At 33.1% G+C, this 55120-nt stretch overlaps 2 protein-coding genes and 2 long non-coding RNA genes across 5 annotated transcripts; 3 read left to right on the forward strand and 1 right to left on the reverse strand.

The window, feature by feature from the left end:
* Positions 1–1488: 1488 nt before the first annotated feature.
* Positions 1489–2385, forward strand: LOC120081075 (zinc finger protein 3-like). The gene has a single exon (XM_039035753.1). The coding sequence runs from the start codon at positions 1489–1491 to the stop codon at positions 2383–2385; it is 897 nt and encodes a 298-aa protein (XP_038891681.1).
* A 1265-nt stretch (positions 2386–3650) lies between these two features.
* LOC120081775 (uncharacterized) lies at positions 3651–8136 on the forward strand. 2 transcript variants are annotated; one of them, XR_016530928.1, is made up of 3 exons: positions 3651–4156; positions 4688–4857; positions 7811–8136. It is a non-coding gene; the product is annotated as an uncharacterized LOC120081775 (long non-coding RNA). The 2 variants fall into 2 exon arrangements; XR_005482949.2 differs by lacking the exon at positions 7811–8136 and having other exon boundaries at positions 4688–5209.
* Positions 8137–21568: 13432 nt separating this feature from the next.
* LOC150035196 (uncharacterized) lies at positions 21569–23453 on the reverse strand. Its single transcript, XR_016530854.1, has 3 exons — positions 23068–23453; positions 22895–22973; positions 21569–22809 (listed from the first exon to the last, which is right to left on the reverse strand). It is a non-coding gene; the product is annotated as an uncharacterized LOC150035196 (long non-coding RNA).
* Positions 23454–27894: 4441 nt separating this feature from the next.
* On the forward strand, positions 27895–32493 carry LOC120081076 (mediator of RNA polymerase II transcription subunit 15a-like). The gene is made up of 7 exons (XM_039035754.2): positions 27895–27971; positions 28112–28210; positions 28795–28982; positions 29070–29330; positions 30309–30530; positions 30998–31080; positions 31807–32493. The coding sequence occupies exons 2-7, from the start codon at positions 28162–28164 to the stop codon at positions 32021–32023; spliced, it is 1020 nt and encodes a 339-aa protein (XP_038891682.1). The 5' UTR covers positions 27895–27971; positions 28112–28161; the 3' UTR covers positions 32024–32493.
* Positions 32494–55120: the final 22627 nt, after the last annotated feature.

Raw genomic sequence — 55120 nt, forward strand, 5'->3', positions numbered from 1 at the left:
AATCTAGTCTTAGTGATCCTGAAGGGTCACCTATCAGTTATAAACGTGATCCTAAAGGAACACGCATCAATCATAATGTGTAACCCGAAGATACACAAATCAGTCGTAAACATGAATCCGAAGGAACATGCATCGGTCATAATGTGTAATCCAAAGGTACACGAATTAGTCGTAAACATAAACCCGAAGAAATATGCATTAGTCATAGTGTATAAGATGAAGGTACACAAATCAGTTATAAATGTGCACATATACAATCAGAAGTGTACACCTGTCCAAATAAAAAAATCTGGTTGTTACACGTTACTATTCTCGAGCACTTTTTTTTTTTTTTTTTTTTTTTTTGAGTGACCGGACAAATGACTAAAACAAAGGAGTACGTTTGAAAAATGGCTGGCTAAACCGATTTTTCTTTGCAAGAATGACTAATCAATATAATTTACTAATTTCTTAAATTTGATAGGGAAAAATATACCCCTACAGAAAAATTGGGATATTTAAATAGAATCTAAAGCCCAAATAAAAAACTAACAAATCTAAAATATACCAAATTAAATAATCACTAAAAATTGCATTGACGGTACCAAAATCAATTAAAGATTTTTCCCATAATTTTTGCAACATCCTATAGTACAAATTAGATTAATACCATGCAACCTAAGCCTGCATCATTTTAGATTCTAATTTCATCGTAAATATCATTTATAGTATAATCAAATTTCCAAATCATTAATCCTTATAATCAAAACTCCAAAGTAGTAACCTTCAACCATATATGTTTTATATCTAAATCAAATCGGCAATTAAAAAATACAAAAGAAAAGTAAAGAAATATCGACAAACAGATATGCATAGTTCACTAACAGTGTGTTAGCTTTGTCTACGGGACAAAAGAAGAATAACATTATTAAAGGTAATGTTTTTTAATACAAAACAGTGCCACTAAGGTTAGAAAGATCCCATACTTATATTGTTCGAAACGCCAACTAACAAATTCACGACATTCCAAACATGTCATAGGCCCATTCTAAATAAAGGTTATAGTGTGTGTATTAATTAAAATTTTAATAGAAGATTTCTCTTTTAAAAAATCATTAAGGAAGAAATTAAAATCTTATGTTTATAAGTGACTTAAAAAAAAAAAAAAAGGATTGTGCATATGTTTAAAACATAACATATATTTAAATTAAAATCTTGTTTTAGCTATATATTACAATTTCTGACCTTTTTTTTCCCTTATCCGTAATTACCTCTTATATCACCACTCCATTTTTAAATTTTATTCCCTCTATTACTCCTCATTCCCCTCCTTTTGCATCCGTTTACTGCAGTTCCCATATTCTCTCCCCCGATTAATTCCTCAACCCTCTCTCTTTCCATACTTAATTTCCATATATTTTCTTTCACAAGTTTTGAGAGAAACAAAGAAGAAGAAGACGACGAAGAAAAAATTTGTTTGAAGGTTTTTATTTCAGTTTTTGGTTGGCTATGGCTGGAACTGGAAAAGATAATCAAAAGTGCACTTCTGAAGCTTCTAGTATCTCCGCCACATCCGACAGTGGACCAGTGATGATGGAGATGGAGATGGTTGTCGCCGATGAAATCGATGGTGGTGATTGGCAGTCGCAGGAGTCGAACTCACGGCTGTTGTTGGATCTCAAGCTTTCTAACAATATTGAGAATTCTGGCAATGCCATGCCGGAGATTTTGAACTCCAAGAGGATAGAACCTGCGGCAGCGGTGGCAGTGACGGTGGATTCTTCTTCTTCTCCAGGTCATACAAATAATGACTTATCTTCAAATTCAAAATCTAGAGTTTTTTCATGCAACTTTTGTAAGAGGAAATTTTCCACCTCCCAAGCCCTAGGAGGCCACCAAAATGCACACAGACAAGAAAGAGCCATGGCCAAGCGCCGCCAAGGAATGGAACTCGGAAACGGCGCCAATGTCGTCGGGCCACCGTACTTGTCATCGTACTGTAGTCCATATTCTGCCCTCTCGCCTCATCCAATCTATGGATCGTCGCTCGGGATACGAATGGATTCAATGATTCACAAACCATCGTATCGGTGGCTCGGGTCTCCCGCGCTACAGTTTCATAGCGGAGTAGATGGTGCTTGGACTTCCCGGCCGGTGGTGGTGAATAGTAATAATAATAACAATTCAAAATTATTGGCATTTGAAAGACTAAAAATGGAGGGAATTCAAGCTCACAACGGTGGATTTCGATTGTCATCCGCAATAAATATAAATGAATCAATGAGAAGATTTGAAGAAGATGGAACGACTTCGATTCCGAGTTTGAATTGTTCCGAGCCGCCGGTGTTGAAGATGGATCACCATGTGGAAGAAAGCCATGAACTTGATTTATCACTCAAGCTTTAATTTAGGTTTTGATCTTCATCTCCTTTTTATTTAAGAAATTGACACAAAATGTTGTGTTGGTTTTTTTTTTCCTTTCCTTTGCCAAGAAAGTTTTAATGTCGTCGTGATTTCTTTTTTCACATGATTTATATAAATAAATGTTAGCAACCACTCGTTCGATTCAATAACAATAATTTTTTTTTTCTTTTTCTTGGTTTATCTTTTTTATCTATATTTTGGATAAGACATTTTGAAGTTTTTGGTTAATTTCTTGAAATTTGACTAAAATATCAAAAGGGTTTGTCATGAAAGAAATTGAAAAAAAAAAACATTTAATTGAAAAAGAGCTTGATATAAATAAATACAAATGGATAATTGAATTTGAGTTATGTGATTTTCTATATTTCTTTTTATTATTTTGTTCATATATTGTTTTATTTTGAGTTTCGATTACGTTTCTCTCTTGAATTTGTCTTAGATTATATTCTTATTTTAATAAAAAATTTAACATTTGCAAGAGGATGAACAATCATTTAATGTGAAATAGAAGAAAAAAAGGAAGAACAAAGTTGAAAGGCTGGTTTAAGAGGAAAAGGCCACAAACAATTCATACTTTGTTATTGATGGAATATTTTAATTATGAGGGCTTAAAATTTTCATAGAAAATTTTGTTCTTCTCATTGATTTTTATTCTTCATTAATAAATATAAATAAATTTTCTTTTGTGATGAAAGAAATCCTATCTTATAAATCATTAAATCGTCAAACTTGAATAACAAGAATCGTATGTTTAGTTAATTTTTACGTAGATCTTTTGCATACCAAATTTGTGTTTTTGGGAATGTTTCATATTAGAATACAATTAAAAAATACTTTGGTGTCTATACTTAGAAGTAATAATTTGGTCTCTAACCTTTAGTTTGAAACGATTTAGTCGTTATACTTTTAATTTTGTAACAATTTAGTCCATAAACTTTAGTATGTAACAATTTAGTCTTTATATTTTCAAATTTGTAGTCGTAAAAAGTAATCAAAATTAGATATCAATATTTTATTTTGTGATATAGACTATGTACTTTATAAAAATATTGAGTCACTAATTAATTTATTGGTTTATTTCACAACAATAAATATTACTTTTTATTGCATTTTACTATAGCATTTTTAAAAAGCGGCTATGAAAAAGTAAGAGAAAAAGGAGGAAGAAAAAAGCGGAAGAAAAACTTTAAATTGTACTCTCTCACGTGCTAAAATTTTAGAAATAAGGATAAGTGTAATTAGGGCTCATAAAGTGCGGCTCCTTATGCCTTCCACAACTTTCTTCTCCTTTCTCTCCATTTTGAACGCTACAGAACTCTCTGCAGCCAATCTCTCTCAAAACTTCATTCTCCCAAACAAAATCAAAATCAAAATCAAAATACGAAACGCAAGTTGACCAATCATTCTCCAAATCTTTTACCAGGTGAATCTTCTGTCAGATGCACACGACATGTCGGGAGGATTCCTGGTGACCAGTAGCAACTTGATGAACCTATGAAGACGACAAAATGTCCCAAAATCTTTAGTAGAGCAGAAGAGCATCACACACATAATAGCCTTCATTTCTTTTCTTTATTTTTTCTTTTCTGACTCTCACATGGAATCTTCATCGTCTTCTTTCTCTAGCGAGATGGTCAATACGGTGGTGATCTACACTACTTTCTCTTGCACTCGAAATTTTTCCATCTCCCTATTTGAGCTTCTCTTTTGTTCTGCCAATTTCCAATCTCTCATCTTTTTTCTTGCTTACGAGGTAATTTTCTTCAGCTTTTGTTATGGTTCCTCAAGTTTATATGTGATTTGAGCATGATTTTGAAATTGAGTTTTCTGAGTTAAACCCTTTTTGTTAGCAAGCAATGTATTGACTTCTGAGTATTTTTGTGTTTGGATAATCTTTCAGTTTCTGAGAATTATTCATTTCTGTTCTTTCTTTCTTTTTTTCTTTTGTTGTTTTACCGGTAACCAAACAGGGGTTGTTTTTATTATGCCGTTTTGCTGGTTGGGTCGTAATTTTTATTCTCTTTTCATTTCTACTTGACTTTTGTTTGCTCTTCCAGTTTGAGTATGGTTTGATGGCTAAATATTTGGATAATTTTTTCACCAATCTAAACTAACATACCTTTTTTTGGTTTTTAGATTTTTTTTTTTTTTTTTTTTTTTTTTTTTTTTTTTTTAATTTCTTTGTTGTTCTGGCTTTTCCCCTCCTGCAATCCCTTGAAATTACCTTTTATTGATTACAACTCATGATTTTGTTTCTGAATATCTTTTTGCAAATTCCCAACAGAAAGGACTCCTCTTATGGTGTTTGGAGGATACATCCAATTCGTGGTATCTATAAGAAGCCCTATTTTTTCTCTCTGACAGCAAATTGTAAAATTCAAAACAGAGCAAGTTAGTTGTTTGTGAATCGAAGTAGTTAAGAACCATTGTGGCAATTTGCAGATTCATGAACAGGTTCCTCTCCCTTCTTTGCAGAACTTTTGAAATTTTATAAGATCATTAGTTGTCAAACTAGGTTATGTTCTGAATGCTCAGTAATATTGTAGACTTTTATCTATTTGATAGGTATATCTTTAGATTTGATTCGAACATAGGTCCCTTAGAAATTTTTAAATGTCTAAGAAGGTCGTTGGATGAAAAGCTTCTTACCCCTACCTCTTGGTCGTCCTTCTTGGTTTAAGGAGACTTGATTGTGATCAATGTGCTATTTGAGTCAAATCATGCATACAGTGATGCTTTATCCTCCTTCCTTCATTGTCTTCATTATTTTATAATAAAAAGCCTTGTCTTCTTCATCTTCTTTTTTTATTATGATATTAGCTTTGGAATGCTTGTGAGAAGATTTTTTAATGTAAATTATTTTCTTACTAGAATGCGAAGATTTGATTTTCAATACCATTCTAGCAACTTTAGTCACCTCTCTTCTTTCCATGATTGCTCCTCTAGTCTTTGCAGGTGTTTATTTGTATAATATTGTTGAACTAGTCTTGGAGTTTTTGTTTTTTTATGGTATATTCTTGATGGAAAAACAACATGCACATCCGAAGCAAATGATCAAAAGAACGCTCTAATTACAATAATAAACTAGGATTAAGCATGCAAAAGGGTTGGAAATACAACATTTGTAGTTTTCACAAGAATCTTCCTCTCCGTGAGCAATCGGCACAACTAACAAAAAATTCTCGCTATTCTCTAGTTGAAGAACACGGTTGTGGGACCAAATTTTTTAATGAAAGATAGGAAATTTCACTAAATAATTTGGAGAGTAAAAGAGATTTTGTGGAAAATTATGGTTAAAAACTCAAGGAACCATCCGTCTTTTAATATTTGAAAATCAAAACTATTTATAAACCAAAACACATGCTTCTTGCATGGTCTCCACCTCAAACTCCATTAGCATGAAAAATTAGGTGTCAAGCTTAGCATGAAACACTTCATAACCCACTTAGTGGAAAAATTCAACAATTGGATTTTTCCACTAACTAATATTTTTATTAAAATAAATTATAATAAATCAATTTTTTTTGACAAAATATGAAATACATTTTTCATATTTTAGAAATTATTTAATTAAAACAATTTTAATTAAATAAAATAAATAATTTAATATCACATATTAAATTATCTTTGACACCTAATTTTGATTAATTGCATTAATCAATTTAAAACACTTCCATGCTAATATTTTATTTAATATCTTATACAATATACTCTCCAAAAAAATAATTAATTAATTATTTAATAATAAACTATATCTTATATAAAATACAGTTTTTCCTAAAGGTCGAATTTGAACATTTCAAATTCTCACTTCACCTAATTCTTCAATTTTCTCTGTTGTGAACTAGCATGGAGACTCGATAAATTTACAGATCATGAGCTTCAACGATCCGAGACTAATTGGTCAAACTCTTTAACCTAGTTAATCAATATTCGTTAATTAATAGGACTGTCTATTATAGCCTGTAGTTGCATTCCCCTCACTTTAGATATATTTTGTGTCTATTTGATATAACCATCATCAATAAGTTGATCCTTCACAGGTTGTTCGTAACATTAGTTAGGTCAATTATCATTTTACCCCTGAGTTACATCTTTTCTCCTTATGTACCACCGCCCTCTAATGAACAATTGATTTAGGATCTTAATCACTAAATCCATTCCCTCTCAGATCAGCGAAAGGATGGGGCCCTTTGTTCAAGAACCGGGATTAACTCTTAAGGGAACAATCTTTCTACTATCCCTAAAATGGGTAGGAGTAAATTCTATCTTGCAAGTTCTATGTCCCCAGCTATCTATCTGGTCTTATCCCTAAAATGGGAGGCATATTAAGCAACGCTGCAGAGCTTACCCTCACTTATGTAGATCAAGGGACAATCCCGAATAAACAGGAGTTCATAAATAGCTCAGGATTCAGATCAAGTTATCTAGGTCATCAAGAAGTGAAATTACTCAATGTTAACGGTAAACAATATTGATACATAACAATGATTATTTCGTGGTCAGTCTTACACAATCACTTCGTATAGAACATCCCTACTCACATGTCTCTACATGAACGAACTGACCACGTCGTTTTATGACACTTTACAACATTTGTAACAATCATAAAGCGGATTATATTCAATAATATCTCCAGAAACAGGTACCCAACCTAATCCAAGTACTATAGATTGTTTAGGCTATTTTACTCGAACTTGATCCAATTTATGTCTCCACATAAAATCTAAGTATTCATTCAATAGCCAAGGGTTCGTTGTTTATTGGATTTAGATTTATTAAACAATCAATTCATTTTTATTTAACAACATTTGTCTGAATAAACTTCATATATGTTTACTGTTTACAAACTATGAGTTTTAGAACATACAACCCAACAATTCTATGATTTATTGAAATGATCCGGTTATTTACGAAATAATTGGATTGAAGTTTGTTTCGAATCTTGAGTTATATATAAAAGAGAACGTTTTTTTTGTTCTTTAAAAGCATTTAATTTTTCTTAATTTGCGTAATGTTTATTATAGGGTGATTGATTACTCTATTTATGTTAATTTTATATACTTTACTTATTGAACCCATTTGTGATTATTGCCTAGAATCTGTTTGATAAAATGTCTATGTAAATTTGTTTCATGTTTGTCTATAGTGAAGTGGTTGATCTTGATATGGGGTTTTGTTATTAATGTGTGTGGTTCTATTAGTCCACTTTATGTGTTTGATGAAATGCTTGAATGAGGAATGTATTATGTGGTTTGTATGTGGTTTGAAATGTATTTATGAAATGCTTTGTATATGGTTTCAGAAACTAGTCTCCATAAATCAAAGTACAAACAGAAAAAGAAGATCTTTTGTTTCCCAATATACGTGTGCTTCTACTCATATTTGGCCTTCTTTTCTACAATAGGTGTCTTTTAGTCCAGCAAGATTTGGAAGTGTTTTGGTGGTTTCTTGCTTTTAATCTTCAAGGGAAACTCGTGGAATTGAAGTGTTGGTGGGTAGCAAGTTCCACTTGGGTCATCCAAGATAAAGATTTTGAGTTGCTCCAACAAACTGACTTTGAGGCCAGCTTTTGTCATAATTTTGTTTTTCACTTAGGTTTGCTTAGAAAATTTTAATATTAAGATTTGATTATAAAAACTTTTATCTTTCATTTTATCTTGTTGATAGTGGATATCCACAATTGAAATAGTATTTAGGTTGCTATAAAAATAAAAGATATGGTCTCCTTCATTACGTTTCATCATATCAATTTGTCTTGATTATTAGTTTCTTGCGTTAACAATGACATTTGATAAATGAGTTTGAGGTGAATTTGATGGTCATATATATATATACACACAGTAATCAATTATATGAGATTGGTTTGATAGTTAAATGTAAAGACTAGAGGATGTATTTCATGTAAAAAGTGAAGATTTGGATACGTATTATATCTTCAAGAAACTAGAAAGACTAGTTTACTTTGCCATTTGATTTCCCATGATGTAATTTGAAAACCATGAAGACCCCATAAGAAAATGTGGTTATTTATGTCTATTGCAATACTCTTGTAATTCATAAGAAATGTGGTTATTTACGTCTATTGGAATACTCTTGTAATTGAAGTAGCAAATATCCAGCAATATATATGTTTAGATTTTTGAAAATTTATTTTGATATAAATCCACTCGATTACATTAAATGTTTATATATTTGAAGTTGATTTTATAATTATATTTGTAACAATTTATTACTCATCTAAAATGTTATATAAACAATATAAAATCTTATTAAAATTCGTTATCATGACAAGGTTAAAAATGCTACATGTTTTTATAGCATTTTTTAATACAATAAAAATGTTATTAAAAGTCAATCATAATTTTTTTTCCTACTAGAAAATTCTATTAAAAGTGAATCATAACATTTTTGTAATGCTATAAAAATGTTTTCGTAACATTAAAATTATGCAATTGAAAATGAAATTTTTATAGCTTATTTTGTAGCATTGAAAATTCGGTACTTTTAGTAACATTGGCTACGACAGCATGCTTAAAATGCTATTAAAAGTCTTTCATAGGTTTTTTTACCGCTATTAAGAATGCTATTGAAAGTCTTTTACTATATTTTCTTACCATTATAAAAAAAAATGCTATATAAGACATTCTATAGAGGTTTTTACTAACACTATGAAAAGCTTCCATAACATTAAAATTACACTCTAAACAATTGAGTTTTTATAACCTTTTTTATAGCATTACAAAAATGCTATGGAAAATAAGGACTTTCAATAATATGGGCTACGGCGACATTTCGAAAATGCTATGTAAAGTCTACGATAGCATTTTTTTTTAATTTTATCGTATGTGTCATTTGTTGTAGTGTTTATGTAAGAAATATTATTAAATTTTTACTCTAATTTCTCCAAAAGGGACTAAATCGTTACAAACATTAAAGTATAAGGACTAAATTGTTACATACTAAAGTTCAGGGACCAAATTGTTACAAAATTGAAAATACGGGGACTAAATCATTACAAATCAAAGTTTAGGGATTGAATTATTACATTTGTGAAAGTTTAGGGGTTAAAAGTGATTTTTAACCAATACATATTAGACAATATATTTGATAGTTTTATATTATTTTTCTTTGTGAGAGTAATTAAAGATTTGTAATAACTAATATATTATTTATGTGCAATATCTTATAGACATTACAAGAAATTTGGCCTTTTATGTCGGTTGGAAAAACTAAAAATGGATGTATAATGTCGGTTTAAAAAAAAAGTGGATCTTTAATATCGGTTTTAAACTGGGATTAAAGATATAGTTTAATGTCGGTTTCAAACTGATATTGTAGAACCTATTTATATTTGATAGTAAAATACCCTCTCTCTTTCATAATTTTCTTTTATTTCCTTTCTCATTTCTCTCCTCCAAACCCTCTTTTTGGCATTTGACCTCACCTTCCAAACCCTTGCTATCATCTATCTCTTCTGTTCATGTGTAGGTTGATCCGGTCGCTGGTGTTACTTTCTCATTCTCATGTAGGTCGATCCGCTTGCCGGCGTTATTCTCTCATTCGCATGTAGGTCGATCCGGTCATCGGCATTATTTTCTCGTTTGTGTGTAGGTCGATCTAGCATGTAGGTTGATCCGACGTCGTTCCGCTTGTCGTGGGTTTCTCATTTGTTGTGGTTCGTCGCTCCATTTGTCATGGGTTTCTCATTCGTTGTGGTTCGTCACTCCATTCTTCGTGGATTTCTCGTTCACCGTGATTCGTCGCTCCATTCATCGTGGGTTTCTCATTCCCTGATCTCTTAATTCGACGTCGCTCCGTTCTCCTTCTCTCTCCACCATCAAACTCTTTCTAACCCACATAGCAATAGATTCGCACTGTTGATCTCCTAGCAATAGATTCGAACAGTTGATCTCCTAATCTCCTTTTTTCTCTCTCCCACTCTCACCGATCTGCAGCCCACACCCTAGATCTAGCCGCTAAAATTCATCACCTCTCTCCGGAGTTTATTGGGTAAGATTTTGGAAGTTCTTATCGTTTTTCTTGAATACCCCCTATTTGTTTCTCTCGACCACAGATATAGCGGAAGTGCAGCTCCATCTTGCCGGATCTGACTGTTGCGCAATTCGGCTCGCTCGGTCTGAACATATTCGCCAACATCTTAACAAATTTCGCCATATCTTGCTGGAATTTTGAGTGAAACCAATAAGTTTTTGAAATTTTTTTGGCTCTAAATTAGTGAATAAAATTTAGAATAGAAGATTGTTTAGTTGTAAGTTTTTGAAATTTTATTTTGCTCTAAATTAGTTAATTATTTCCTATATTATTTCTTTGTGAATTATGAATATTTTAACTTCTTTTTCTTATTATCTAGATGACATGTTGTTTATCTGATTTTTATTGCTGCAGTTTTTTAATGATAGAAAAGGTCTAGTATTGTGTGATATTTGACATTTGAAGTTCTTAATTAATATTTTGTGTGTATATATCTTTTGTTGATTCTTGCAACTTCTATTATATATATATATATTTTTTGTTGGTTCTTGCAACTTTCATCTTAATATATCAACTGTGAATCATAACTTTTATTTATTTGTGATTGTTATATGGCAATTGCTAGTGTTGTGGAAATTTGTTTATGTTATGATAGGATTGAATCAAAGTTAAGCAAGTTGGTATTCTTACAATCCCTTTGGTCTATTTTGAATTATATTTTGTCACTCATGTAGAATCAAAGTTAAACAAGTTGGTAATCTTGTGAAAATATGATTATGTATAGGATTTCAAAATGTTATGAATGTTGGATGAATTTTGGGGATTAAGGTTCTTCTCAAATATTACCCTAGACATCACAGGTTCTTTTATTCACTTCAGTTTCAAATAGGTTTTGAACTAATTTCTAACCTTGGAACTTGAATGTTATTATTTCAAGAGTCTTTTGATCATTTGAGAAGCACGTTTAAAACTCTTAGGTAAGTAGAACTCTACTTACTGAGGTATGTTTTCTTACCTGCTAGCATGATCCTTGATTTATTACTATTATGCATAATTATGAATCATGTTATTCTGAACTGATGATGTGTTCTGATATGGTTGGGTATGCTTAGATGCTCTCATTCCATTGATTTTAATTGTGTATAACATGCTGAAATGCTTTGATGTAACTCTGTTGATATAATCATGTTATATGCAGGTTTGAGTTGTGTTCTAAAAAATGTTCGAGTTGTGTTCTAAAAATTTTGACTCCTGAGTGGCATGTTGTTTGAAATTTTGGTGTAAAATATGTAGGTGTGTTGTCTAGGATATAAAACCTTCCATGGAGCTTCACGTTTCTAAAAATATATGTTTTTGACTATTGGGTGGGATATGATTGATGTAATAATGATCGAATCCTTTTAATTGGACTTATGCATAAACACTTCAATCTTTATTGTCATTGTTAGTTTATTCATTTGTTCTTTTACTTGTATATCGATATGGAATTAATTTCACAGGTTCACCCTTAAAATTTTTTAAATGGTCAACCTTCTCCAATTGATTTTCAATAACATTTTTTTCAAATAATATTTACTGCTAACCGGTGGATAATGATACTTATGGGTAAGCACAAGCATCTCACATGGATGTGTTGGAATTGATTTTTAAATTCTCTTTATTAGTTCAAACTGAGATTTTTTAAATAATTTAGTTTTTGAATGGTTATATGACTTATGTTGTATATTTTTTAGTGATGAATGAGATGATAATTTCATAATGATAGCTTCTTTGCTTCTCATTTCTTCTTTAACAAAACCACTCATTCTCTTCTCTTTTTTCCTTAGGTGTTATCATGGCTTTTGCTTCAGGTCTAGTTTATTTATCTAGTTTCTTCTTTTAATATTTTTTTACTAACTTACTAAAGAGAGCTTAGAACATGTAGATTTCGTGTTGTGTAAATAAACGTTTAGAAGAATGAAATATCCAACATGAGGACATATTAACACAATTTTCACAATACAAATTTGTAAACATAAATAAACGTTAATCTGCGGGTGAAGTGTAAACATGAAAATAAGGTTTGTCTTGTGTTGTACTATTGCATGTTAAAATTGAATACTATCTGTTGTACCTTCTAATTCTTTTCTACCAAAGGATAAAGTTTTTTTAATCAAATAAATTAATATAACATGATGTTTGAACCTCCATTGTTAATGTTCTCTTTTCTACTTAGTTTTATGCTATTTTTCTCATATATCCTTTGAGACCTAATTATCTTTTGTGACTTATTGGGGATCTGTGTGGAACCAAACAGAAATAGTATGTTAGAATGTTTGGCTTCCGAATTAGGTGTTATATATGTTGTGGCTTCTTCTTTTGCTTTGGTTTTTATTATGTTTTTGTTGGTGGTGGATTTGTTAGCTTTTGTTTCTTATGGTGTGTGTTTTCCTAATGTGTTGTAGAGACGAATAAGAAGAGTTTATTTCTTGGCAGCCTTGTTGATAGAGTACTAGTTTTCGTGATTGCTGGTCTAGTTTTGATTGGGTTTTACTTGATGAAAAGGAGGAGGAGAATCCTAGAAGGTAGCTGGCTTGTTTGGATTGCTTAGAAATACTTTTTTTTCTCCACTTAAAAGCACTTTTTCAAGCACTTAGAAAATCATTCAAACATCTATAAATTTTCGAGACCGTGATGATACCTTTCTTTTTAAGTAATTTTGGTAATTCTTGTTCCCACTTAGAACTTGATGGTAAACTTATTGACTATGTTGAAATTGCAATTAAGGTATTGGCTAAAGATGTTTTTTATATGACTGTTTTGATATGGCTAGTAGTTTTGATGTAAAAAGCATTAAGAGAGGGAGTGCTTAGTTGGTTTTCATTTGTCTTCGTTATGTGAATTTCTACTTGGTATGCCTATCTATTTTTAAAAACATTTAATAAAAATTTAAATACTACTAGTTTGAATGCAACTAACTATTTCTTTCTCACTTCCTCTCTCTCAAAGTTGCATGAAAGTGCTTGAATTGGAGTGAATTTAAACATTTAAGATAAATATTTAACCATTTAAGGTTTTCTTGAGAACCTTTTTTTACATAATTTAACAAAACAATACGTAAGTGAATTTCTATTTGGTGTGCCTATTTGTTTGTTTTCTTTTTTTACATGCCTAAATCTTATGACTCAGTTATCAAATTTTGTTATTTAGAAATGTTACCTTATTCTCGTTTTTGCTTGCAGGCATGAAGAGTCCCAACTTTTGTGGTTTGTAGCCACCTTAACTTCAAAAAAAATGCATTAATCATGTGGCATTTTTCCCTTGTCTATAATTCTCCTTATAACTTCAAAGTTACCTTGTTTTAGTTCCGGGAACTTAATACCTCTTGGTTGTCTTAATATATGATTCTAAGTCTTTCATATTCTAGTAGTTTGTGTAAATATAAGTTTTATACTTTCATGTAATTTCTTTTAATATATATTGATCGATGTAACTTGTTGATACGAAAGGATTTACTGTCGAAACCATATGGAGTTGATTTGGATAAAAATATATTTTATCTTGATTTTGGAGTTAAATTATCGTCCAATTTTTCTTTTGTAACTTATTGGGGATTTGTGAAAGCAATTAAGATTTTATTTTGTGCATGTACAAGTAAAAGAAAAATATTATTGTGCAAAGCAACAAATATATATATATATATATATATTTTAATAAAAAATGATGATAGATATTTAATATCGAACAATTACTAACAAAAAATAGGTAAAAATCCGACATTGAAGATAATGTTAAGTATCGGTTGAAAACCAACATTAAACATAGTATTCAATGTCGGTTGAAAACTAACATTGGATAATTGGCATTGAAATTTTGTTAATCTATAATGTTGATTTAAAACCGACATTAAAAACATCCGACATTAAAGATCTTTTATAACATGATCTTCAATGTCGATTTTCAATCGACGTTGTACCTCTATAATGTCAGTTTTAAACTGACATTAAAGCTCAATTTTGTAATAGTGAGAAGAAGAATGCCCCAATTTTGTAAGAGGAAAATATGCTAAAAATATGTCACATACCTATATGTAAGGGTTATATGTGCATGTATATGTATATAAAAAATTTTAAGTATACTTCCACTAGGTAGTAATAATTTACATATATTATAACGTTGAATAATGTCCAGCAAAAAAAAAAAAAAAGATACATATAAAAATTGAATTGAAAATAAAGTAAAAACTTCAATCGATATTTACATTTCTCAATATTTATCAAAAAAAATCATAAAAAATTATTTTGTAGGTTAAAAAAATTAAGAGTTCGTTTATTAACCATTTTAGTATCATTATTGGTTCTATTTTTTTAGGGCAAAATGTACCTTAAAATTTGAGATTAGTATCTATTTGGCTTAGAGATTTCAAAAAAAACATTTTAGTCTCTAAGGTTTGGAAAATGTTTTTAAATATTCCCTGAGTTTACTTTTTCGTTAGTTGACTAAAGGAAAAGTGACATGACATATCGAGTTGATATATTTTAAATGAGGTGGTAATTTTTGTATTAATTTTATATTAATTTGTTTAACTTAGGTGAATTTGAGCCTTTAAATTTTACCACATAGCTTCCTTCATCCATCATTTTGATTCCTCAAATTTTAACTCCAAAATGCTCTAGTTTTCAACCCCTTCATTCTTCTCCCTCTAATTCTCCTCCTCGATTCTATTTTGAAACTTAATTATTCACTTATGGCCTGTGCGAATTTGTGGGATGAAAGGTTACTTTTGTTAGACGTACGTATAATTAAAGTATGGATCATGTATGTGAATTAATATTTTATAATTTTATTAGCCTAGGTTCTATGATGTGATCTAATTAATTAAGAACCTAATTGAGTATAAACTTAATGGGTAGAAAACTCATTCCTAGTTAGTTATTAATGGAAATCCTAATTGAATTAGTATATGAATAGATCTAAGGGATATGGTCTCCAATATAGCAAAACAGTAAACACTCAAGTCTTTCTTGAATCTCATCTATAGAGAGATACTATTAAAGACATTTGGAGTCTTAATTGAAGAAGACCATAGTCATTTATTATCATCTTGAAACGATCATCGGTTTCTCAATGGAATCTGATATCTTATTCAGAATCTTGATTGTGTGTTTTGGGAGTTTGAGGGAAATGGGTGTTCGTTAAAGTTTTTAGACTCGAACAAAAATGAAACAAAGAGGTTCGAGAACTTGCTTAGAGACTATTAATGGCAGCAAAAAACAGAGATTAATTTGTTTTGCAGCAAAATTTCCTTAAAAAAATTGGTTTGCCACGAGATTGGCCTTCAAATGTTTAACATTTTTACAAATAAAAAGAATGGGCAAAGAGAGAAGGAAAAACAAAAAAGAAATAAGAAAATCTCAATAATCTAAAAAATAATATAAAATTAATAAAGATTTCCACTTCATTTAGAATTTATCAGCTTAATATGCCACATCATTTTTTCGTTAGTCTGTCAAAATTAACTCAGATACCATTTATAACTATTTTTCAAATTTAAAGGATTAAAAACGTCTCTTTTAAAATTTCAATGGACCAAATAGATACTACTTAATATATTTTTTCTAACTTGCTTTCAATTCTATGATTTTAAATAGGTACTCATATATATATTATGGAAATATGTTTTGTAATCTTATAATTGGGCTAATATATATTTTTTAGAATGTATGAAAACATTAAATAAGTTAAATAAATAAACACTCAATAAAGTTAACACACAATAAAAAAAATGGAACAAAACACATAATCAAAAATTAAATTCGCAACTATTTTGTCCCTATATTATCTCACATCTCACAATTTCCCATAAAAATATATATGTTAAAATGAAGATTATACCTGTAGTATATGCCTTTTGTATGATTAGGTCCCAGGTTCACGTAAATTTTAAAATGTACATTAATTTAAAAAAAAAATAGTATTTTACGTGGTAAATTCAATTCATTTTCTACTTAAGTTAAAATATGCACAATGTAATGTTTTATAAATTATATAAAAAATAATATTAGCTATATAATTTTTTTAAACATAAAACATGTTAATAATTAAACTAATTAATAATATGTTTAAAAGAATAATTAATAATAATTTATATGCAATCTAATATTTAGTGGGATAATTATAATTTTTTTTATAAATATATTATCAAATAAATTTTTGAATAACACATTTTCGAACAATCCTTTAATTAGAATATAATTTTTTAATATACTATCAAATACACATTTAAAAATATGAAATGCGACACTCTTTCATAAAATTTCGTATTTTCAAATTTATATTTTTTTAGAGGTAATTTATTTAGTATTTTTATATTAAATCAAACTTGTCCAAAAAAAACCCCAAAACTCGAGTTTGTAAACTCTTATTTTTTAGTAAATGAGTTTTTTTTTTTTCACTACAAGTGAAATATATAATATTAAACTTTCGATATTAAAAGAAAAATGTATTTGTGCATGAGCTTTCTAGTTTTGAAAAGTTACTTTAGAAAATAGAGGCACAAGTCCCACAACGTTATAATTATTCTAGGAATTTGAAACAAGAATAAAAGTAATTTTATTTTTTATGACAATTGTGGCGTTATCCTGAAAAATGTGGTTGGTGGACCGCTCGTTTGTATTGACTTAAAAAATATATATATTTTTTAAAAAAATCATTTTTATTTAAACATTTTTTATAAAAATTGATTAAAATACACTTAAATAAAGTAGGTTGAGTAGTTGCTAAACATTACAAATTTTTTAAAATAACTTATTTTTTAAATTAAATCCTTAAAAATGCATTCCAATCACACTTTTGATACATTAGTCGGATTCAGAATTAATGACTACGGCTACAATTCTTATTACCAATAAGGTTAAACCTTTATCGCCGCATATGGTTGGTTTGACTTTTCATATCCGTCCAACATATAAACAAATATGGTGACAAAATTAATTGATTAAATCCAATTTAAGGCGTCCAACATATAAACAAATATGGTGACAAAATAATTGAATAAATCCAATTTAACCAAACCACGAGAATTAATGATAACAAAAAAAGAGAGAGGAAAAAAAAATTATTTTAATGTAGTTTTGATTTATCTATCGATCAAAATGTTATATTTTTACCTTTTATTTTTTTGAAAAATTTTTATTTTGCTTTTAAGTCTCAAAATATTACATTTTTACTCTGATTTTTGTATTTGAATTTCACTTATGTTCTCTAGTTTTCATTATTTTGTACTTTTATTCTCAAGTTTTGTAAATTATCTCTTTAATATTTGACTTTAACTTTTTATTAATTAATTTATGATGGAAAATGAGTGAAAAGTAAATTAGTTTTAATTATTTTTAATTAATTAATAAACACTAATAATAAGGATTTAAAGTGAATATTTAGTGAAAGTTGAGGGTAAAAAGTGGAGATTTTGAAAAATAGGAACTAAATGAGAACTCTTGAAATAATACGTATGTGGCTCTTCTTTTAGTGTTGTATCGTGAGTTGTAATCTTTATGAATATTTTCTATTATTAACCAACTTGAATAAAATATATGACCATTCGACCACCAATTATTGTATAAATATTGCCTCTTTTACATTTATGTGATATTAATCCTATTATAATTCTCATATAACAGAAACAAAATGCATATATTACTTAATAATGTAATGTTTTGAAACCTATGTGACCGAATTGACTCAAAAGTTTGGTGAGTAAAATTTAATATTTGGAAACCTTGATCACCAAATAAAAATTAGGACCATAAAAGTATTTTTCTAAAATATTAACAAGTAAGAGATTTTATTTTTAAAAAAAATATAAGAAATACCAATTACCATGTCAATTTGTGTACATTTCAAACTCTAGAAATGCCTATCAAATTATCAATTACAAAATTTCTTATTTTCAGACCTCTATATCAAATTGTATAGGCCAAAGCAAGCTTAGTATTGGAAAACCTCCCACTTCTATCATAGGAATAAATAAAAAAATAACAGAAAAGTTAAAAAGAAATCAATAAAAAAATTTGAGAATACAAGAATTTACATGGAAAATTTCCAACTCGGAGAAAAAAACACGGTCCACCAGAAAGAAATCCACTATGTGAAAATTGTTATAATCACACAGAACAATTCTCTCTCCCGATACCAATTACAAAAGCACTTTCTCAAAGCTTTTATACTACTCACATTGTTTGGAATAAAATCGGTGTCGTTAGTTCAACTTAACCCAAAACAAAAAAAAAAAATTATAAAACTCAAACTACAACTAAAACTAATAAGTAGTTATAGCAGAGAGGTCGATCCACAAGGAACCTCTATTAATTGACAAGATTAACATTTTGAATTCTAAAATGTAACAAATGGAGGGTTTGTTTGTTTTAAAGAAACTAAGTAAAAGTAAAACAAGATTTGATAGGAAATTTTAGTAACGAGAGAAATGAGAGAGATTATGTAATAAAATTCAATAGAAAAAGAATCCTAGGGATTTTATGTAGATTAAGCTAATTCTATCATAGACTTAATAAAATTCATGCAATTAAATTGTTCCATAGTTAATTAAAGATTACCCCTAATGCCCTAATTAGTCAATTAAACAATTAGCCCTAATTTAGTTTTTAATTGCTTCCTAAAGACATTCCACAATTAATCCCTAAATTGCATTAATCTCTTGGATTTTCTTAACTATGACATTCTTGAAACTCAAAAGACTGAAAAATCAAGCATGATTATATGGATGTTCTAAATTAGTGGATTCTTTCAAGAAAATAGGAAAATAAGTCCAAACTTTCAATCAAGATCACTAATTCTTGCAACCTAATCACAATTTTGCTATAGAACCATGTAATTTGGCATACAAAATCAATTAAATTTGAGTTGCCAATTCATTTTTAACTGATTTTATTGAAATTCACAGTAAGAACATTCAAGAACAACAAATTACAAGAAAGAATTTAAAGAAAAGTTTCAAGAATTTGCTAATTTACATAATCCCAAGAAAAAGACTTACCTACGCATGGAGAAGAAAATTCTTCAAGAAATCCATTGAGCATAATTGGTATACAAAATGAACAAAATTTGACAGAATCTCCAGAAAAGCTTTCAAGTTCGTCAAAAATGGTATCTCTCCTCTAAAAAAAATCTGGAAAACTGAATTTTTATTAGTTGAGGGTCACAACATTGCGACCCTATGATTGTGCAGGTTCGATGCTTGTTTGCGTGCTGGCACACATGCGTTTTTTATTTTTCTGTCAATCTCTGGAGTGTTGCAACGCTGGCTATAGTGTTGCGACGCTGCCCTATTTTGTAGCATTTTGGTGCTTTCTGTCTTATACGTTGAGCTAGAATTGGAGTATGTTTTGGAGAGAGCGTTGCATCGCTTCGAGTGGTGTTGAAGCATGTTGAATTGGTTCGATTGAGGGGTAGAATGGTAATTTGTCAACTCCTTTTTTTCTTAGTTGATTCTTTTGCTTAGTTTGACTCCATTTAGCTCCATATTTGTAATGATGACTTCATTTGTGTCGGGATTAGATTTTACCTACAAAATGGATGTTTAAGCAAACAATTAACATAGAACGAGGAATGAACACTACAAACATAGCTCTTTTCAAGACCTATCACACACCATTTTTTCCACTCTCAAACTAGAGAATACATAAAGGGAATTTAACTAGAGCTAGCAAACTTAAGCTTAAAGTACTTCTAACTAGGACAATTTGAAACCAAGAGCACGGACTCCTTTTATAGTGCTCAAAGCCCATGACTTTCTTAAACTTTTTCAATGTAAGACAAACACATGACTTTCCTAAACATTTTCAAGGTAGGACAAGCTCATGACTTTTTAAAGCCTTTTTGATGGGGACAACTGCACTTCTAATATTTTGCCAAAAAACCCAATAAATTCCACCTTGACAAGATATTTGAAGAATCCACAATTTCTACAACATCCATTGTCTTCACCAAAAATCATAATGCTCATCTCATAGAATTATAATCTACTTCACCATAAAAAGTAGACCACTTGGAATATCACCTTCCAAAATTTTTCTTTTTCATCACATGCCGATAAACCTTGCTGATATTTATGGTGCAACTTCTACCTACTTAGTTCACTTTGAAATCCTTCAGCCATCAATATAACTTCCACCACACACTTTGTATAATCACCAAGTGAATGCCCGTGTGCAAACTTGTGGAAATGCTAACATCACATCCTCTATCATGGTAAAGTGGACATACCACGAGAATGAATATTGCCTTGCTTCAATAGAAGAGATTGTCATCTTCTGTGATAACGGAGACAACATTAGCATCCGATTTAGAGCTTTTTGAAAAATTTGCTCTGTTAGGACAATCCTTTTTCATGTGTCCAGATTGTCCACATTCTCAGCAAACCTTTTTCTGCATCAACTCTTTCTTCTTCTTCCACTTGAATCCTCTTGTGAAGTATGCACTTTACTATTCAGTCTTCTTTCTTTAGACAAAAATTTACTAGTAACCTAAGTAAAATCTAAAGTTTCCTTCCCGTACACCAAGATTGACTTCATCTGTTCATAAGAATGAGAAAGTGACTAGATGAGTTGAAGTGTCTTATCTTCATCTTCTATCTTCACTTCTATTACCTCCAGCTCAGAAATAATGTTGTTGAAAATACCCAGATGATCTGAGATTTTTGTACCTCCACCATTTGTAATGTATGCAACGACTCCTTCATAAACAACCAATTTGAGATGCTCTTTGTTTGACACATTGCTTCAAGCTTCTCCCAAAACTCTTTGGCTATCAAAATTCCATGCACATTTGCAAGAAATTTTTTAGCCACATTTAGCTTGATTGGACTTACAGCTTTCAAATCCATTTCCTCCCAAACTTCTTCGCTCATGTTAGACTTCTTAGAACCTTTACTGGAACCACCACTGAACTCTCATGGCCTACCATCAATGCTTAACTCTTTAAAAGCACAACTGTTTGGTCTTCCTTTTAAGGCCTTGTGTAACTAAGCTTGTACCAGTACGTCCTTAATGTAACGACTTGACCCCCTAGGACTTAGGTAAGGTCGTTACTAACATAAATGCATGCAAAGAATTTAAAACGACGCTCAGTTATTTGAAACAAGAGAAGTTCAAAAGACATTTATTAAATGCAATTGTTAAAAACAATAATAGGGTACCCATAAATCATAAAGGTTAATAAATACATATGAAAAACAATTCTTAATAATAAGTTTCAAACATCAAAACTAAACATTAAGAGAAACATGAAAAGGACTCTAAATCTCATGATGCGGAAGCGTAAAAACTAGTCCGGTGATACGATCACGAATTCCGCTATGCCATCACCGGTGCATTTCTACACTTACCTGAAACATCAACATAAGAAAGAATGAGTATGAAATACTCAGTAAGTAGCCCCACCACTGGGGTCAGACTAGGCATCTATGTCCTCTAGATACCCGCATATGGCACATAAACACATGAAACAGACAAGAGACTGAGTCCTATCCTATTGTAGTTAAGTATGCCCACAAAACTGGTGGATCCCGGAGGAACCACAAAACTGGTGAATCCCGGAGGAACCACAAAACTGGTGAATCCCGGAGGAACCACAAAACTGGTGAATTCCGGAGGAACCACAAAACTGGTGAATCCCGAAGAAAACACAAACTGGTGAATCCCGAAGAAAACACAAACTGGTGAATCCCGAAGGAAACATAAAACTGGTGAATCCCGAAGGAAACACAAACTAGTGAGCATCTAACTAATCAATGAGGATATTCACACAGTCTCAACGTTCAAAGAATCAACACCGTACAATTCTAAAACATATATGAAATCCTTGGTACCATGGCTTCATCACATACACATAATCCTCAACAACATATTATACAACATTCATGTAGACCTTACATCATAATTCTCCAACATATAAGTATACCTCAACACCAACAGATCAGACGTCGACATATGAAAACACACACCATCACATACTAACGATCAAGTGCTTAGGCGTGTATTTAAACAATTCAGTACTCGTGCCAAAACATACCTTGATTCAGGTCATACTATCAATCAACATGCTAACAATTTACCATAACATACACTCACCATGCTAGCATACATCTAAAGCCTGGCCCGTGGGCAATTCCAGTGGTAAAATTACTTACCTCGAAGTCAAGTTCAGATATTAATCCAAGCTAATGCTCTTCAACAAAATAAACCTTGAATTAAGTCCCTTAATACAGACATAATACTAAATTTTAGTCTTTGGAATCAAAACCCAACATAAAAATTTAACCAGACGGTCACCAAAACTTACCCAAACGAAACTCGCAAGATTTCGACTCCAAAATTTCCTCTTAGCAGATTTTAGAACTCATACCAAAATGCCAATCTGAACATGATTTTAGTCCCAAATTAGTAACTTAATTTTCTTATAGGTACCCTTAACCCAAAAGACAAACGGCCCAACTACTCACCCAAACTTAACAATTCCTGACGAAAAAATCAGTCTCCTTCTTGATGAGCAACGTCCTCAAAATCCTCTGAATATCGCTTCTGAAAGTCCAAACTTAACGGATTTTAACCAAAATTATTCCAAAACAAACCACACCCAAACTTCCAGGAAAACATCTAACACTAAGAATCTTACCCAAAAGAGATATGACAGCAACCGCGACGACGGATAACGAAGTGGCTCTGGATGACAAGACGGATCAGCAACAACGTCGAACCCACGATCTTAGATCTGGCACTCGCAGACGGCTGAGAGTCGACGAGACCGACACGGCGTGAGTAGAGGCGTGCAAAACCCCAGTGCGAAGAGTCGGTGGCGAGGAGAGGCACGAACACGTGACTGAGAAGGGAGAGATCACGCGGTTTGGGTCGCCGATGCTCGCGGACGGCACCGTTAGGCAAGGGTTGCTGAGAGAGAGAGAGATGCGAGCGGTGGAGGTGATCGGTGAGCGACTGGGATTCGTGGCTGGCGGCGGATGTTCAGCGTTCGATCTGGGCGACAGAGACTGAAGGAGGAAGAAAAATGACGGGTAATAATAATAATAATAATAAAAGGAAAATAGTACAATTATAATTAAATCCTTTCCTTATTCCACCTTATACCATTTAAATTTCTTTCCTTTTCTAAGAAAAATAAATTCTTGCCATAAATTTCCAAATTGAGTTTGACAATTGAAAAGAATTTGAATAATTTCCACGCTAACACTTAAATCCTCGCACTTATATTTTAAATTCAAAAATTCCAAACGTGCTCTTCCACTAAGGATAATTACTGAAAAGGAAAAAATTACCTTATTATTAAATAAAAAGGCACGGGATGTTACACTTAACTTGCACTTGCCACAAGCCAAAGTTGATCATTCCATCAAATTTCTCCACATTAAACTTTACTAAACTCATAAAACTTGACATATCTGCTTCTTTTCTAGAAAAACAACAAATAGTGAAAAACCCACATTATTCACAATACTACAGCTCTTTTCAAGAATTCTTTTTTTGATGTGGAAGGTCAGATAATGTTGCAACCACATAGCATACTTAGAAATTCAAGAAACAACGAACCTGATGCTTTGATTCCACTTTTTGGGAAAAACCTCCTACTTCTACCGCAGGAATAAGCAAAAAAAATAATACAAAAGTTAAAAGAAAACCAATAAAAAAAACTAAGAACACAAGAATTTACGTGAAAAACTCCAAACTTGAAGAAAAACCATAGCCCACTAGTAAGAAATCCACTATGTGAAAAATTGTTACAATCACATAGAACAATTCTCTCTCTCGGTCCCAATTACAATAGCACTCTTTCAAAACTTTTATACTACTAGACCATTTTTCCACTCTCAAACTAGAGAATACATAAAGAAAATTTAACTAGAGTTAGCAAACTCAAACTTAAAATGTTTCTTACTGGGACAATTTGAAACCAAGGGCATGGACTCCTTTTATAGTGCTTAGAGTATTTAACTTTCCTAAACCTTTTCAATGTAGGATAAGTCCATGACTTTCCTAAATTTTTTCAATGTAAGACAAGCCCATGACTTTTCTAAACCTTTTTTTATGTGGGACAACTGCACTTCTAATATTTTGTCAAAAAATCAAATACTTAGATCCTCAATAATTTTTGTCAAATTTGAAGTTTTAGGTTTGATCTCTCATTCCTATAATTATTGTACTAAAAAAAATTAAAAAATACATCAAATTGTATGTTCGAATTACCTGGTCAAACTAAAATAATAATACTATATATATATATATATATATATATAACAAGTTATAAGGAGTGAGGGATCAGGAGGTGTACTAATATATCCCAATTAAGTTGACATTTCCATAACACCCTCATCATATCCTAGATAAAAAAAATAAATAAATACATTATCTATTCAAATTCATAACAATTTTTACTACATAGCTAAAACTTGTAAAAGAAAAATCTGAAATCACTAAAATAACATTTCGAAATTAAACTTATACTCATCTTAAAAGACGGCACACAAAATACTACCAAACATAAGCAAACTAGTTTTCTCAAAAAAAGAAGAAAGAGAAAAAAAAAAAAAAGAAAAAAAAAGAAAAAAAAAAGGGAAGAAAGAACGGGTTCTTTTTAAGGCATTTACTTAACGAAGTGTTAGTGCTAAATTTTTAGGTCACAGACTCACATTTTATGTAATTTAGTTAATAATTTTTTTAACATGGATTGCTAAAAAGAAAGAGAGGCTTCGTAGGTCAATATCAAGACACAAACAAAATACCACAACATAAGAAAACGAAGAATAGCAAACACAAACACTTCATTAACTAAAACCAATAATATTTCAATTTAGTTGATTTTAGAGAATAAAGTATTGTATTAGACTTCCGATAGGAAAAATGAGACGAAAAATGAAATTGAATAGACAAAAATGATCATTTTAAAACTAATAAGTTTTTGTGAGTACAAAGCTAAAATAAATAAAAGTTAAAAGTACAAAGATAAAAATGAACCACAACCAAAGCGAGACAAAATATAATATTTAAATAAAGTAAAAACATAGTATATAAATAGTTATTACCCTACGAGCAAGATAACTAATTGACATCTACTACTTCACTTGAAGTTGGATATTCAAATTCCTACACCTTCATATATAATAAATTTTATTTATCTATTTTCATTCTAAACAATAAATTCTTTTCTTCTTCTTTTTTAATTAAAATATTATTTCAATTCTTGTATTTTACGACTTGTTAAATTTTAGTCATTGTATTTTCAAATATCAAATTTTAGTCTCTGTATTCTCAATAAATCTTAATTTAGTCTCTATTATTAGTTTATTGTTGATTTTTTTTTCATTATCTGTTAAAATTTTTATTATAAATTTTGTAGACAAATTCATATATTGTATATTATTTGACATGAAAATTATTATTAGGTTAAAAAAACTATTTTAGTTTTAGTTGTTTGAGACATGTTCAATTTTTATTCATATACTTTCAAATATCTAATTTTATTCTATATTTTTTCAATAAATCTTAAATTTAATCTCTATTTCAATTTATTGATGATTTTTGCAAAAGTTGTTATTATCATTATTTATTAACCTTTTTACTAAATTCTAGAAATATATTCATGTAATGTATTTTCTTGAATGAAAATTATTGTTATACTTTAATAAATTTTGATAAAAATTAATTTTGAGTGACTAAATTAAGATTTATTGAAAGTATGAAGATAAAAATTTGATATTTAAAAATATATGGAATAAAATTAAACAAACTCTAAAGTAGAAGGACTAAAATGTTATTTTAGCCTTATTATATATTACGATTTAACTATTTTGGATTTTAAAAAATCAGTCTAAAGTAATTAAATTTAAAATTTATTTAAAGTATAAGGACCAAAAAACAATAATTTTTACTTTGGAAAATGTTAAATTACTATTTTGGTCCCATACTTTGGAGTTTATTTAACTTTATTCTATGTATTTTCAATTGTCCAATTTTAGTCCATATAATTTTAAATAATCTTAAAAATTTCCCCCAAAAGTTAATTTTTACTAAAATTGGTTAAATAATAATAATAATTTTCATGCAAGGAAATACAATATGTGAATATATTTTCAAAATTTATAAATCAAAAAGTTTTTTTTTTAAATCAACAATAATAAGGAATAACTTTAAGATTTATTAAAGGTAATTGTACTCGGTATCACTTTTAGAAATAATAATTAAGTGTAAAACAACATTTTTAAAGACTCCTACTAGTGATATGATACTATGGGCTTGATTGCTATATTTAGAACTATTTCTGAAGTACAACGGTGGATAATTAAAATTATAGAAATGAACAAATTTCAAGTAAATTGACCAAAATGTTATTTTAATTCCAGAAAAAATCAACGTAGGAAAAGTTAGAGTTTTTGTACGGGTACGGATGACCTTCTCCCTTGCACCTTTATGTTTTATGGCTTGCCCCCCACTATCTTATGAATTATAACATTTTGCTTATGTCAGAGGCACTTTCAGCCTTTCCAATGAACTCGCACTCAATATGAGATCTCCCGCCCAATGCCTTTTTCAAAATCCGAACCGGATGCTATCATAATAACGCAACGAAGAAATTTAAGGGAAACACGACAACCAAATGATATCGATTTGGAGATGAACTCACCAGTCCGATTGCTTTTCCGAAGCCCTAACCCGATTTCAAATATGCAACCTGATTGAATAAAATCCAAAACTCGAATGACATTACCCGTGACATCGCAACAGTGGTGAATGTCTTAGTCCGACGATGCCTTTTTCGAAGCCCTAACCTGATAATAAACAAAACGCCCAAAATTCAAATTTATTAATCATAATGAAAAACAAAATATAATCCAAATCAAATAGAGAATATGTACATTACCTCTACTTATATTACTTGATAATGATGAGGACACAATCAAGGTGCACTAGGTGTGGATATCAAAGACATAGTCGAGCAACATGCAACTAGCCATTCAGTCAAGTTGGAGCTTCGAAAAAGTAATTAGGCTGGTGAGTTCATCTCCAACCGATATCATTAGGCTGTCGGATCTTCCTTTGAATTTCTTCGTCGCATTATTATGATAGTATTGAATTCAGACTTTAAAAACGACATCAGACTTTAGATCTCATCCCGAACGTGAGTTTCTTGGAAAGATTGAAAATGTATTATAATGTAAGTAAAATATTATAATTCATTAGATGGTAAGGACAGGTTATAAGACATAAACGTGCACAGAAGAGCATTACAAAATGGTTTTTTGTTTTGGACGTATATATTCTCGTAAGGAGCGTTAGAAAGCGAATATTGGTGTGACACACGTTCCCATTTTGAACGGTTTGTTACAATGGCGCGCGGATGTGAGCTGTATGCTCTCGAACAACCACACTCTCTGCTCATCCTCTTCCTTCTTTGTTTTCTTGCTCCTTAAGCATCGCCACTATATAATTATCACCAACATGATCCAACTTTCCACCATTACCGATCTCCATCCGTTTGGATTTGGAACCTTTTCTTCTCGCTAGGCCCTAAAGGTATTCGTTTCATCACTTTTTGTTGATGTTTCTGTAGTCGCTGGCTCTTTGGCTCCGTTTTCTTTGTTTTGTTTCGTTTTGGAACTTCGATTGAGTCGGATTTTCAGCCATCTGTTTGATTCTGTTGCATGTTGTATCAGGTGAAAGGTTCTTTAAGATCTATTTGGCCGATTCTTGGAAATTAGCTTACATGAAAAGGAGGAGGACGATGTTGCCTGGTTTACCTGAAAATGGAAGAGGTGTGGAATTGAATAACTGAAAATGTTGCTGTTGATGTTTCTTTACATTGAATGCCTCACTTCTTTTTTTAGTTCTAACTCGGCCAAGATGATTATTTAGTAGTTGAAGTTTTAGGTATCGAGAAATTTCGACCAGCTACTATATTCATTCTATAAACTACTTGATTAAGTTCCTTTGTGGTGGAAAATTTCAGGAGAAATTGTTTTTAATTTGACGAGTCTTAGAAATGTAACTTGTTTATAAAATTGCTAGTTATGAAGTTTCATGGTGGGTTATTGCAAAGAACAAGAAAATCAAGTCAAGGATTTCTAAGTATTTTCTTGTATTATTCTGTTTTACATTCTCGAGTCAACTTCTTTTTTTACTACCAAATACTAAATGCATGTTTAGGAGTGATTTTTAAATAGTTAAAATTACTTTTGTGTGATGTTCACTCCAAAACATCATCGCTTCAAAGTTGATTTTGTATGATTCAATGCATATTTCAAAATGATTAATGATTTAGAATACGACATGATTGATTTTAACCATCTCAAAAATCACTCTCAAACATGCCCTAAAGTTTCAACAATGCTTTTGTTAGCTGATTATGAGGAGGCCTTGAATGATTTTCTCTACCCACAAATGGTAAATGATGCAATCCAAGCGGAAAAGGCATTCATCGTCTCTTCCCCTGGCATGCCTCCTTCAGCCTTTTTGGAGGAGGTAGTAGAATCAGTTCATGAGAATGACATATGCTGTGTTACTCCTCTCCAACGCTTGATCAAAATGGTTTGTTCGAAAAGATTTCAGTTTCATTTCTCGTAAGAAATTTTTTTTACATACATTATAGACATGCTGTTCTTGGCTCAAACTCAGGTAAACGAAATGTCACCAAAAGCGTTAAGTGCTTCTGTCAGTGACATAGATTCTCTTGTCTGTATGACTGATAGAGTATCTTCATCGGCACCTCTTAACAACTCCAAAGCTGCAGTTGGCGCGTATTTGGTGGGTGCAGATTCATCTCCTCTGAGAAGAAAATGTTCAAGATTTGGAGGCACTATTGGCTCAAGGAGAACAAGACACTACAGAAGTTTGATGGATTGTGAAGGTTTTGACTTGAATTCAAGTACAATTGAGGTGCGTGACCATCTATTGAGTTCTTTTTTTTTGTTTTAATTCAATGATTTGAAGGGGTGGAGAACCGAACCATCAACTTGTGGGATGGTAATTGGTGACTTATTCACTGAATTATGCTCAGATTAGTGATCATCTCCTTGGTTTATGTGGTTCAAACTTGAAAAGATGAAATTACGTGAGTGAACAAATTAGCCCTTTTGGGCAAATATGATCATGAACATTGCTGAGTAATAATAACTATGAGCTTAATTTTGATAATTTTCCTATAGATTCTGTTTAATTAATATGAGAAAATATAGTGTGAAGTACTTTACTCATGAATGTGAAATTAGCTTTCCACATCAAATGAGGTTAAATAGATCCATTGATGACATGATATTGATAAGATCCTTTATTTTATTTGATATGTCTCGAGTCTTGACTAGTATGCCTAGAATCGGTATGTGAATGGTAAAATTAAAATGACAAAATTACATATATTCTAATTCTTTCAAAAGTTGCAATATTATCCTTCACTTTTCATACACATTTCAAAACTACTTTTAGAGTAGAATTCCTCCAGAATTTTTAATGGAAATGGAGGCTTAAAATGGTGTGCCAGTGACCTATGCACTATAATAGTGTGGTGATCTTAATTTCTAGTTTAGGTCACTTCTAGACTACTTCAAACCCCAATTTCCATTCGAAATTCTAAAGGACTTCTACTCTAAAGATAGGATTGAAATGTTTATGAAAGGTCAAACGTAATATTGTAACTTTGGAAAGAATGGAGATATTTTTTTAATAAGAGAAAAAGTTCAATGGTTTTATTATTATTATTATCATTATTATTATTATTATTATTATAATTAACTGATTACCAAGTCTTGTAGTATCAAACAACTACTTTGTTCAATGTCGAATAGATTCTTTGTAAACTTCCTATTACTAACGACATATTTCTTTGATATATTCTTTCAAATACATCTGTTAATACAGACTCCTGATCATTCGCATTGGCATGGGTTTTCATTGCCGGAGAAGCAATCTTTATTTGAGGAAATTAGGAGGATAAATGAGCAGCTGATTGATACAGTGGTATCTATTTGTGACAAAGATACGATAACAATTGACAGAAGTGAAGGGATCATAGTTAAATGTTCTTTTGTTGCTATGTGCGCCCATTCAAATTTAAACTCACACCAAACTTCAGCTCCTCAGGTACTTGAGCCTTTTTTAAGAAAAATATTTAATATGATGCATCATTTGGTATAGTATTTTTGTTCCTGTACTTTTAAAATTATGTTTTCAACTTTGGTTTATTTTAATGTGATAATTTTCGTCCATTCATTTTTATTTATGTCCTCATCTTTTTAAAAAAAAAAAAAAAAAATTAGCATTACACTTTGTTCACTATAAATTTGTATTTAAGAGTTCCATTATGTTTAAAATTTATATTAAACTTTTGATAATAGGGATCACCATGATCACTTTTTAAAATTACGAGGGCTAAAATTGGAGGTACATGGACCATAATGAAGAAAAGTTTGAGAGTTAAACTCAAAATGACTTTTAAAAGTATAGAGACCAAAATAAATCATAGCTAAAAGTATAGGAACCAAAATAGTACTTGAATCTAGGATTAATTACTCGCTCTATCTTTCTTATTTTATTCATAAAATGTGCAGTTAGTGTATCCCTTAAAGTTGCTGGTTCCCAAAGGCTATCCGCACATTTCTCCAATATTCAATAAATTCCATTATGAAGCTTGGTGAGAAGATTTATCCTTTCTTCCATTTTAATAGCAAGAGTTTTCTTGCAATACCACCATATGAATTGAGTTCTTATATTTGAGGTTCTTAGTTCCCTTTTGCAGTTACAATCCTTCATTTGATTTTGGTTTTGCTATTCAATTGTCTGGTCGCTCATAACAGATACTATCAGATGAGCCTTTTTTCATTGTGATTTTCTAGTTAATTAGATTCACATATTTTGAAATCTTATTAATGGAACCACAAGGAGTCAATGGGCGTACACAGAATTATTCATTATGAATAAATATATGTATGGATGAAAATCAAAATTAGTTGTAATCCATATCTATAGTATACATCTGAAGAACTTGAATTTGTGTTGGACAATTCTGTCAATCTGGAGAGCAAAACTAAAAGGGGCTGTAACTTGATTAACGTTAGATCTTAGGCTTTTTTATGTCTTAGAATCAATAGGTTGGAATCTTTCTGCAGACTAGACAAGTTTATAAGCCATAATCAGATCAACAATGTTCATTTAATAACCAAAATATAATTAGTAATGTTACCTATTATTTGGATAATTCATAGTTTATTCATAGTTTATTCTAACAGTTTTAGGTGAACTTTGCTCATAATTCATAGTTTATTCTACTTTCAGTTTTTAATTTTTAAGAACCCCAAGCCATTACATATTTCATCCTCTTAACAACTTATAACCTCACTTATTTATTTACTTTTTGCAGTCCAACAGGTTGTGAAGACCTTTCGTTGCAGGCAAGGGAAAAGTTCAACATGTCTGTTCGAAGCCTTGCACATCCATTCTCTATTAGTCAAGTGGCCAGGATATGGGACGTGTGTGCTCGAGATGTAGTTTCCGAGTACGCTCGACGAAATGGCGGTGGCAGTTTTAGTTCAAAGTATGGCTCATGGGAGGACTGTCTTCATGCTGCTTGGTCATAACAAATGACAACTGCCATTGAAGAATGGTCGTTAATGAGTGAATTTCGCTTCCCTAATTTTTCTAGTTTAATGGCATTGAGAAAAACTAAATAGGAGACTTTGTTAGAAATCTAATTGTTGGGTTTTGGGTTTTCACAGGTAGGGGAAGCTATATCTTTACATTTTTTTTTTTTTTTTTTTTTTTGCGCGTCGGGAAAAGCCAAATATCTTGTAGTAGTGGTGTAGTTGTAAAAAAATGAAAGTGTTCATGGAAGGCTAATTCACAGTTGTTTTAGAGTTGGAGTGAAATTAGAGCTTAGAGAGTTAGGTGTCTAGGAATCAAAAGAAATTGAGCTAAGCCTGAAGTTGGATTTCTGTTGAAATGTTACTATATGTTTGTGGATGAGATATTTGTATTTGTCTTAGGTTATTGATTTTGGGCATATGGTTTAAGGTAAGCATGTTTTGGCCTTTTCCTGACTTCATTCAACCAATTTTTTTCCTTCTGAAAAACAAGTCCAAGTCGATACTAAAGATTCTAATTCCTTCGCTTTAAATTATTTTGAAATCCTCATAATGTAATGCATACATAAAACGTAGAAGATTAAATTACAAGTTTAGTGTGTAAACTTTGATATTTGTTTCTATTCGGTCTTTAAATTCTTATAGGTATGAAAATAAGATTAATAATTGATTAGCAAACAAAATAATTTTAATTGTTCAAAGTAAAAAATATAGTTTGTGCAAACAATGTTTGGTCGGAATTAACTTATTGACTCTCCGAACAGTACTATAAGAATTGGTACTAAGTATCCCTCCTGTAATTATACATGCTCCTATAACAATAACATATTTTGGTTCAAGCATTTGCTGCATGAGCCATTTACATGTCTAGGATTAGGTCTAATAAATTCAATGAAGCAATAACTTGTAGCATATAGAAGCGACCATTAACCGAAGAGTTTTGACAAACTTAAATCCAAAAAAGGCCATGCTTTATTGTAAGTGGGTTGAGTCCTAAAAGCCCAAACAAATTTAGACCCAAAAGGTCGGCCGACCCTTGGCTCCCTCCCATTAACCGCAACTGCAACCAGTCCTTCATCAACTCTCCCTGTGTGCTTGCAATTCAATGTTATAGAACCTACAAAAAAGAAACTTGTTACAGGCTGAGTCATGGATCTTGCTCTCTTTAATACGTTTCATGGTTCTACCCAATGCAAATAGTTCTACAGAATTGTCGGAACTACAATAGAACCCAATTGAAAGAACTCACACCTTTCCGAATGATTGCTTAATAAGAATCGCACAACCATTGAATGTGCAGCCGCGCGAAGGACTTGACCAGCGCCATCTGCTTGTGACACGCGCCTCGCCTCGTCTCGCTCGCCCGACCGGATGAACAGCGGCGACGGAGCGCACGTGTGGAAAGCCCACCAAGCCTATATTTGCCTATTTCCTACCCCCTCTAAAACTTTGGTATCCTTTGGGGCCCAAACCCATAACCCAAGATAAAGGCATATAAGGGACCTCCCCTTAGTAAAATAAACAATGTGAGATTCCAACTTTTCCTTCTCCCAAGTTGAAAACCAATATATATATATATATATATATAGAAATTTTCAACAATAATTCCCCACTTGAAAAATTTTAAGAACACAAGAAAACAATTTTCATCGAGTAATATCATTATGTGTAACACTTGAAGGAAATCGAAACTCGAGATTTTCATGAGCAGCGGAACAAGACTATTCCAAATTACAATCATGAATGAACATATATTTACAGTCGACTTCAATACAAGTGGTTGTACAAATAATTCCAGAAATTACAGCATGAACAATACAAATGCATAAAGAGACAAACTCTATGCACATTGGCAGAAACGTCTCCACACTGCGTTGCGCACAAACGCTGGAACAACAGCAGCCTCGAACGACCGATCTACACGACTGCAACACCGCAGCAACATAATACGAACACTTCACGCTCGTCCTCAACGGTCTCCTCGGTCACAAACAACTTCGCAACACAAATAGCCTCCACAGCACCACGAACGACCTCCAGAAAACCTCGACGGTGTCGAGTTGAGTCTGACACCACCAACAAGGTGATCTTGGTATTCTCGGTGTGAGAATCCAGAGAGTGGGCTTTGTTCGGATTTGGTATGAGGTAGACGAACGGAGGAAACACCGATCGCGTACACGACTAGGCAAGTGGGAGATGGCGGAGACCTATCGTATAGGTCGATGCCTAATCGTTTAGATAAAACTATGCAATCGTTTGAAAAAAGCTATGCGATCGTTTAGCTCATCGTTTAGCTCAGTCTGTCGCCTACAGACACTACACGATCGTTTAACTTGGGCGAGCGACTGTCTAGCAAAACTATGCGATCATTTAGTAAATACTGCACGATCATTTAGCTCGCACCTGCACGATCGTTTAGCTCGCACCTGCACAATCGTTTAGCTCGCCCAGCCATCATTTAGTAAATCTGTATTTACTTGACGACTTACATGAGTTTCTTTTTGCGGAGAGAAAATTCAAAATCTTTTCAAATGTTTGTAAAACCTTCTTTTCAAAATAGGAAACCACCTTCCTTTTAAACTCACGGTTACCATGATCCAATAACCACCCACTACTTTGGTTATTTAAAAGAAAAAGAATTAATTATCTAATAATTAATATTATTATAAACATAAATGATAGCTAACTTATCATACTATATTTATAACCTATAGTTTTAATATTTCAATTCATGAAACATATAAACCATAGTTCTTTTTCTATTCCATGGTACTTAATGTAAATCTCATTTACATCAATCCTCTACTAGATGATCTCATACATCATACCGATTATATCATATATAATCAAAATACCTCTTGTTAATTTGAACATTTCAAATCAACACCAAGAACTGATCCTCAACAGAATCCAAGCTACCAAAGGAACCTCATGGACCTGTAGCTCTTAAGCTCCAACGATACGTGAATAACTGACTAAACTCTTTAGTCACGGGATCCACCATCCGTTAATTGCCAGGCACTCCACTAAAGACCGACAGCTGAAATCTCCTTACCACAGATATATTATGTGTTCATCTTAACCAATCAACAGTGCGACAACCCTTCACAGATCGCTCGTAAGTTCAGTTGGGCCAATAACCGTTATGTCCCTGTAGTTACATCTGTCTTCTTAAGTACCACTGATCCCTTTAATGAACATAAATCATAGTCCTACTATGACTGAGTCTTCTCTTCCAAAAAGAAGCTGTGGCCACTATGTTCAAGTCCCGAAATCAACCCTTAGGGGAGCAATCTCTCTACTTATCCCTGCTTCGGGAAAGAAATGAATTCAATCTTGTGGATTGAGTTCCCAGCTCCCAAATCAAACAAGTCCCCAAAAAGGTAGGCATGTTGAGTTAGCAATCTGGCCACTCTCACCCATACTAATCAAATGACCGCCCTCAAAGGTAGGAGTTTCCAAAACACTTAGGATTGAGGTCGTGTCACCTATGATCATTTAGGTGAGATGCAAGTCTCTAGTATCAACAGTGTTATATACAAAGTCTAGTCATCTCATGGTCCAGGTCTTATATAAACTCTTTGTATAGGACACCCCCGGTCCACGTCTCCACATGAATGGTCAAGATCTACCATCTGTAATAGTTTATAACACTTGCGAACCCCTACAAAGCGGGCTGTATCTGTAGTGTCACCAAGATCAGGTATCCCACCTTAATCCTTATACTACAGACCGATTTAAGTTATCACTTAAGGCATGATCCACTTATATATCACATATACATGCTTAAGTTCATATAAGATAACCAAAGAGTTTTGTTTATTGGGTATGAGTAAATGTCAGAATTAAATAACACTTATTTTATTCATTGGACAAACAACGAGACTTCAGGAGAATTAGGACACCAATCCCAACAACATTATGTATAAGTAAAGATGTCTCATGATTTGAATCTTTAAGTAATGTAGATGATTAAAAATATACTAGAGTAACTCTTGGTTTTGAACTCTATCTCTAACAACATCTCACACACAACATTACTAAGGTGTAGTTCGAAAGCCCGTGCTTTAAGGCTTGACACATGTATCCCAATTTAGCGAGCACTGTAAAGAATTTGCCTAAAATGCCATAAGAAGCAGCCGTCACTTCCATATTCACATAAGTGAGTTGAGTCTATCAGGAATACTTATGTAGCTAGGTACCCCACTTGACATCAAATATAGATCTCATTAAGAACCAAGTTCAACCTTTCTTACGCTTCAAGATATCATGCTCAAACTCTAGGTCATGGGAAGGGAATTCTGTGTTCATTTTAGCATGATTCACTCGATATCACATGCGATCAGTTATGACCCGTTGAACCTATTTCTTGGGATCTCCAGTCTATAGGTTGGGTTTTCCTCACAAGTGATTTATCTCTATATAGGTATGAGTCTCATCCTTTCTGAGGTTTTGAAAACATTCTCTCTGGCTAGTCATTTCATCAGGATCTGCCAAGTTTTCATCAGTCCGTATATGATCCACTCTAACTGCACCAGTAGTGAGGAACTCTCTAATGGTACTATGCTTACAACGTATTTGTTGTTTCTGTCCGTTGTAGTAATGGTTTTGAACTTTTGCGATTGTTGCAGTACTATCGCAATGGATCAATATGGCTAGTATCAACTTTTTCCATAGAAGAATCTCTCATAGCAGACTTATAAACCAACCTGCTTCTTCACTAGATGTTGCTAGTGTTATCATTTTTTACTCCATTGTAGATTGAGCTAAAATCTCTGTTTCTTGGACTTTCAATAGACAACTCCACATGCTATATTAAAGATATAGCCATTTGTAGCCTTTAAATCATCCGAGAGGGAGTTTCAGTCAGCATCGTTGAACCCTTCTAGGATAGTGGGAAACTTTTGATTATGTAATCCTAGGTTTTGGGTTTTCTTCAAGTACCTCATAACCCTTTCTATAGCATTATAATGCTCTATACTAGGTCTGCTTGTAAACCTACAAAGTAATCTTACAGCATAAGCTATATCAGGCCTAGTGCAGTCAGCAACGTATTTGAGACTACCTATGATGCTTGCATACTCAGTTTGATTAACATTGTCACCAATGTTTTTGAACAACTGAACACTAGGGTTATAAGGAGTACATGTTGGTTTACATTCAAAGTAATTATATTTCTTTAGAATCTTTTCTACATAGTGAGATTGATCTAAAGAAATTTCCTTTTCAGATCTAGTCACTTTTATGTCTAAGATTACACTCGTTTCTCCTAAGTCTTTCATATCGAAGTTTGCACTCAACATAGATTTCACATCATTTATGGCGTGCAAGTTCGACCCAAATATTAACAAGTCATTTACATACAAACACAGAATAGTGCAAAGATTATTTTCAAACTTATAGTAAATGCATCTGTCACTTTCATTAACCTTGAAACCTTTAGATAAGATTAGGTTATCAAACTTTTCATGTCATTGTTTAGAAGCTTATTTCAGGTCATAAAGAGATTTATTTAGCTTACAAATCTTATTCTCTTTACCATAGACTATATAAGCCCTCAGGTTGTTCCATATAAATCTCTTCTTCAAGTTCACCATTTAAAAAATCGGTCTTTATGTCCACCTGATATAATACGAGGTTATTTAAGGCAGCTAGAGAAAACAATACACGAATTGAGGTAATTCTAGTGAATGGGAAGAATGTGTCAAAGAAGTCTATATTTTCTCTTTGTCTAAAGCCCTTTGCTACTAACCTAGCTTTAAACTTGTCAACTATTTCATCAGGTCTATGCTTTTTCCTTAGGATCCATTTGCAACGTATTGCTTTGCAATCAGGGGATAGGTCTACCAAATGCCAAGTCCTATTTGACTCAAGAGAGTCATTTTCATCATTTATAGCTTCTTGCCATAAGTGGGCATCTACAGATGACAAAGCAACTTTTAGGTCTTTAGGATCTTCTTCTACATTATAGGTCTGGAAGTCATCCCCAAAATCCTTGACGGTTCTAGTTCTTTTGCTTCTTCTAGGTTCTGGGCCGGCTTCCTCTGTAGAGGTAGGATTTCTAACTAGGGTTTGGCTACTGGATCCTGAGCCCTCACTATTTCTCGATTTAAAGGAAAATATATCCTCAAAGAAGTCAGTATCATTTGACTCCATGATCACTTGGTTTACTAGGTCATAGAACCTATAGGCTTTACTATTTATGAGATAACCTATAAAGACACACTCATAGTCCCTACTAGCAAGCTTTCTTCTTTTAAGGTCTGCAATTCTTACAAAGGCTAGACACCTCCAAGTTATAAAGTATGATAAGTTTGGTTTCTTATTCTTAATGACTGCGTAAGGTGAAGTTGTGTTTTTAGATTTTGGTATTCTATTTAGGACATAAAACATGGTAAGGATGATTTCACTCCACCAATAAGATGCAGCTTCTGAATTGAGTAAAATAGCAACTACTAGCTCAAGTAAAGTTATATTTTTTTATTTCGGCTTTTTCGTTCATTTTAGGAGAGAAAATGCATCTTTTCATATATTATTCCATGTGAGTTAAATAATTCATTAAAGCCGTCTGAGTCGTACTCAGTTCCTCTATCACTACGAAGTCTTTTAACCTTTCAATTATATTGATTTTCTACTTTAGTTACAAACAATTTAAAAGCATCAATCACATCACTTTTGTTTTTCAGTAGATATACAAAGGTGAAATCATAGCAATCATCAATAAAAGTAATAAAATATCTTTTACTATTCCTAGTCAAGATGCCATCAAATTCACATAAGTCAGAATGAATTAAATCTAGATGCTCAGATTCTCTAAGTACATATTTAGGCAGAGTCTTATTTATTTTTTCCTGACTATAGTATTCACATTTATCAAATTCATTCATGGATACCTTAGGAATCATTTCTAACCTATTCAGATTACTAATTATCCGTTTATTTAAGCGACAGAGTCTAGCATGCCAAATATTAAATGAACACAGCAAATAAATAGAAGATTTAATCTTATTCATTTCAAGATTAAGTTTAAACATGCCATCAGTTGCATAGCCTTTTCCTACAAAAATATTATTCTTAATAAGAGTATGTAAGTTTGCCTTTATTGTCTAAGTAAAGCTTTCCTTGTTAAGGAGATAGCCCAAGACCAGATTCTTCCTTATCCCCGGATGTGCACGACTTTCTTTAGCGTGAAAGCCTTCTCAGAGGTAAACTTCAGCTCCACTTTATCAGTCCCAGCAACTTTCGTTGAAGGGTGATCCCCTAATAGTATGCTATTATCCTTAGTTTCATTATAAGTTTTAAAAAGACTAAGATCGTGACAGACATGGCACGTAGCGCCAGTGTCTATCCACCATTCCTCATAACCACCGATCACATTTATGTTTATGATCATGGCAGCTAACAGTTCTTCTGTTAGATTCGCCTGACCAGCAGGTTGATGCTTGTTCCTACAGTTCCTAACCATGTGTCCAGGTTTATTACAGTAAAAGCAAAGGAATTGTACTGTTTCTCCCGATGGGGGTTCCTGCTTCTTTTGATTGTTTTGGTTGCTGAATCCACGGTTCTGACCTTTCTTCTTGGTTCCCTTTGACTTTTGGTCAGGCTTTATCACGATAGAGGTGGATCTCCCAGGAACGATGTTCACCTCCTCCCTCTGGTCTTGCTTTCGGGCTTCCTCCTTAATCCTCAAGTGGGTAGACTCTCCAAGGAAAACTCCTTCATCTTATGCTTCAAGATGTTCTTAAAATCCTTCTACAAAGGAGGAAATTTATCAATAATAATGGCAACTTGAAATTGCTCGTTTAGGGGCATACTTTCACTTATTATTTCGTGGGCTATGTTCTATAGTTTATGAGAATGGGTCTCCACAAATTTTCCATCTGTCATCTGGAACTTTAGGTAACGGCTGACGACATACTTTTTCGAACCGGCCTCTTCGGTGTTGTACTTTTTCTATAGGGCATCTCACACATCTTTTACTGTCTTCATTGTACTGTAATAATCATACAGATTATTAGTCAAACCATTTAATATGAAATTTTTACACTAAAAATATTCTTCTTTCTAATCAACAGCTTCTTTTATCTGTTGTTTGGTCGGATCTTCCTTTGGGACAATTGGCTTCTCAGTAGTGCATCAACAACCTTCTTGATAGTGAGGAAGAACAACATCTTCTGCTTCCAACGTTGAAGTTTGCTCCTTCAAATTGGAATGGTCGGTTAAGATCGAAGGACATGATGTCGTTCTAAGTTGAAAGGGTCATCATAACAGTGGTAGGTGGAAGCGTCCCAAAATTGTTAGAATGGTAACCTTCTGATGGATAGAAGATAACAGTAATAAACGGTCACGAACGGTAGTCATTAGAAAATAAAACATGTAAAAAATAAACTTGTTACAGGCTAAGTTGCAGGTTTCGCCTTCTGTAAGACGTTTTATGGCTCTGGCCAATGTGCAAGCAATTCTATAGAGTTTCCATACCGTCCCTAGGATAAAACAACCCAGAAAATTTATTGTCTCGATCGGAATTTCATTAGAACCCAATCGAATGAACTCACACCCTTTCGAATGATTGCTTAGTAAGCAAAACAAAAAAGAAAAACAAAGAACTGAAAAGCGTGTGGAAAGCATACCAAGCCCATATTTTCTTATCTCCTAACCCCCTCTAAAACTTTGTTACCCCTTGTGGCCCAAACCTATAACCCAAGGTAGGGCCATATAAAGGGACCTCTCCTTAGTAAAATAAGCAAGGTGGGATTCTCATTTTCCTTCTCCCAAGTTGAAAACCAAAAAAATAAAAAAATAAAAAAAATCATTTGGATAACAATTTTCACCGACATTAGTAAAATATATCAACTCAATGTTTGGCCCACTAACTTTAAATATTGACGACCACTTTGCCACAACCAACTCCGATGACCAACTCTGAGCTCCAACAACCACTTCCAACGACAACTTTGGCGACCAACTCTGACGACCACCTTCGTGCAACTAATTTCAACAAACAATTTCGGGCTCCAATAACTAGAGGTGAGCATCAATTATTTGGAGTCGGTTTTCTGACCAAGCCACTACCAAATCGACAGTCAATTTAGTAAATGTTCAAACTGATCTCGACTTTTGAGGAGTAAAATTCGGTTGGTCGATAGGTTTGGGTCGGTCGATCGGTCAGTCGAGTTGGTTGATTTTATTCTTTATATATATATATATTTTGAAATTTTCCAATTTGGAATTTTTCCAAACCATCACCGACCGACCCCTCTCCTTCTCTGACTGACCGACTTCGATTCAGTTAGATGGCTCGAATTTTTAGTATATCATGCTCACCCCTATCGACAACAAACTCCAATGATCAACTCTGACGATCACCTTCATGTGACCAACTCCAGCCTTTGACAGCCACCTCTGACTACAAACTCCAGTGAAAATCACCTTTGATGATCAACTTCAACGACCATCTTTGTGCGATCAACTTTGATGACTAACTTGGACTTTGAAAATCACCTCCGATGACAAACTCCAACGACTAACTTCAATATCACCTTCATTTGACTATCTACGGGCTTCGACAATCACCTCTAACTACAAATTTCGACGAAAATCGTCTTTGATAATAAACTTCAACAACCACTTCCGACTATTATAAGACTAATTGCTTCTTAATAATCCCACCACATTCTAGCAAGAGGTATTGTTTGTGTCTACTTGGTAGGACTAAGAACTTAACTAGTTTAGTGAACAACATTTTTTATACACATGAAATTGGCTCATTAACTTAGTAAACTTGAAAAATATAAATTTGGACTACATGGCATGCATGTTCAGTATGCACCAAATCAAAAAGTTCAATGAGATTTTTTTTAACATAAAGAATGATTTTATTTGATATAAGTCGAAAAACTTATTATATATTTTTATAAAGTTCAAAATCTTAAAGATATGTTCAGGTGTTCCCAACTCTTGAGATATGTTCATGTGACTTCAAACCACACCAATATGCTGAAAACCAGTCTCTTCTTTTTGGATCATAATCTTTGCTCATAAAAATTCTTCATTGACGATTTTATTAACCTTATCATGTATGTTATTGATATCCTCCTGACTCACTTGCCTAGATTCTAAGAGTTTTTTCTGGTAGATCTCAAGAGATGAAGTCAATCAAGAATCACCCACAGTACATTAATTTTGGTGTTGGGGTCTCAATCTTCTCTCAACCACTTAAATTTACTGCGACGTATAATATGCATGCATATATTCATATCCGGCACTCCCACAATAAGCTTGCTTAGGGCGGGTCAATATTAATTTGAGAGTTTGCACGGGACGATTTTCTGATAAAAAGCCAGCCATCCACATGTTATACCAAATCTTATACCAAATCTTTTATATTTTCAAATTTTTTAGGCCAATTTTTGTTTCCACAATTATATGATTTCTAATTTTCAAATGAATTTACCAATTAAATTTTGTAAGATGGATGATTACATTTTGATTTTTAAATTTTGGGAAAGATTAAATTTTGCAGAAAAAAAAAAAGGTAAGACATGTAAAATATATAAAATCTCGATATTAATCTTCCCGAGAATTCACCTATCTCGGTGTTAATCTGTCCAAGATTCATACAGAGATTTTATATATTTTCCTTATTTTTCTTTTTTTGAAAAATTTAATATTTCCAAAAATTTAAAAATCAAAGTTAATCACTTGAGATTCAGGTAAAAAAAATCATTTGGATAATTGGTAAATTGAATTGGAAATTAGAATTTGGGCTAGGATTTAAAAATTACATAAGATTTTGATACAATATTTGGAGAAAATTTGAAAATATATAAGATTTGGTATAAGATTTAAGAAGATCACATAATATTTTAGAAAAAATTACTAGAATCTCGGTGTAATCTCCCCTCGATGTAACGAGAAAGACCTAAAAGACCAAAACAATCAATAAGTTTGAAAAATTTTTTTTTTTATCTAAATCTCGATGTCGATCTCGTCCGAGATCAACCGAGAAAATTATTTGAACGAGTTTTCAACGTGAAAATTTAATGGTGTTATTTCTAATAATTTTCCAAGATAGTCATGGGGAATAATCAACACTGTGAAATTGGAGAATTTGGTTTTGTAAAAATCATGATGAATTATGGTTCGATAAAGATTTGGTCAACAGTCAGATGGAAGTAAAAGAAATTTGATTTCTTTGGGAACTTTTTGGACAAGTCTGGTTTTAGCTCCAAATCACAAAATGGAACTCTGTTGGTTTATAAAGATTATATGGTCGAGATGAAAGGATTTTGAGAGATGACTTGATATGTTCTCCAAGGAACTGCATTGGCAGGGGAACTAAATTTGGTTTAAAAACCATGTAGCAAAGCCACTCAGTTGTGGCATAAGAGACTCATATTAATCAAAAAGGACTTGATAACCTGTTCAGACATGGTTTGATTGTGTTAGAAATTTGGTTTGTTGTCTTTATAATTTTTTTTAAGGTAGTGGTTTTGCAAGTGTCTCAAACAAAATCTTAACATCCATTTGTGACATCAAAATATTTTCCTTATATAGAAATATCTGTCTGTGATATTTAGTATGCTTTGCTCATTTTTTGAAGCGTAACTTTTTGTTCGAAATAAGGACTTATTTCATTGATTAGATTCAATTATTTAAAGTGAATTTTGTAATCATTTTAGGGTTGTTGCATTTATTTAATTGAGTAGGACATTTTCTGTACTTCGACCAAACTATTCTACATCATGTTCTTACTCGTTTGCTCACTATTCCGCTGTACATGTTCTTCATCTGTTGAGTGCAACACTTTGAAAAGTTTCACGGTCTTAGGGGGAGCCTAAGTCGTCGTTGCCAGATAAGGGACTCTCAATCTTAGGGGGAGCCTAAGACTCAGCTTTAAAGAAGGAGTTCTCTATCTTAGGAGGACCTAAGATTTGTCAATGAAGGGAGTTCGTTGATCCAAAAGGAAGATAATTGTGTTGAGAGGAGGCTCACTTTGATCCAAAAGGAAGATAATCATGTTGAGAGGAGGCTCAAACACTATCAGGCGCCGAAGTGTCAGACGTAAATATTAACATACTTAAGGGGAGCCTAAGTTCAATTGAGATGGAGTCTCACATCTAGGGGGAGCCTAGGTGACGTGTGAGTTAAGCTCTACGTGAGCAACTATAATAGTTGGTGTATTACAAATAAGTACTATGTTGTAAATGTTAGAGTAAAAAAACATGCAGCGGAACTATCAAGGATCCATAAGCATTCAAATTCTCTAATTTTAGCATAAACTAAAGCATACTCATCTAAATAAGAGGGCTTTAGATCATACCTTTGAAGAACTTTTCAAGAACTTGATTGTACAGTCGCAGTCTTCATCAAAGATCACCGCAAACCACCTCAAGATCTTCTCCACTATCCTCTTGGAGCTTTAGACTGAGTTGTGGGACTCAAGAACAGCTTGAAACGATGAAGAACAGAGAAATACTCACAGCGGCTCACTTCGAAGAACCCTTTCTTCTCACTGAAATTTTCTCTAAAAAATTATGTGTCTTTCTTCCCTTCAACTCACTCCAATCTTCTTTATTTATTGCAGATGAACATGTAAAGAAGAGATATGCATGGCTTGAAGCTCATACTTGGAGTATTAATGAAGAAGAATAAGTGGACTTTGTATGAGCATGAAGAAAATGATATCTGAAAATCAAGTTTTTCCATTTTGGTGCATGCAAATTGATTTTTCCATTTTTCTTTTGAAATCAAAATCTTGATTTCAAAATTCAATTTTGATTTTAAATAACTGAAAAATAATTTTCTAAAATTAATTTCATAAATTAATTTAATTTAATGTCAAATGTTAAATTAATTCCTACACAATAATCATTTTCATATATTTAAATCATATTTAAATATATATTCTCCTATTTCGTTTAAATTGAACGTTTCAAATTAATTTCTCAAGTTACTCTAAGCTTAACCATTTACGAGCTAGTAGGGAGACCTCGTAGACCTACAGATCATGAGCTCCAACGATTCGAGATTAATCGACTAAACTCATTAGTTCGATCTAACCCCCATTCGTTAACTAATGGGACACTCCACTATAGCCCATAGTTGAACTCCCCTCACTATAGATATATTGTGTCCACTTTATAACCATAATCAATAAGTTGATCCTTCACAGGTTATTAGTAATCACAGCTGGTCAAAATTACCGTTTTACCCCTGTGAATATATCTTGTTCCTTATGTTCCTACTGACCCTCTAATGAACAATTCTGATTCATAATCTCTATGAATCAAATCCTTTCTCTATCATGAGAAGGCATGGCCCCGATTGTTCAAGACCTGGAATCAGTACTTAAGAGAACAACCTATCTGCTAACCCTAAATCGGGTAGAAGTGAATTCCATCTTGCAAGGCTATGTCCCCAACTATTCATCTGGTCTTATCCCCAAAATGGGAAGCTTATTGAGCAGTGCTGTTGGACTACTCTCATCTTAGCAAATCAAAGGATAATCCCGAACAAACAGGAGTTCATAGTTAGCTCAGGATTAAGATCAAGTTAACCTAGGTTATTTGATAACTGAAATAGTCAGTTTTAACAGTAAACGGTCATTATAAAGAAAAGTGACTATTTTCGTGGTCCAGTCTATATGCAAACTCATTGCATAGGATGCCCCCACTCACATGTCTCAACATGAACGATTTATGGATCACATCGTTTGTAGCATTTTATAACTTCTTGTAACAACTATAGAGTGGGCCGCATCCAATAGTGGTACCATGATGAGATATCCAATTTCATCCATATACTTATTAGACCATTTTGGCTATATACTGTCAATTTGAACCTGTTTATGCCACTACATAAAGTTACAGTATTTAGACTATAGAACAAATATATACATGATAATGTTGAGAAACATAATGGGAAAAAATACAATAAACTAGGGCATCTCAAATACCATAGATATTCTCCCACTTGCTCTAGATTACACTACTAGAAGTCCTAGTCCAACTAGGTGGCCCTCGAATACTTTAGCCGAGAGAGTCTTTGTGAATGGATGAACAAGGTTGTCTTCAGTGGCAATCTTTGTGATAATCACATCTCCTCTGTGTACTATCTCCCGGATGAGATGGTACTTTCTTTCAATGTGTTTTTTACGTTTGTGACTCCTGGGTTCCTTTGAGTTGGCAACTGCACCACTATTATCACAATACAATGTGATAGGCAAGTGCATATTTGGAACAACTTCCAAATCAGTCAAGAATTTGCGTAGTCATACTGCTTCTTTACCAGCTTCGCATGCAGCCACGTATTCCACTTCCATTGTGGAGTCAGCGATACAACTTTACTTAATGCTTCTCCAAACTATAACTCCTCTGTTAAGAGTGAAAACTGATCCTGAGGTAGATTTCCTAGAATCTACGTCAGTCTGAAAATCAGAATCAGTGTATCCTGTAAGGATCAAATCCTTAGATTCATACACAAGCATATAGTCCCTCATTCTCCTTAGATACTTGAGGATATTTTTTACAGCGGTCTAATAACCGTGTCCTAGATTGGATTGGAACCTGCTGACAATTCAACTGCAAAACATATGTCAAGGCGTGTTGATAACGGGCAGAAATGCATGTTATCATAGTGCTAAGTTCTTAAACAATGTTGGATTGCGTTGATGAAATATTTTACTTTGCGTCTATTAAGCTTCAATTTCGTAATATTGCTGTAACGACCCAACCCCCTAGGACTTAAGTTAGGCCATTACTAAATACGTACATGCATGGAACTCAAAATGGCACTCGGTTATGACGAAATAAAGCTAATTAAATAAGGTAAGTTCAAAAGACTTTCATTATATTCAAATACTAAAACAATAGTAGGGTACCCATAAATCATAAAGGATAATAAATAAGTCTAAAAAACGATTCTTAAAAGTAAGTTTTAAACATCAAAACTAAAAGTTAAGAGAAATATGAAAAGAACTCTAAATTTTATGATGCGGAAGTGTAAAAACTAGTCCCAATGGCTCGATCACGAATTCCGCTTGTCCATCGCCAGTGCATCTTTACCCTTACCTGAAACAACAACATGAGAAAGAATGAGTATAAAATACTCAGTAAGTAACATATAAATTGAGTCAGGCTGGGCATCTATGTCCTCTAGATACCCACCTCTGGTGAAACATATAAACTGCTCTAGTCCTCATGGGACACATATGCACATGAAACAAGAAAGAGACTGAGTCCTTTCTTACTGTAGTTAATTATGCCCACTACCTCTGGTGAATCCCGAAGGAGACACAAACTGGTGAATCCCGAAGGAAACACAAACTGGTGAATCCCGAAGGAAACACAAACTGGTGAATCCCAAAGGAAACAAAAACTAGTGAATCTCGAAGGAAACATAAAATCTAATGGGCATCTAACTAATCAGTAAAGACATTTACACAGTCTCAGCATCATAATCATCATTGTACGAATTTATGATATAGATATAAACCTCCACATGATGGTTCTACAACATACACATATACCTCAACATCATGGTTCTACAACATACATGTATACCTCAACATCATCAGATCAAATACAACCATGGAAGCACATACCATCTCATACTAGCATTCAAGTGTCTATGTGCGTAAATAAATAATTTGGATCTTGTAACAGAACATACTTTAATCATGTTATACTATCAATCTTTCATGTTGTCATTCTGCCATAACCTTCATTTAACATGCTAGCATACATTTAATGCCTGGCCCGTGGGCAGTTCCCGTAGTAAGATTACTTACCTTGATATTAGTCGAATCAAAAAGCATTTGAATCTTTGTGAAATTCTTGAATCCTTAATCAAGCCTAAACATAAACCAAGCTTTAAAATTAATAGTTAAGGCCAAAATCCAAACACCTAAATATTACAAAATATTTCTAGATAACCTTACCTAAGGTGTGGTCCAATTCGAATTCACCTTCCAAACCTCCAATTTTAAGCCCAAATAATTAGCAAGCCAAACTCTTCTTCATCTTGAATGAAATTCTTGAATCAACCCCTTAATCATAATTTGAAATTAGGCTTACATGATTAAAGCTTGAATCAAATGCATACTTCACTACCAATGTCTCAAATAAATTATCCATATGTAGCTTCGTCAAAAAAATCACTTCCAAATGACTTTACCAAAATTTCTCAACAACCAAAATTAATCCACAAGAGGGTCATCAAAGCATAAAACTTACCAAAACTCGCTAAAACAAACTCCAACTTCACTTAACAGCACCTCAATACCTTCACAAACTTGAATCCAAAGTTGAAACACAATGGGTATCAACCAATTGATGCCAAAAGTAAATGAGTATTCAAGAATCAACCGAAAACAACCCAAACGGCAGAAATCTTACCCAAATCGATAGATCTAGTGACAGAAAAAGCGAACATGCTTGAGCAGTGGTGGACGGAGGTCATGAAGAAGAAACTGACGCAGTGGCTTTAGGCGGCGGTTAGGGTCTCGGCTGGAGGAAGAAGAAATTTAGGGGGGGTGCCGGGGGATGCGTGAGGAAGAAAGGAAAATGTGGGTTTGACTTTTTAATAAAAAAAACAATAATAATAATAATAAAACAAAAAAAGAAATAAATATAATTACATTTAATTCCTTTCCGTTTTATACCATTAAATTCCTTTCCGTTTCAAAAGGAAATTAATTTCCAATTTGAATAATTTCACGCCAACAATTAAATTTCTACACTTATACTTGAAGTCCAAAATTCCAAAAATGCCTCTAACTATAACAATTACTGAAAATCCAAATAATAAAATTACTGAAATTACATTATTACTAAAAAATGTGTGGGGTGTTACAATTGCAGTCGCATGCGTTCAGCGCATTAGAACAGTTGATTTTTGTATTTTTGTGCAAAATATGCGTTAATGCAATGCAAGAATTGTGATCATAGGAATCATTGGTCGAGCGCAACTTCACCGCAAGGCTTTGCGTTAATCGTGCTAGTAAATATTCGCCCAAGAAGGATCACCGCAACTTAGTCAGCGCAACATGGTGGGCGCATTTGGGTGAAAGGCCAATTAAGTGCGATGGGACAGAAAGTTGATGACAGTCGAATCCAAATTAAGTTGACAGCTGATAATGATCACAAAGTACATTCAGCTTTATCGGTGACAGTTATTCGGCGCATCAGTCAGGAATTAAAGTTGTCCCATCTGTATAACTAGGAGAGAGAAGCCTCCTTTCGCCATGGATGCTCTATAAATACCAAGGGCATTCTTCAAAGAAGGGGTTCACCATTTTTACAATCTTTTTTTCCACAAGTTCACGCCGTTGTCCATAGTTTTGCTTTTCCTTTTATGGCGGAGCAAGAGATGAGTGGTGGCGCCGGAGATCGCTCAGGGCAACTCGAGAGAGAACCTTGGGGTGTAGGAGCAGAGAGCGGGCCGACTCTCGCAAGAGCGAGATTATCTTTAGAACACGAGTAGAAAAACAGTGTAAATGCCTGGCAGCAAGAAATTGCTACCAGGCTCTTTATTCTATACTTGCATTGTTAATCTGTACTTCATCTTCATATTTATACAATGGAAGTCCTATTTCTACATCTGTTCACTCTCTTAATACGCATGAGTAGTTAAACTAGTTGAATGAGTTGAGAAGAACTAAGCTAACATGACCTAGGAAGTTCATTGCTTGCGATTATCTTGTTTTATGTTGTGCAAAATACCCTTTAGAGTTACTCGAGAGAGAGTCTAAAGAAAGAACCTAATGTCTCGAGAGAGCTAGGTTAGAATCTGGACTCGAAAGAGCAAGATTAGACTTGCATAAACAAGAGATAGAGACTTAGAGATAAGCTATGTTTGTCAACTTGCATCGCATGCATCCTAGAGATAGGAATGATATTATATGGTCACCTTATTTGTGTGTGTACTATCCTGTCATTGCATAAACAAGAATAGAGGCTTATGTGTAGGTCCTATAGACTTATTGCATATATCGCATGCATTCTAGTATTAGAAGCCGTAACATTCACATCGAGAGATGGTTTACTATTGTATGCATGTTGCATGATCGCAAAGCATGAACGCATTCTAGGGAGTGTTAGCTGAAACCCTTCTCAACCTGTTCACCGCATATTTATCGCATCTCCTGTTTACCAACTCTTTTCAAACTCCGCCACATTTGTTATTTATTCTTCATTAACACAAACAAAAAACCCAACACTTTATTTATTTATCCAGTTACCATGAAGTCTTTATAAAAATTACCAACGCAATCTGTTTTCATAAGTCCTTGTGTTCGACCCTGGACTTACCAAGAAACTCAGAGAAATTTATACTTGGATTCCGCTGGGGAAACTTGAGTGCACAACAAAATTCCATAAACGCATATCATCTATATTTCCATTTCATAAAAATCAAGCATCATGTGTACACAACATAGCGTACATCAAACTCTCAACTGCAGATGCATATGGAATTTTGTTCATCTCCTTAAATTCTTGAGGCGTCTTAGGACATTATTCCTTTGACAAATGAATTCCATGCCTAAAAGGTAATAAACCTTTCTTGGAATATTGCATATTATAACTTGACAACATCTTGTAAATATAAGATGCCTGAGATTAGTGCCAATGTTCTATTCTTTCGATTCCGAAAGATCTGTATTCCTAGAACATATTGAGCATCACCCAAATCTTTCATTTGGAACTGTGTTGCTAACTATCTCTTTACATCAGCAAGAAAACTTGTCTCATTCCCAATGAGCAAGATATCATCAACATATAGAACTAAGAATGCTACAATTTTATTGACTATCTTCTTGTATACACAAAATTCGTCAACATTTTGTTCAAAACCATAAGATTTGATCGTAGTGTCAAATCTTATATTCCAGGATCTGGATGCTTGTTTCAATCCATAAAGGATCGATTAAGCTTACAGACTTTTTGTTCCTATCCTTTTTTGATGAACCCTTCTGGTTGAGACATAAAAATATTTTCATCAAGATAGCCATTTAGAAAAGTTGTCTTGACATCCATTTGCCATATCTCATAGTCATAATATGTGGCAATGGCAAGAAGTGTTCTTATTGATTTAATCATGGCAACAGGAGAAAAAGTTTCTTTATAATCAACTTCTTCTCTTTGGGTAAAACCCTTTGCCACAAGTCTGGCTTTATAGGTCTGTACCTTGCCAGTTTGGTCTCGTTTTCTCTTGTAGATCCATTTACAACCTATAGGTGCTACCCCATGTGGTTGATCTACAAGTTCCCATACAGAGTTGAAGTACATAGACTCCATTTCATCGTCCATGGCTTTTATCCATTGTTCCCTGTCGACATCTTTCATTTCCTTTTTAAAGGGTAATGGATCATCTAAACCATCATCTTGTATGATGTTTTGAGTTCCTGTTAAACCCATGTAGCGTTCAGGTTATTGAATAACCCTCTCACTATGACGAGGTATCCCCAACTCTTGGGGTGGATGTGCCGGGACAACAACCGTTGTTGATGGGTCAGCTTGATCAACAACTCTTGTTGATCTTTCTATAGTATCTTTAGACAGTTCTTGCAATATTAGTTTACTGCGAGGTAGATGATGGAACACGAGACATACATAGCGGAATAAGGATTTGGTTACACTCTAATTGCTTTTAATTAATAGAAAATTAGCATGCAAATGAAGGAAAAACATTAAATTAATAGGGATAGAATACAACCTTTGTAGCTCCTGAAAAATATTTTTCCTCGTTGAATCTCGATCCGAACTCTTCCGGACCACCACTAGAGGTGACCTACTATCCTCTGGACTCAAAACCGGGTTGTGGGACCTGATGGATGAAGAACCCGAGAGAAAGAAAGAGATGGAAATAGAAGAAGGAAATTTGGGTTGGGTTTGGGTTTTGAATTTTCCTTAAAATAGTGATTTTTTCTAGCCCAAATTTAGAAAACAATTTTGTCAAAAATGGCAAAAGTCTTTTATCCTAATTGAAAGCCCATATTTATAGAAAAAAGCCATGCAAAGTTGCATGAAACAAATTCATAAAAACCCAACACCTCAAAATCCACTATCTAAGTGGGCTTGATGTCTCCATTATAAGCCAACACCTAGCCCACTATCTTGTTAGTGGAATTATCCAACAAAAGTTTGGATTTTCCCACTAACTTTAGTCAAAGGGAAAAATAGTCATTTTGTCAAAGTCAAACTTTGACCAAAAAGTCAATATTTTGACTTTTTATGATATTTTTCCTGTTGACTAATTTTGACCTCCTGAGCATAAATCTGCATTCATTTTCTCGAAATTCAAATCACATTTAAATATAAGGTCGGTCAAAGTTTGACTTTTCAAAGTCAAAACACAACTCTTTAACTTTTTACATCTTTGACCATTTCCATTATTTCCGAGCTTCCGAATATGAACGTATTCATATTCTTGATATTTAAATCACATTTAAATATTAAATTTGTATCTCTAAACTGAAAAACCGACCACTATATCACATATACTTGTCGGTTTCTCTCTCTTCACCTAATTCGAACAATTCGAATTATTCTATCATACTGTTCTAAGTTTATTCCATATGAGCTAGTAAGGGAATCTAATGGACCTATAGATCATGGGCTCCAACGATTCGAGATTAGCTGGCCAAACTCTTTAGACTGAGCTAATCAACATTCGTTAACTCACGGGTCATTCCACTATAGTCCCATAGTTGCACTCCCCTCACTAAGATATATTTGTGTCCATATGATATAACCATGATTAGTAAGCTAATCCTTCACAGGTTGTTCGTAATCTCGACTGAGTCATAAAAACCGTTTTACCCCCAAGACTACATCTTGTTCCTTAAGTTCCACTGATCCTCTAATGAACAATTGGTTTAAGGTCCAACCTATAAATCGAACCCCTCTCGGGCCAAAGAAAGGGTAGGGTCCCTTGTTCAAGACCTGGATTCAGTACTAAAGGGAACAACCTATCTACTATCCATATAACAGGTAGGAGTAAATTCCGTTTTGCACCCTATGTTTCCAGCTATCCACCTGATCTTACCCCTGAAATGGGAGGCTTATTGGGGCAGCGATAACGAGTTGCCCTTATCTATGCAGATCTAAGGATAACTCCGAGTGAACAGGAGTTCATAGTTAGCTCAGAATTAAGATTAAGTTACCAAGGTCATCAATTAATGAAATAGTCAGTTTTATACATAAAACAGCATTTTAGAACATAAAAAGTGACTATTTCATGGTTCAGTCTTATATAAACTCTTTACATAGGATGCCCCACTTTCATGTCTCCACATGAACGATTTAGGATCACATCGTTTGTACTAACTACAAAATGGGCCGCATCCATAGTGTCCCTAGAATAAGGCGCCCAACCTTATTCATATACTATAGACCATTTTGGCTATATATTTGAACTTGATCTATATTTATGTCACTGCATAAAGTTCAAACTACATTAAATAGCCTCAAGACCTTAGTTTATTGGATTCAAGATTACAATTTCAGTAACAATTTTATTGAAAAACAAAACAGAATATGTTTATTAATTTACAAACTACGAGTTTTAAGACATAAAATCCAACAAACTCCCACTTGGACTAAAACTCCTAGTGGAGTATCACAATGTTGAATTTAAGTGAGAAACATATTAGTAAAATAAACATATGAATACAATAAACTAGGGCATATACCCAAAAGTTCTCCCACTTGTCCTAGTTTACAAACTTCGTAGACCTAGACTCTGTAGGTGACCTTCAAACACTTTAGCGGTGAGGGCCTTTGGATTAGCAATGTTTTGCTTAGAAGATATTTGGGTTACTACAACGTCTCCACAATGTACAATCTCCCAGATCATATGGTATTTGCGCTTAATATGCTTGCCACACTTGTGGCTTCTTGGTTCTTTTGAATTTGCAACTATATTATCACAATATAGGGTGATAGGCAAATGCATATTTGGAATGACTTCCAAATCTATCAAGAATTTCCTTAACCATACTGCTTCGTTTGCTGCTTCACATGCAACTATGTATTCAGCTTCCATTGTGGATTCTGCAATACAGTTTTACTTCATACTTCTCCACACTATTGCTCCTCCATTCAGAATGAACACTGATCTCGATGTAGATTTTCTTGCATCTTTATTGGTTTGAAAATCAGAGTCAGTGTATCCAGTAAGAATCAAATCTTTAGTACCATACACGAGCATATAGTTCCTCGTTCTCCTAAGATACTTGAGGATATTCTTAACGGCAGTCCAATGATCATATCCAGGATTGGACTGATACCTACTGACTATCCTTACTGCGTAGCATATGTCAGGTCTAGTACATAATATTGCATACATCAGGCTCCCTACTGCGGAAGCATAGGGAATGCGTCCCATATCCTCAACCTCTTGAGGTGTCTTACGACATTGATTATTTGACAAATGAATTCCATATCTGTAAGGTAACGGACCTCTTTTGGAATTCTGTATCTTATACCTAGACAACATTTTGTCCATGGCTAGTGTTCTGTTCTTGCGGCTCCGAATAATCTGAATCCCGAGAACATACTACGCATTTCCCAAATCTTTCATTTGGAACTGCGTTGCTAGCCATTTCTTGATGTCAGTTAGGTAACCTACTTCATTCCCAATGAGTAGAATTGACAATCTTCTTGTAAACACAAGACTCGTTAACATTCTGTTCAAAGCCATAATATTTGATCGCAGTATCAAATCTTATATTCTAAGATCTAGAAGCTTGTTTCAACCCATAAATGGATTTTTGAAGCTTACAAACATTTTGTTCTTAACCTTATGCAATAAACCCCTCTGGTTGAGCCATATATACACTCTTCTCAAGATCGTCGTTTAGAAAGGTTGTCTTGACATCCATCTGCCAAATTTCATAGTCATAAAAGGTGGCAATGGATAAGAGTATTCTAATCGACTTAAGCATGGCAACGGAAGAGAAAGTTTCTTCATAGTCCACTCCCTCTCTCTGGGTATAACCTTGTGCCACAAGTCGAGCCTTAAAAGTTTGTACTTTACCGGCTTGGTCTCGTTTTCTCTTGTAGATACACTTACAACCAATTGGTTTTACAT

Source organism: Benincasa hispida, chromosome 7, assembly GCF_027475165.1.
Source record: "Benincasa hispida cultivar pf3 chromosome 7, pf3_genome.v1.1, whole genome shotgun sequence".
Taxonomy (NCBI): domain Eukaryota; kingdom Viridiplantae; phylum Streptophyta; class Magnoliopsida; order Cucurbitales; family Cucurbitaceae; genus Benincasa; species Benincasa hispida.

Bases quoted from the DNA above. Each gene is read 5' to 3' on its own strand.
- LOC120081075 (XM_039035753.1), top strand. From the start codon at position 1,489: ATGGCTGGAACTGGAAAAGATAATCAAAAGTGCACTTCTGAAGCTTCT.
- LOC120081076 (XM_039035754.2), top strand. From the start codon at position 28,162: ATGAAAAGGAGGAGGACGATGTTGCCTGGTTTACCTGAAAATGGAAGA. The intron at 28,211-28,794 runs GTGTGGAATTGA...TGCTTTTGTTAG, and splicing joins TTTACCTGAAAATGGAAGAG to CTGATTATGAGGAGGCCTTG. The intron at 31,081-31,806 runs GTGAGAAGATTT...TACTTTTTGCAG, and splicing joins AAATTCCATTATGAAGCTTG to TCCAACAGGTTGTGAAGACC.